Below are 72089 nucleotides of genomic sequence, written 5' to 3'. Positions count from 1 at the left end.
TCTTAACATCATCGGACAAAAAAGAATTAGGCATAGACTTGACATCAAATTTTAAATAAGAACCTTGAACCTTATCAGCATAATTCATACCCTTCGCACAGTCTGTATCTAAACAAAAATTCCATGTAAGAATGGAATGATCAGGATAGGATCCTGAAGTAATGACATTATCAGCTCCAACACTATTTATAACATCTGTAGTTTTCAAAACAGAAAATTCTTTAAAATATGTATATCATCATGACTTACAATGCAATAATCCACTACAGAGCTACCATTTGCTGAAACACATGTAAAATCATTAGAGACATAGTTTCGTCCATTTAACAAGCACATATTACTGTTAAGAAGAAAATCAATCAACAAATGACCATATTTATTAACAGTAAAATCTAAAACATTCCTTGCAGATATACAATCAACTCCATCAATATAGTCAGATAAATCACCACATCTACTGTTAAAATCTCCACAGATAAAAAGTTTCCCCAAGTTCTGATACTCATAAATGTGAGATAACAGTGTATCAAAATATTTTTGTGCATCTATTTGGCGTGGCGAATTAATCGGTGGTAGATAACACACACAAATATTAAAACGAGAAGAATCCATTTTATTTGTCAAGGATAGCCATAAAATCCCCTCTGACTCAGAATTAAGAATCTGAATGTTAAAATCTAAAAGTATTTTATCCTTGATTAAAAAGCCAATCCCTCCAGATCCCAATTTAGCATTAACATGGAGTTTCTTTCTATTTTGACCATACCAATTATACCCAGGAACACAAAGATTATCATTACCAATAAGATGAGTTTCTGAAATGCCAATGATATCAAGATTTAAACTATTTATACAATGATATCTTAGTAAATAATTATCACTGTTACAGTCACTTTTCCAACTCCTTACATTCCATATGCATTTATTTTAGCAAACCGTCACCATTATGTGAAATGGCAAGCAATAACAAAAGAAACAAGAAAAAATGACCATAATTTTGGTTATGTTAGCAAAGATTTTTAACCGCGCCAAAAATTTACAAAGTACGGTAATGACTTTGTTACCTGACAATTTCCTTTGTAGTTATATTTTTGGATATGTATATTACTTGTAATTGTATATTTTCTTGTCAGAATAGCCAAATGTGAACAAACATCTTTTTTATAATTTTTATATGCAGAAGTTGAAGAGCATTTTTCTATTATATATTTTCATACATTTATATGAGAAATCCTAACATTCCAGATGTGTGCAATAAATATATATTTTATATCAATGATTTGATATTGAATAAATACATGATTGAGCTAACCTTTTTGTTTTTTTAATGGATTGTCTCCACTTATTAGTCTCACACTGAAAGGCAAAGGGGGTAATGGATGGTAATGGTATCCATTAGTTTGTCTGTTCGTCACACTTCCTACCTGGAGCATCACTGACAGGATTTGTTAAAACTTCACATAGAGACCATGGAGAGAAAAAGCAGGATACAAGAACCATAACTCTACATTGTTTATTTTGAATTTTTAGTCCCCTACTGGTTGAAAACCAGTTTCGGAGACTATAGGAATGCGTTTTTCCGTCTGCCGTCATTCCATCTGTATTTCCTTCCGTCCATCCACAATTTCATGTCCGGTCCATATCTATGTCATCAATGAAGGGATTTTAATATCACTTGGCACAAATATTCCCCATGATAAGACAACATGTCATGCTCAAAACTCGGACACCTAGCTTAAAGGTCAAGGTCACAATTTGAGGTCAAAGGTCAATAGGGCGTTTTTCCTGTCCATAACTCTGCCATCCATGAAGGGATTTTAATATTACTTGGCGCAAATGTACCTCATAATAAGACAATATGTCGTGCACAATTTTCAGACCCCTAGCTCAAAGGTCAAGGTCACACTTTGCAGTCAAATGTTAACATGGCATGAACAGGGTCTGTTTTGTATCTGGTCAATAACTCTGCCATCCATGAAGGTATTTTAATATTACCTGGCACAAATGTTCCCCATGATGAGACAACGTGTCATGTGAAAAACACAGACCCCAAGCTCAAAGGTCAAGGTCACAGTTGGAGGTCAAAGGTTAATAGGGTTTTTTCCTGTCCAGTCCAGAACTCTGTCATCCATCAAGAGTTTTTAATATTACTTGACATAAATGTTCCCCATGATGAGACGACGTGTCGTGCCCAACACCCAGAACCCTAGCTTAAAGGTCAAGGTCACACTTGGAGATCAAAGGTCAATGGGACATTTTTCCTGTCCGGTGTATAATTTTGTCATGCAAAACAGGATTTGAATATTACTTAGCACAAATGTTCACCACTATGAGATGGTGTGTCATGTGCAAGAACCTGGTGCCTAGGTCAAAGGTCAAAGTCACACATAGACACCAAAGGTCAGATACTAGAATGACTTTGTCTGGAACACTTCTTCTTCATGCATGGAGGGATTTTGATGTAACTTGGCATAAATGTTCACTACCATGAGACTGATTGTTTTGTGCAAGAACCAGGTCCCTAGGTCTAAGTTCAAGGTCACACTTAAAGGTCAAATGCCAAATTCAAGAATGACTGTCCGGAGCATTTCTTCTTTATGCATGGAGGGATTTTGATGTAACTTGGCACAAATGTTCACCACCATAAGGCACTTTAGTTTTTCAGAATTATGTCCCTTTGTTGTTTACTATAAATAGCTTATATTGTAACTTACTTATTACAGGCTGTAGGGAAAAATCGAGACCAGTTTTCGATGGTACAACATGCATGTTACATCCAAATTTTAGGTGTATTTTGACCTATCTCTACCTGGTAAAGAGTTTTGTGTGGACTTATACTGAATTTTTTTTTTTACTATGAATAACTTATATGATACTTTTTTGATAATTGGCCAAAAAAATGCTATATGAAAACAACTATAGGGTTTTATATATACAAATTTTAATCCAGGTGTTTTGTTATAACATATTGTATCTATAGTACAATATTGTTTATACATTATTGACAGATATCAGTTCATTATGTTATACTGCAGTAGAGAAAATTAGATGCCTTCCAGTAGGGTGCTTTGTATTGCATGGCAATACTTCATTCACTTGTTAAATCTGGACATTGAGAGGAAGTGTAGTGTACAAGAGCAGTAACGTAGAGTTAGTTATGGATCATGTACACTGCACTTCCTCTCAATGTCTAGATTGAAAAAAGGGAGATAAATCAACAATGTAGAATTATGGTTCCTATTCGTATTGAAATATTTCAACTCAGTGAATTTTCTTGAAACTTTTGCACTTGTGTCCAATATGGGTTGTACTACTAGTAATACAGTTTACAGCTTAAATGTGTAACAATATTGAACTAGAGTTGCAACAGGAGTGATGAATTATACCCTGACAATATGGCCTTGTCACAGAACTAAGCCAGTGTCAAAGCTGAACTTGCTTGACCTTTGACCTACTGACCTCAAAATCAATACAGGTCATCTGCTGGTCATGATCAACCTCCCTATGAAGTTTCATGATCCTTGGCCCAAGCATTCTCAAGTTATTGTCCATAAAAGGTTTAAATGTTCCAGGTCATTCTGACCTTTGACCTTTGGAACTCAAAATCAATAGGGGTCATCTGCTGGTCATGACAAACCTCCCTTTTAAGTTTCATGATCCTGGTCCAAAGTGTTCTGAAGTTATTGTCCGAAAATTGTTTTAAATGTTCCAGGTCACTGTGACCGTGACCTTGACCTGCTGACCTCAAAATCATAAGGGGTCATCTGATTGACATAACCAACCTCCCCATCAATTTTCCTGATCCTAGACCCAAGCGTTCTCAAGTTATCATCTGGAAACTGTTTCATGTCATTGTGACCTTGACCTTTGACCTACTAACCTCAAAGTCGAACTTGACCTGTATTGTATCATGTTTCACCTGTGTACCAAAATTTATGATCCTAGATCCAAGCCTTCTCAAGTTATCATCCGGAAACCGTTAACTGTTCCGAGTCACTGTGACCTTGACTTTTGACCTACTGACCTCAAAGTTGAACTTGACCTGTATTTCATGATGTTACACCTGTGTACCAAAATTTATGATCCTAGGCCCAAGCGTTCTCAAGTTATCATCTGGAAACCCTTTAACTGTTCAGGGTCACTGTGACCTTGACCTTTGACCTGCTGACCCCAAAGTTGAACTTGACCTGTATTTTCTGATATTACACCTCTGTACCAAATACTGTTCAAATCCATCAAGCCTTTCATGAGTTATTATCTGGAAACCATGAAAACCAACAGACCGACCGACAAGCTCACTCCTATATACACCCCTTCCCCCCAAACTTTGTTTTGTGGGGTTCTATCAGATTACTTTGAAAAGCTGGCCTATTGGTTTTGAAGAGATTTTCAAAGCTTTCCACATAGCCATACAGTAAGAGCTAGCCAATTCTGGAGATGGAAAATTTTTATGTAACTTATAATATTTATACTAGATCAGCAGTCTGTGAACACGTTGATCTTTCAGGCTTTTCCCGTTGTACAATGTACACTGTATGTAAACTTTATGAAAATTCCATTCCATGCTGTTAAACTATGCAGTCAACCTCTAACTACCATGACAACAAAAAGGAACAAGAGCTGTCACAGGAGATGGCACGCGCAACTATTTCAATTTTGTAAATTGAAACTAGGCACATGTGAGGAAGCTCAGCCAGGACCTGTCACTTAAGTGTTTAATTACTCCGATGTGCATGAAGATACTGGACAAAAAGTTAAGTCTGTGTCAAATGTAACAGTCTGTGTCTAACAGGGATAGAGAAGTGTATCAAAACATTAAATAAGTATTACAGGGGACATAATTCCAAGGAAATTTCTGCAAAAGTAATGCACCAGCTCATGTAGCTAATAATGTGGAGTAACTATTTGAAGTTTTAATCAAATAAGTGAGATAGAAAGCAAGTGCATCACAACTTAACCCTGAAATTCTAGTAATAATGGGGTGTAACTCTTAGCATTTTGGTGCCAGCATCATGAACTTTATGTCATATGATGTTGGTGACCATGTGAAACGACCGTTTTAAAGTTGAATAAAATCCATTTAGTAACAACAGAAATATAGTGAAAAAGCACCAAAATTAAACTGCAAATCTAAGTAAAAAAGTGACTCAAGTCACTGAATATAATTTGCCAGAATTATGGACCTTGTGTCATATGGTGAGGATGACAATGTGGAAGAATTATTTTAGGTTTAAATCAAATTTATCAAGTAATAACACAGATTAAGTGAAGGTGCACCAACATTAACCTGAAATTCTAAGTAAAAAATGGGCATAATTGATATGAAATATTGGTGCCAGAGTTATGGCCCTTGTGTCATATGATGTGGGTGATAATGTGCTACAATTATTTTAAGTCTGAATCAAATCCATTTGGTAATAACAGATAAAGAGTGAAAGTGCATCAACGCTCTACCTACTGAGCTAAGCGGGCGGGCTCAAGTTTGGTGAAGATCGGATGAGAAATGTTCGACTTAGAGTGCAGACAAGCTTTGTGACAGACAGACACACACAGACTGGAGTAAATCAATATGTCTCCCACACCACTGTGTGGTGGGAGACATAATGAAGCTGCTATTGTGCAGACAAGGTCAAACTAGCTAATTTTGGCCCTTTCAGGAGCCATAACTCTGAAACCCATAATGGGATCTGGCCAGTTCAAAAAAGGAACCGAGATCGTATGGTGATACAAGTTGTGAGCAAGTTTGGTTAAAATAAAATCATAAATGAAACCTCTATCGTGCAGACAAGAAATTGTTGACGGACGGATGGACTGACGACGGACAAAGGGTGATCATAAAAGCTCAACTTGTCACTATGTGACAGGTGAGCTACAAACACAACAACAATGCCAGCAGATGGCAAGGCTTGTTTTCTGTTATTATCTATAGTGAAACATTTCAAAATTATCTGGAACTTACTGGTTATATTTCAAAAATAAACTGGCAGTTAATGCTGGCTGACTTTTAACTTTTCAAAGGATTCCACTTTGCGGAAAACATAACCAAAACAAATTCTTCTAGTCCAAAACTGTCGGCAATATTTTGAAATATTTTCACCTTGATGTTCCTTGGGTGCCCCGCTCTCAAGATGTTCAAATTACTCCAGTCCATCAAAAACATGACTGACAGAGGTAGAAATAGGAAATTAATGGCTGTACTCAGAAGACACGGTGTCTTTTCCTTACTTGCATTTATAAAATTATTAAAAGAAACAGTAAATTTCTAATCTAGTATAAAGCCCAATTTTGAGAAAATTTCTCCTGAATGCTTCATGTATGATATTCTGACTTTAACTAATCAAAACAAACAAACAAACAAGCATTAACAAACTCAGTAGATGGTCACCCAAGAAACATTTCTGTGAAATCATTTAAAATTGGACCTATGATTTGTGACAAGAAGATTGATTTTGAAAGTTTTTCCTTACAGTTTGCCTTGATTGCCACAGTTCTGCATTAAAAGACCAACAATAGAACATTCCTGTGAAGCTTGGTTCAGATTAGCCAAGTGGTGTCGGAAGTAAAACCATTTAAAGCAAATTGTTGATGTCACATGACCACAGTTTTTGACAGACACTTGGTGATTTGATTTACTCGCTTGAGCACAAACAAGTGCTAAGATTAACAAATATGTTTAGATGTAACAAGGTAACACTAAGAAGAGACTCTTCTTTAACAAATGACACAGTGAGGAAAATGAAAATAAGTTAAAACTTTTAAGGAAGTAATTTTATTCTAAATAATGGGTTTATTGAATATAAAAAAATGTGAATCAATGAACACAATGTATAAAACATGCATGTTGAAATCAAACAATAATACTTAATAATAACATACAGAACAATACTTTTTTCCACAAATACTGCTTTAGTCTTACACATAGTTAATTTCCAGTTGAGGTATTTGACACATAATGACATCATCAATAATCTTATATTCTCATTTGTGATGTCAGCATTCTTTGACCCAGGAACTGTAGCTTTTACGAGTAACGGTTTCGATGACAACTTAGAACTCACAGGGATGAAACAATTAACTGAACGGAAATTACTGATTGTTATTACAGGTCCAGAACCTTTCAACCCTGCTAAATTTCTATAATGAACTTGTCCATTTTCCAATTTGAACAGTACCATTAAACGTAAAAAGGGGTGCTTATCAAAAAGATACTGGCTGAATAGTGAACAGTGCAGATCATGATCAGACTGCATGGATGTGAAGGCTTATCTTGGTCTGCACTGGTCGCAAAGGCAGAATCACTTGCCATCAGCAGACTAAAGGTTAACAATGTCTATTTTAAAACTTCTGACATAAATTTGGAGATGTGTCCCTTTAGATTAGATTGCATCCACCATGTGAAGTTAGTGTTGTCATATATAAAATGAAACATACAAGTTATTGCAACTTATTTTGAAAGTTATAAATCATTAAGATAATAAAATAAACACAGCAGAGTTAAACATTTAACTTACTTAACAGCCACAGTTCTATAATTTGAAATACAAGCTTCAGAAATTCTGTTTGAATACATACTGAATTTTTAACCCCTATCATGCTGGACCCAATTGATTCTGCCTTTGCGACAAGTGTAGCTCATGATCAGCCTACACATCCATGCAGTCTGATCATGATCTGCGCTGTTCACTATTCAGTCAGTATCTTTTTCGTCAACACCCTTTTTAACAGTTAATGGTAACTGTCCAAACTGAAAGATGGACAAGTTACTATAGAAAATTAGCAGGGTAACAGCTCTGAAAAAGCAATTGATGAATCATTTTTCAAACATTAAGCAAACAATGATTCTTTTCCACTTATGAAAGAATTTTTATTGCATTAATGATTTTTAATCGGGAATTTAATAATTTTAGATTTAGAAATCTTTAAAGGTTATGTCCTAGTGAAACAAGTTCAGTTTCAGCTAAAACTACAAAATTCTATAATAACATATTTTAAAGGTTCACAGTATGTCAAAGATCTTAAGTTAAGAAGAATCTAAATTTTGTAAATAAATTTATTAAATGCTTGCAAGCTGATTCATTTCTGAAAAAAAGTTTTCATGTCTACTTGAAGTCTTAAAGGTCAAGGTCACATTTAGAGGTTAAAATGTTAAGAGAACTTTTGTGGTCCACTCTATAACTTTTTTATGCATGCATGAATATTCAAAAATACATTGACGCAAACATTCATCATAATAAGATGGACAAACCATTTTCAAGACTCCCACCTCAAAGGTCAAGGTCACATTTAGAGGTCAAAATGTTAGGAGAATTTTTTGGTCCACTCTATAACTATTTTAGGCATGCATGAATATTCAAAAATACATTGACGCAAACATTCATCATAATAACATGGACAAACCATATTCAAGACTCCTTAACCTTAAAGGACAAGGTTACCTCATTTTTTGTGTCCAGTCGAATAAATGGATATTTAAGTAACTCCAGGACACAAATATACAACAGAACTGGGCGATATGGTCACATTCAGAACTCTTGTTTCATTTTATCATAATAAAATACTTCTGGCTCAAGACACAAGACAGACTCAAGCATTCACGTTGGTCCCCTGCCATTTTTCCAAAATTTCCCATAATTATACCCTACTAAATTTCTAAAATGGACTGGTCATCATTCATTTAGCAGTACCATTCATCATTCAAAGGGGTGTTCACTAAAAATTTACTGACTGAATATAAGCCAACAGTGCAGACCATGATCAGCCTGCACTATTGGTCTGCGCTGGTTGCAAGGGCAGAATAACTTGCTGCCAGCAGGCTAAAGGTTAAATAGTTTCACAACTTGAAAATTTGAGTCCCATGGAAATAAAATATTTCACAGTATAAAGAATCTAGACTAGCCACTAGACTGATAATAAAGAATTTGTCACAAAATTTCAGTTTTTATTTCTGTTATTTTATGTAATAGTGACAAATGGCAGTCTAGCTATTTTGGAGACTTTCTTACAGAACTGATTGAAATATTATCATATAATGATATTGGACATAGAAAATAGACTGGTTTTATTCACAATTTTAAAAACACAAAAGCTGTCACAAGAGACAGCATGCTCGACTATTTGATGCTGGATAGTGAAACTAGGCACATCTGAGGAAACTGGAGCTGTCACTGGAGTGTTTAATGACTCCAATGGTGGATGAAGATATTACACAATAGCTTTAGTCTGTGTCAGAAACATAAAGTAATAAGAGAGGTAAAGATAAAGTGTATCAAAACACTATACAAGTATAATTCCAAGCAAAAGGGGGCATAATTCATGAAATATTGGTGCAAGAGTTATGCACCTTGTGTCATATGATTAGGCTGATGGTGTGGAACAACTACTTCAAGTTTAAATCAAATGCATTTTGTAATAACTGAAATAGAGTGAAAGTGTATCAAAAATTAAACCTGAAATTCTAAGTAAAAAGGGGGGATGATTCATGAAATATTGGTGCAAGAGTTATGGCCCTTGTGTCATATGATGTGAGTGATGAAGTTGAACAATATTTTAAGTTTGAATCAAATCCATTTGGTTATAACTGAGATAGAGCAAAAGTGCGTCAAAACTTTAACCTGAAATTCTAAGTAAAAAGGGGGGATAATTCATGAAATATTGGTGTTGGAGTTATGATTCTTGTGCCACATGATGTGGGTGATGATGAGGAATAACTATATTAAGTTTAAAGCAAATCCATCTCATAATTACAGAGATAAGGTGAAAAAAAGAGAAAGCGTAAAAAAAACTTTAACAAAGGTGGGGACACGGAAAGACGCTGACGCCAGGGTGAGTAGGATAGCTCTCCATATAGCTCAGCTAAAAATGTAAAAAGTAATATATCATAGTCTATGGAGCTATTCTATACAAAATCCAGCAATACAATGAATATTAACTTGACAACCTCAGTAAAAGTGATGGCACTGAGCTTTAAATGGTTTTATACCAGATTTCAGTCAACTAATGGATATGTTCCAAACTTAAACAACTGATCATTTACATTTATTGTGATCACCAAGTTAGATTTTCACTGGAAATATATTTCCTATCCTGGCAGCCATTGAAGATTACATAGCATTATTTTAGCATAATTATATAATAAACTTATTTTAACTAAGAAATGATATGAATATAAGGACTATTGTATTAGACTTGTCAAAGACTTGCATTGAGAAATATGTATTTTGCCAACATTAATATGAAATAAAAGTTTCTAAATTATTATTACCTCCCTTTGCCTACTTCTGTTGCACAACCAAGATAGATTGAAAATAGATAAATATATAAGATGAACCCCACTTAAAAACTAGCATTTTGTTTCAGATACCTGAAATTTCCCAATATCTATCAAATGCAAAAGTAAAACTAGAAATCAAAAGAAAAAGCCCTCTTTTAAATACTTTATGGAGGTAATGGCAAAAGTTCATAAAAAGTAGTACAATTACTGTCATGTATTATATAATTTTTTTAATTTGTAATAGGGATTTAACTCTAAGGAATGGGTCTTTCTGCATCTTAAATAAATCTCTAACAGAATATTGCTCAAATGTGATCCACAGACCACCTTTTATTGATACAACAATACTGTTCAAAATTATTTTCTTTTTTACCTTGTCATTTTTTTTTTTTTTGTATTTTCTTACAGAATACCATCAATTGTCTTTTTTGCAACCTTTTCACTAAAAGTTGCAAAACTGCACTTTTTATGCTTTGAACATGGTCAGTGATGTCAGAAAGCAACCTACTAATGCTCTAAAGGCATAACCCCCTTATTTGTATTCAGTTTAATTTTGACACAAAAATAATTTCCGAAAAGTCCCACTTAATAAAAAAAAAACTGAGCTCCAAAACTCAGTAAAATATGTGCAGGGTATCTACCATATCAGTCACAAAATTTTATATGAAAGAGAACAGGAAATTTATCTATCATACTTAGTGTTTAAATTCTTCAACAACACTGCATCTAGCCTAATTTCAAAAATCATAGTGTGATGAATATTGGAGGTACACAAGTTACTTAAGAAGTCCTGGAACATTTCTATATCCATTACATAAAACAATTCTATATTACAGAAACTGTTTTCTTAGCTATACCCTACAATGCATGCACCAAGTAAATTTGTAATAAAATACAAGGGCATACAAGACTACCAAATTTTTATTGGTACAATGAATTCTTTGTTAGAAGTTTTGGTTGAATAAGTATTTGTAATATAAAACTTTCTGTTATACAATATACACAATTCACAATAAATAAATTAGCTCATTAAACTGGGCCAGTCGAGTTTATTTCCTATTATATTATTCAATGGCTGATGACAAATGTGTCACTTAAGTGCACACTTTATATGGCAAGAATCGATGCACTAATGCAGGCTTAATTTAAGTTCACAGCTACAATTAAGCTTGTGCAAAAGATAAATGAGCCTTGCCATGAGAAAACCAACATAGTGGGTTTGCGACCAGCATGGATCCAGACCAGCCTGCGCATCCGCACAGTCTGGTCAGAATCCATGCTGTTCGCTATCAATACCTATTGCAATTAGAGAAACTGTTAGCGAACAGCATGGATCCTGACCAGGCTGCGCGGATGCGCAGGCTGGTCTGGATCCATGCTGGTCGCAAACGCACTATGTTAATTTTCTCATGGCACGGCTCAAATGCCGACTACCTGGAAAATCTGTAGCTCAGCTGATTATAGGCTTCACAGCATTTACTCAGTCAGTCAGTTAGTGTTACTGTGGATGACTAAGTGATTCCTGAACCATAATATTATTACACTGGTCCTTTAAGCTAAGATAAGGGATTATGGCCAGATTTTACTGGTCAACACCTCTTAAGTACGGATGTGGTAATCTGTCACCATTCTACTTAAACTCCCAACCTTTTAAGTCATAAAAGTCTTAACAGAAGTTTGATGCAAACAAGCCATGTACTTTTTAGGGCTACAGCGTGACTAATAATTCGGTGCAGTTTTTATTACTAAATACTGGTTGGTGATTGAAATATATATGGCAATCCGAGAAATGAAAATATCAACAATATGTTGTTTCTGTAAACATGCTGTCAAAAATTATAAACAATTCAAACCTTTTCAAATAAAAATTACTTAACATCAAAAAATTAAGAAAACGAAATTATGTATATATAATCATTTTTGGAATTATTGTGATTTGACGATACAGCAGTTACATTAAAATCATAAAATTTAAAAGCACCAAACCTTCTTGAACTTCAACAAAAAATTAATATCTTCTAATTAATGCTGGATATCATACATACAAAAATGAACATTAATGACATAAGTATCTATGTGTAATTGAATCTGTCATTCCACTCTGGTTTTGGTCCAGGTGCTTTCTTTCTTCTTGATGGCGACTCTGAATCCTGTAATACACAAAAATAAGAAAAATGTAAGAAGTCCAAGATACATAATACTTCACATAATACTGTAACTAGTAAGTTTAAGAAAGTTTTAACTGCCATTTTGTTCATAAAGACTGAGAGGATGCCTACACAAATGATTAAGCCTAAAAAGTATAAATAGTATGGTTTGTTTCCAATAACAATTGCCCCCAAAAACATGGTAAGTAGGAGCAACACAAAGTGAAACGTATAAAAACTAGCAAAAATATCAATTTTTTTCCAACAGCATAAAAACATTAAATTTTAGGGTTGCGGCAAACTGGGATACCAGAAACAAACAATTTTTTTAGGCCTTAAGAAATCTATAAGGATATTTAATATTCTTTTTTAAAAAATAATCAGATGAAACTATTTCCTTTTTAACAGATTAATTTCAGTTTTGTCTGGGCAAGCACAGCATCAGCTTTCATATGAAAGTATAAAACTATTAATTTCTTACTTCAAAACTTAATTATGCAAATCCAGCATGATTGAAACTGAACTCTGTCATGAAAAGATCAATTGTTCTCCGAAAGGTACGTGTTTACTGTTTCAATGAACATGATACAAATTTCCTTTTGTTCATGAATTAAGCATCAAGAAAAAATGAATAAATATTCGAAACTAGACACCACAAAACTAGTATTATTTAATACTGATTATTTAAAATTGTCAAGAAAGGCACTGTTTATACTCTGTTTCTGCATACAGAACGGACTTTGTTTTTACAATACAAGGGCTTAATAGAAAATATTTGGTAGCTTGTTCTTCAAATTCAATGCATTATCACAGTTTTCCATTCAGCATTTGAACATCATTTACTCAATGTATAAACTGACAAATATACTGAATATGAAAACTGAGAAAAATCAATATATATGTGTCACATTTATAATTCTTAGAGAAGAAAAGGATAGTTTAGTTATTATTAGTCCCATGTATGCCAAGTGAAAAATTATTTTAAAATATATCCTATATCATATGTACCAGCAGGTATTCTTTGCTCAAATCATTTATTTATTTATTTATTTATTTATTTATTTATTTATTTGGGTTTTACGGCGCACCAACAAACTACAGGTTATATGGCGCCAAACAGGACTACAAATTTTGGTTCCACATCTCATTTACATCGAAATAAAAACATGAGGTATGGAATCAAAATTTGCATACCTGCTGGAATCACAGAGTTACTGCAAAACCATGTGTTAAGACCCTATTAGTCGCCTCTTACAATCATGCAAGGGTATTTTCAGGCAGTGGTTCCAATTCTTTTCATACACAAATCATCCCAGAACCACATGGGGCTAATGCTCAAATCATCACAAGTTATTGTGTTAATTACTATTAACTAATGTGCATGATTATATCACAAATATATTTACTATTAAGAAATTAAGAAAAGATAAAATTCCAATAACAGTGTTATATTAATTTCAAAAGTGAAGCTATTTTAGAAAAGACTTAAAAACTTATAACGTCTATGTGAAGGTAATTCTGCATGTTCAGATCAAATACTTTTCTGCAATGAAGAAGTTGATTAAATCCTGCGTTTACAAAACTTCGGAACTTAGGCAAATGAAAAAGATTGGGTTGTGTGCTTGACTTTTGATTTTAAAAATCGGCAGGGATATAAACTAGCTATTTTTATTTAGAGGCCTAGACTGTCAAAAAATAAATGTCTAACATTAGGTATATGGGCATAATTTAAAATTTCTCCAACAGTTTAGGGGCCCAGCCCAAATTCTAGGGGACATGGGCTACTGGGCCCTTGCTAATTTACATCCCTGATCGGACCCACATAAGTTTTCATAATGGAAGTCTAGTGTGAAAATCTCAATTTTGATGACATTTTCACTGATAGAATTTTTTCTACAATGCAGAATTCTAATAATTTAATGAAACTTCTCCTGTTCACACTCATATAATTTTATGGTCTATAATATGGTGAAATAAAATATATACAGTGTAGGTCTGTAAGCTTGTTTGAAAGATACTGTATTTAACTTGTAATGATTAAAGAGATTTCATGCACATTTCATGCTGATCTTGAGACATCATTTGGAATTACTTAATGTGACTTTTAACTGTTACATTTCATCCCTAAAAAGATACTTACCCAGATTATTTAAATTAATTCATCCACAAGTTGCCATTCATTCATAAAAATATTTTTTCGTTTCTGTATGCCGGGTCCAGGTTTCACACTATGTTTTCTGGATTTGTAATGTTACGGTTACCCATTACTTCCGTTTTATCTTGTAACATCATGCATGACTACCTAAAGAACCATGCATACAAATGAATATCGAATTAAATATTTTTGTCAGATCTGTATTAGCATGCGTATGCCAATGTCTGACATAAGTAGCCCTGAAAGGGCAAACATTGTTTTTTCCTGATAAATTTTCAAATTTTAAAATACCTTTCTAATAGGGGGTTTAGTTGAAGACTTTGAACGTAGAATTGCAGAATCACTCAATGCTGGTTTTGTTTCCTGAACATTTGTTTTGGATCTTCGCAGCTTTATAGCATACACACTTGTTTCTCTTTCTCCAGCATTTATAGGAGGCAAAACTTTTCTAATACCAAATGATGAGCCCATCCTTGAATTATCACTTGAAGAGGTAGCAGAGCTTGTCATACTTCCCTGTCCATTTACTGATCGAGATTCCACAAAAGATTTACTTTTTGACTTCAACTTTGGTTTTGAATCGGATGATTGCTCATCTTGACGTCTTAGCATTTCTTTAAGTTTTCTGTTCATTTTATAAGCTTCCTGCAATAAATCTTCAGTGTCCTCTTCAGTTAAATCAACATTTTCTAACATATCTATCACACTCTTTGGATCAGTGAGATCAAGTTCCTGTGTGTAACTGTTCGGACTAATTCTACCATAATCTGGCACATTTGTATGATTAGCATTAGGTGGTTCTCCATTTCCATTATTTTCAGTTATACGATTTTCATGTAGCTTTCCATTTTCTGTACCTGGTTCAGTTAAATCAGACTGCTCAGACTCGTGTTTTTCCTCAACATTCTCAAATTCCTGTCCATCGACAATACGGTCATGGCCGTTATTAGCTGCTGTAATAACATCAGAAATACCTCCATCTTTCATTCGAAAATCAGAATCAGCCATAACTGAAAAACAGAGTCCTTTATCTATTCGCAAAAACTAAAAAGCCGTCAATATATTGCATGTATCACATTTCACAAAATTCAAAGGCGTCATTCGATACGGAAATAGCAACTGTCAAGGGAGAACACTCTAGTGAAATATGGTTATTAATAAAACCCGGCTCGGCCCGGCCCGGCCCAAACCACGGAAATACCCGATTCCGATTGTACGGAAACGGTTATTAATAAAACCAGGCCCGACCCGGCCCGGACTAAACCACGGAAATAGCCGATTCCGATTGTACGGAAACCACCGGAAACTTACGGACGGTAGGCTAATATAATTACGAATGAATGGTGATACCGTCATCTTAATCAAGGCAAATTTATGAGTATTTTATTTCATTATTACAGAAACTTACGGACGAAAGGCTAATATAATTACGAATGATATCTTGTCGATATCAACTTACATATTTAGAATTTAGTAAAAAACACTGAACTTTATCATGCCCGCGAGGAACTTCTTTGATGAATGGGTTAAGACTGCATATGTTCTTTCTGGTTGCAAAAACGTCTTAATATAATTTGTAAACTTGTGCACAGGAAGTCGTTATACATTATATATATAGCGTTGTTTTGACGAGCCTTCTAATTATTTCCCGAAATTTTGTATCGTTATCATTATATACTATTTTATAATCACGTATGTCCAAAAAGTTGTTATCTTTCGAAGAAAGGAATTCCTCTCGGGCCTCAAAGAATTTTTGTTTCACCTGTGCATTTCTAAAGCCTAAATAATTCTTTTGTCCGGTAACATGCCTAAAAATAGGTAGTAAATAGGCATATTTTTTTAATACTTTTTTGTTCAATGAGACTTTACGGAAATTATTTTTATGTTAAAAAAAATGAATACGAATAATTTCTAATATCACTGACACTTTTTTAAAGAATAGAATGAGCAGTTTTTTAAAACTTTTTATTAAAAAGTTTTTAAAAAATCTCAAAGACCATAAAACATTTAGGGTCATCTGGAACAACTGGTACGTATTAGACCCTCCTGGGGTCATGTAAAAAATTTAGGATAGGTCGGGATACCGATTACACACGAAGAATGCAGCGTTGAATATTGAAAAGTTTTACACACGGTACCCCATATTTTCAAAATATTCCTGTATAAATATATAGAAACATACTGAGATAGGTTTGTTCACGCAATATTCTGAGTATCTCTGGAACTTGGTCGACTGAATTGATGTACGATGAAAGTCACAAATTGAATATATTGTGGTACATTGCAGTTTGTGGCATAGTCTTTGCACTTTCGATAACCGATTTCGTATTCGGCAGGTTGCTATGATGTTTTAACATTTTTTTTTTCAAGTTTGCAAGTAATCTCTGAATAAACTGACTAACTTAAGTTATATTCAAATTAGTTCAAAACTATATAGAGTAGAATCGAGATACAAATTTTACCTTTTTTCATTTTTGTACAGATGTCTCGTAATCCGGAGGTCGCGGGGTTGAATCCTGTCAGGGTGAACCAAAACTCGACGCGAAAAAAGAAATCTTTTAAATGGGAACAAAATTACCATTTAACTGCACTCAATATATAGAACGATTCACACTGTTTCGTGAAAAAGACCAAGTAACTTGTTAAGGTTCGTTTTGATATTTACCAATGCTCTATACTTTCAGATTATGCATTTAGATGCTTCAAGATTAAACTTCAATGGTTAGACATATCTTGCAAAACTTAGCAATTTATTTAGGTTGATTTGATATATTATTGTATACAGAATGCCCTTTCAGTCAGTTTGCTAGTGCTCAGCATTTTTGATACATAACAACAGAAGAATCGTTTGAGCCCGCTAATCATAATTTACAAATAAGTCTGGAAAAAAGCAAAATAAAACTTTGTATGGATGTTGTTTCTTCAAATCTGACAAGATTTTTTGTAAATCTATCAGTATCACAGTGTACTGCAGACGATTTACTCTAACATGGCTTACTTTACTATAGTCACGTGACCACACCGGAAGTGAACTGTACTTGGATCTATATTGAGCAGCTTTAATGCTGTCGCATTCTGAGACCCTACGTTTTGTGAGTTTTTCATTGGTAGAACCAAACCTATTGTAATTATGCAAATTAAAATGTTGCTCTTTTTTATATACAGAGTAATTGCACGATAGTTTGCAGTTTTTTACGAGGGATCTGAGTGTAATTCTCCAGCTAAAATGGTTTGTTAAACTGCCCATGTGTGGCCAAATCCATAAAGCATCTCAGAAAAGTTTTAACCTTACACATGTTTTCAACTTTACGGTAAAGAAAGTGTAATGAGCGGGTTTTTCCAAAAAACAAGTTGTATCCTTCATAACTTGTTTAAATAATAGTAAAAGTTGATCTTCGCCCGATAAAAGGGCCCGCCCGCTTAGCTCAGTAGGTAAGAGGGATCCTCGGGCGGGGCGTATGTTCTACGTGACTATTTGATAAACGACATTGTGTCTGAAATCATTAGTCCTCCACCACTGATAATTCGAGTGGGGAAGTTGGCAGTTACTTGCGGAGAACAGGTTTGTACTGGTACAGAATCCAGGAACACTTGAAAGGTTAACTGCCCGCCGTTACATGACTGAAATACTGTTGAAAAACGGCGTTAAACCCAAAACAAACAAATCACCCGATAAAACATTGTATTGAAAAGGTAAATTCGTACTTCTTACGCAAATCGCGTCGAGAAATCACATTTTAGCCCTCAACCCTAAATATATAATAGTTGTGACGTTTCTGTTTTTACGGAGATTAATTTATTTTTGGAGTTGTCCAATATATCCAAACGGTAATTATGTTTCATTTGGTGTAACAGGCCCATTGAAACCTATATGTTTTCAAATGGAATGGCTAAGTAGTGCGTTTTTTTTTACAAATACAATTATGATAAAAAAAATTGAATTGTAATATGAGCGAAAGATAAACAGGGGTCTCCTTCGTTTTCGCGGTATTGTCTTAATTTTCTCCTACCCTATTTTCACGCGCAGGTATTGCACCCTCAATTTTTACATATACAAATGCTTGTATCTGAGGGAAAAATAAGTTAATCACCAAAAAAAAAGTTTACAACAGCATAAATTTCATTTTAATTATATTCTTATTTTGTTAGCCATTTTCGATTTCTTTCCGATCTTTATTGTTACGAGGTGTATACCTGAATACATGTTACACACAAAAGCGGCGTAATGAAAAACATAATATAGTACTTCTTATTAAACATTTTACTGATCGTTCGCCGCTCAGTATGTATCTTTTATTTTCTGAAAATGTTCCTGAAATGTTTTTGAATGAAATAAAATTATAAAATGACTACCAGGTTCATTTTCATGCTGCAGTGCTAGAAAAATTTTGACTGTGCATATCAAAGTCCCGACCAACTTAAAAGTCAGAATTAGCCGGGAAGAATTATTTCCTGTTGTGGCTTTTTAGGATTTTAAGCCCATTTTCGTCAACATTTTATTATACATTTACATTTTGAATACTAAACTCTTTCTCTATAGTAACTTACAATTGTCGCATTGAAAAATATTAGTCACGGATAGAGTTATTTCGAGGGATCACCCTCTCAGGAATACATTATTTATTTTATTATACCGGAAAATAAATGAAATGGTTTATTTAACGTTAAAAAAGTTATTACTTACCAAATAATGAAGACAAAATTAAGGAGGCTTTACTAGTAAGCATTTAGATTGTCGCGACTTTGCTGTATAAAAAGACTTTTTGATAAGTATAGTCTTGAGGTTACATATCGCTGTATTTATGGGCATACTTCAACAAAATCAGCAACAGTAACATTCGGAAAACGGCGATAACTACGGAACATATAATGAGAGCACTCATTTTCTTAGTAGTTAGTAGTTAGTTAATTTCCAATCCGATGGTGATAGTTTCAGTTTAATATTTGATAAAAAATTGTTTTCAAAATGTTGCATGTAGAACAAATCATTCAAAAGCAGAAAAGAAAAATAGGCCGGGTGCATCTATGAACACAAGATAAAGTAATTTAATCCTATGTATAAATAAGCGCATCGTCTTGTAATCAGTACGAAAGTATCGATCTCTCATAGGGGGACATGAAAATGTAATATCGCATGCGCAGAAAAACAAAATAGCGTTGTTGCGCATGGGATATAAGAATAATTATTTTTATCATTAAATCAATATTTATAGTCCTTTCCATTTTTCTAGATGCAGTCAAATATTCAACGATAAAAAGTCGGAGAGTATTTTCTCGAAGGCGGAGTCAAACACACATATTGACCTCCAGCTGTGACGCCCACGCGTTATTACGTTAAAACAATGCGACGTCGTATACAATTAACTACGAATTTCAAAGATGACCTAAGGCTGCAGACATTTGTATCTAATGTTTATACTTATGAGTAGGCTGGATTTAATAATAAAACAATTGTCGCCTTTTATGTGTGATCGATATGTGGATTTATCGACCTGTATACCGATATCAAGTCGATAAATTCGCCCGAGGTTGATATTGCTTTTATCAGGCCGATAAATCCACATATGAGCCACGCCATGAGAAAACCAACATTGTCTACTGCGATTAGAGAAACCGTTAGCAAACAGCATGGATCCTGACCAGACTGTGCGGATGTTGGTTTTCACATGGCGCGGCTCATATCGACCTCACCAAAAGGCAATTATTGTATAATATGATTAGTTGCACAGAAGTTGAAAATAACGATTTTGCGCACGAGATATAAAAACACTTGTAAATATGATATATTATTCAAGTTAAACTAGTGGGAAAATTGCATTGGACATTGTGTGGGGTATAATAATTTAACATCTGAATTGCACACATTTGTAATCCATTTTAAAAACAAAAAAGTTACCATCGTGTGAATAGTTGTATAAGCATAAGCTGAAATAGTTCGTAGTCCGACCAGACCGGGGTTTTTTTTTATTCTGTGTTAAAAAGATATGCTAGTATTATTTCAAATATAAAAGAAAGAGAAATAAAAAAATAAATAATCTAAAAATAAAAATAACGTTAGCAGTAAATTGTTAAAACACGAAAGTTCATTGCTATCACTACCCTCCCATTTATCCATATTAGATATTTACCGTTTTTTTTTTTTTATTGTTTTGTTTTAAACAGACTGAGCGCTAAGCGGGCATGTTTCGAGGGGTGGTGGGGTGGGGGGGGGGGGCGGGGTCCGGGTCGAAACTTTGCGACCGCTCTTTCATATTTTATACTCCAGTTTATTCATTTCTACAACTTACTGTAACTCCAGGTATCATGATACATATCACCCGTTTTTGTTTAAAGCTAAATCATATGATTTATCATTTGAGCAACATTTTATGATATTTTTTTTCAGTTTTCTTGTATTTCAGGAACAAAGATCTATTACACAGAGTTATACCTCTACTGGAAATGTTTACTTTGACACTTTTTATGAAATTTTGTAATTGCCTCCCTTTAATATGAAAAAAAATGTAAAATGTGGACTATTTTTTTAGCTTTAGATATAATTTATAGTTTTATATTCAAATTTGAATACCTCAACAACCTGAAACAAATGGCAAGTATGAAAACAGCGCATAGCTTCGAAGTTCATCTATTTTCGATCTGTCTTGGTTGCGCAACCGAGATAGGCAAAAGGAGTATAATAATAATTTCATAAACTTACATTTCTAGTTAATTTTCGCAAAATGTGTACTTATCAATGCAAATCTTTGACAAACTTAATATAAGAGTGTTTATATTTATATGTTCCCTAAGGCAAGATATTTCTATTAAATTAATACTTAATATGCTAAAACGCTATCTTGGTCGGGCAAACAAATTTTATAAATACTTCCAGTGCACGTTATAGACCCCTTCGTCGTACTACACAACATAGTGTCACATCTTTAGGTGTGAAATAACAACGTTCCATTAACTAGCCTGTCAAGTACCGTTGAAAGTATCCTGCAAACTGCTATATCGTGTCAGTCCGGTACACAAAATGACACATCGCCGTGACTGCCGAACGTATTACTTCTTTGATTGAGTGTGATTCAAATATCTTGTTATTTTAGGTCTTTGCTTATGTTAAGTGCAATACTTCATCAAACATACGTATCATCAATATTAAATACTTTGCTTCTACTTTTGTAATAATGAAATAGAATACTCATAAATTTGCCTTGATTAAGATGACGGTATCACCATTCATTCGTAATTATATTAGCCTTCCGTCCGTAAGTTTCCGGTGGTTTCCGTACAATCAGAATCGGCTATTTCCGTGGTTTGGTCCGGGCCGGCCGGGGCCGGGTTTTATTAATAACCTACGGAAACCACCGGAAACTTACGGACGGAAGGCTAATATAATTACGAATGGTTACTGGTTACACAGTCATCTTAATCAATGCAAATCTTCATGATTACAAAATAACGAACAAAGTACTTAAAATTGATGAAACGTATGTTTGATGAGGTATTGCACTTGACATAAGCAAAGACCTGAAATAACAAGATGTTTTAGGTCTTTGAATCACACTCAATCAAAAAAGTAGCAATACATTAGACAGTCAACATGTCATCTTGTGTACCGGGCTGACATGAGATAGCACATTGCAGGATACTTTCAACAGAACTTGACAGGCTAGTTAATGGTACGTAGTTATGAAGCCATTTCACACCTACCGATATGACACTAGGTTGTGTACTACGGCGAAGGGGCCTATACCGTCCTAGGGATCATCCCTGTCAAGAAGGTGATGACAGGATATCTACTTGATGGCGGACCAACTTTTTGTCGTATATAAATTGCTCTCTCTTCTTTTTCGCAATTATTAAATTCCACTAGTTTACGACTGTGAACCAGTTCTATATAACTGCAAAACAAACTTTTCAGTTATATTATCTTTGATACATCTATTTGATTGTTTACCATTTAAATTGTGTGTTTGCATTTTTACCCGTTGTTTTGTGTACTTTGTGAATAACTGAATATGGCTTTCGTTTTTGGACATAGCCAGGTGAAATATGTGCATAACTATCTTAGTGATAGTATCATGACTCTTGCCTATCCAGGATATAAAGTGCGGGACTTCATAAACGAAGACGCCGTGCTCGAAAGTGTGAAAGCATCGTCGGTAAGAAAAATTTCTATCTTTCTTTAAATAGATACTCATCCAAGGATCACGAATACAGAAAATACATAAATTGAGAAATCTCTTTTCGATTGTAAGACATGTTCATGTATACACAATTGTCAACTATAAACCGACAAATGCAATACTTTCAATGGTTTAAGAAAAAAATGGACCCGGTCCAACAAGTGACAGGTTGGTGATATACGTCCTCAGAGTCAAGGGGGTATTACTGTGATACTTTATTTTTAAAATTATATTGTGTATTTAGTAGGAAACTAACTCCCAGATACGGTGGCATAGAGGGGACATAGGAAATATTTTATTTATCACGTGCGCACGTATTAGCTAACACGTGCGAACGTGATAACTATCACGTTCGCACGTGTTAGATATCACGTGCGCGCGTGGTAGCTAACACGTTCGCATCGGAAATATTTTATTTATCACGTTCGCACGTGATAGCTATCTAGTTCACATAGGAAATATTTCATTTATCACGTGCGTACGTGTTAATTAACACGTTCGCACGTGTTAGCTATCACGTGATAAATAAAATATTTCCTATGTCCCCTCTATGCCACCGTACCCAGACAACCCCTTTTATTGTTTTTTATCGGTAGTGAATTCAATTTAATAAGAGATATTGACTAATTTATTTAAAACATTTGTCCAACAATTTGATCTGTTACAAACTTCAGCAACTAATCATTTGCACTTATTTGTATTTAAAATTCTTTAGAACTGTTATACTTTTACTGGAAGTATTTATAGAATTTGGTTTCCCTACCAAGATAGCGTTTTAACGTAAGTATTGATTAAAAAATATATCTTGCCTCTAGGAACATATAAATATAAGCACTCTTATAGTAAGGTTGTCAAAGGTTTGCATTGGTAAGTACACATTTTGCCAAAATTAACTAGAAATGTAAGTTTTTTGAAATTACTATTACCTTCCTATCCCTATGCCTACCAATATAGATCGAAAATAGATGAACTTCGAAGCTAAGCACTGTTTCAGTACTTGCCGTTTGTTTCACATTGTTGAAATTTCGGATTTGATGACAAACTACAAATTAAATATTTTAAGCTAAAGAAATAGTCCACTTTTAACATTCTTTTGTATTAAAGGGAGATTATTGCAAAATTTCATAAAAGGTATCAAAGTAAACATTTCCAGTAGAGATTGAACTCTATGTAATAGGTATTTTTGTTCCTAAAATGCAAATACTGGGGGAAAAAATGTCATAAAATGTTTCGCAAATGATAAATCATATGATTTAGCTTCAAACAAAACCGGGTGATATGTATGGAGATGATACCCAGAGTTACAGTAAGTTGTAGAAATGAATACACTAATGTATAAAATATGAAATATCGGTGCCGTTTCCAAATGTTAACGCAAATTTTCGAACCCAGGTCCCCCGAAACCTGCCCGCTCATTCTGTTTAAAACAACCCTATAAAGAAAAAGAAAAAAAAATCCCGCAAGTATCTAATATAGATAAGCGGGAGGGTAGTGTTGGCAATGAACTTTCGTGCTTTAACAAGTAACTGCTAACTTACAAAAAATAATCATATTTGATTTCTCTTTTTTTCATATGTATAATACTAGCAGACCATTTTAACACAGATAGATTTTAATTTAAAAAGAGGTTCCGGTCAGACTACGAACTATTTCAGTCTCAGCTTATACAACTGTTCACACAATGTAAAGTCTTTTTTAATGAACAAAATCGCTATTTTCAATTTCTGCGAATGCGATATTATACTATTATTGCCTTTTGGTGAGGTCGATATGTGAATTTATCGGCCTGGTAATAGTGATTTCAACCTCGGCGAATTAATCGGCTTGATAAAAGCGATATCGAACGAGGGTGCAGCCCGAGGTTGATATCGCTTTTATCAGGTCGATAAATCCACATATCGACCGAACCTAAAAGGCAACGATTGTTTAACTATTAAATCCAGTCTACTCATCAGTATAAACCTTAGATACAAACAACTGCAGCCTTTGGTCATCTTTGTGGAAAATTGTATGCGACGTCGCATTTTAATGTCAAACCGTGATCACGTCACGGCTGGAGGTCAATGAGTATTAATAAAAACAATAATTTCATATCACATGTTTTTTTTCTGCGCGTGTGATATTCCTCTTTCTCGTAATTCCGAGCCTTCTCAATGAATAAGCTATGGTGGCATTGAGGGGACATAGGAAATATTTTATTTATCACGTGCGCACGTGTAAGCTAACACATGCGAACGTGTTAATTAACACGTGCGCACGTGATAAATAAAATATTTCCTATCTGAACTAGATGGCTATCACGTGCGAACGTGATAAATAAAATATTTCCTATACGAACGTAATAGGTATCACGTGCGAACGTGTTAGCTATCACGTGCGAACGTGATAGTTATCACGTGCGCACGTATTAATTAACACGTGCGCACGTGATAAATAAAATATTTCCTATGTCCCCTCTATGCCACCGTGATATGCACTTGTAACTATTTCCTTTTTCTTAATTTTGTGCATGTTGTGGCAAATCATATGACTGTTAGACAAGAATAAATATAAAATCGTATTACTTACATTAAAATAGAAATATACTTCACAGAATAATTTGGCACAAAATTAGCTTATCTAAAATCACTGTGGTAATATATAACCTTTTTTACTGGAAACAGAAGCCACTTATTGTAAAACTTTGTCCGCAAACACAAATACATATCTGCTCTTAATTTTAAAAAAGAACTTTTTCAAAAAAAGTCATTGAGAGTTAATACAAATGATCACAAGTCTTGGTTCAACGAGAAAATATCTGGCTGTTTCAGAGAGTGAGGGTCATCGTGAGAAAGTCCGGATTATTCATAGACAACAATCCTTAGAATTTTTCTTTAGGGGGATTTTTTAAGTTTAGATGTTTGAGTATCAAACTATAGCAGAAACTCTTTTGAAACTTAAATCTGGTACTGACAAGAACTGAAATACTGGTTAAGGGGCTTGGAATAACGAGAAAATGGCATGTTACTTTTTCATATCCCCATTGAGAGATCGATACTTTCGTACTGGTTAAAATATTTCGTTCTTATATCTTATATCTGTTTTATTCCAATTTGATGTGGCAAGTGCGACGATTTACAATTACGATTAACAGGCTCAAACGCTTCTTCAGTTGTTATGTATCCAACAACTGGATATGCCGAGCACCAGCAAACAGACTGAAGGGGCATGTTGTATACTATATAAATATTGCTTTCATGAGAGGGTGATTTGAAAAATGTTCACCGCTAGATATATGATTATCGACCGAGGCGACAGCCGAGTTCTATATTCATATTTCAAGGGGTAAACATTTTTCATATTACCCACTCAGGAATGCAATACATGTATTAATTTTAGTATACCGAAATGACATGAATGAAGAGGTCAAACATTTACTGTACAATCAACATAATGATTTAATTGATTTATCTAACGTTAAAAATGAATTACCAAACAATGGAGACTGGATTAAGGAGTGCTTTCTTGTTAGCACTTGAGTGGCAACTCTTCTGTGTAATAAGACATTTTTGACAGATTTAGTCGAGACGTTTGCAGATCGCTGAATCCTATGTTTATGCGCATAATTATTTCAACATTGTGACACACTGCTGAAATCGCTAGAAGTAACATTCGAAAAACAGCGATAACTATATTATTTCTATACGAAACATATATGTGTTAGCGCTTATTTTCTGCAGTTTCGATTCAATATTTGATAAAAAGTTGTTTTCGAAATTTTTGGCACGTAGAACAAATCATTAATAACAGAAAAATCGGCCGAGTTCACGAAAGAAATTTAATCCTAAATTATAAAAGCACATCTTCTGAAAAGTTAACGTCTCAGTCTTTTACTCAGTACAAAAGTACCAATCACTCCACGGGCGATATGAAAAAATAATATCACATGCGCAGTTAAACAAAATAGTGCTTTTGCGCAGGTGATATGAAATTATGTATCATATCACATGCGCAGAAACTGAAAATAACAATTTTGCGCATGAGATATAAAATTACTGGGAAATATGATATATTATTCAAGTTAAACTACTGGGAAATTTATATTGGATATTTATGTGAGGTATAATAATATATAAATATTGCATTCATGAGAGGGTGATTTGAAAAATGTTCACCGCGAGATATATGATTATCGACCGAAGCGACAGCCGAGGTCTATATTTGTATTTCAAGGGGTAAACATGTTTCATTTTACCCTCTCAGGAATGTAATAATTATCTCATTATACGGAAATGATATAAAGGTCAATACATTAACTGGAAAATCAACATAATAATTTAAAAAGTAATTACTAGCCAAATTATGATGACAGAATTAAGGAGTTATGCGCATATTTCAACACTGCGACAATGCGGGAATCGACAGCCGTAACATCCGAAAAACGGCGATAACTTTTTTTTATCTCTAAACGAAACATATAACACGCCCTATAAACGACTGTACTCCCCCTCTTCCTCTTGCGAGTGATCAAAACAATTAACAGACACGCGAAAGGTAAGAATCGTCTTTAAATTAAATATTTTGCTTTACACTATGCGATGCTTGTACTAATCCATTGGGAGGTGTGCGTGCGTGCGTGCGTGCGTGCGTGCGTGTTAGGGGTGGGTGTGTGTGTGTGTGGGGGGGGGGGGGCGTATTTGTGACTCGCTATCCTACTTAATTAACGCTGAACGTCGTTTACATGCCAGTATTCAGTGTTGGTTTTACACACATATACTATCATAAAATACGAGTAAGAAACTGAATTTATACACAGAGTCCCTACTATGTCATGCAAGAAACAGTCGATTCCCTATGGAAATCAGGCGAAGAAATGTTACCTTACGATTTCAAAATATCGATGAGATGAAACAGGAGGGGACCGTCTATCTGTCCGTCTGCAACAACTCTTTCATTAAGTCCTTATTAGTAATTCAGTTTACTTCATGGTAAATCAGTAAACAGGATTCAAAAGTAGTACAACTATTTTTTTTTCACGAATGGCCTAATGGTTTAACTACCCGATTCCCACTTCCTCAATAATAACTTAAAGCCCTGCTCCGCGGCTATTCAAATTCTGCCGTGTGTATGTAACCCATGATTACAATAGGTAACAGTTAACGGCCACGCGCCACACTTTAGCACGCAAAACCACAGGTATTTTACATAGAACTTTATATAAAATAGACTCTATTTTGGCAGGCGCCACTGTTCAGTCAGGATTGTCATGTTTTTTTTTCAGTGACATATTAAGGTTAAAAGGCAGGGCTGGAGCAGGTCTTTAAACATGTTATCGTTACAAATACCGTGCGCGAGTAGTACATCCGTCGTGTTTACTACCTGTCAAGATTTGCCTCTATTTGTCATGTTAGAAATAATTTACATTTGATAGGGCTAAAGCGCACACGCACCTTACGGATTTAGTCGTTTTCATTGCTAGGCCTTGCTCAATCCACTTCCGTTGTTTTAAAAATAGCGTGAGTTGTACCTCGTCTTTGTTTCAGTATGATCGGCAAATTCCGACATTTATATCGAAAGCTTTGTGCTATTTGGTAAGTATAAATGTATGAGAAATGATTTTCAAATCACGACGTGTAGTCACTGGTAGGCAATGGAGATAATGCAGTTTTTATATGATTAAAGGTTGTCAAATTGTTTTTTGTTGTGTGAAACATGCTGTTGAAACGGATAACTGTTAACAAGCTAAAAAAAATAAAATGTCTTACAACAGTTTTCAACTAATGTTTATGAGTAACACATATATGTAAATTGCAGGTTGTTGTTATTGTTGCCGGTGCTAACGACATCACCTGGACGAGTAGTGTAGAGAGCATACTAATTGATTTCCAAGATCTTTGTGAGAGACTGAACAAAACAAATCCAAGGTATAAACATCCGATATGGTTTAATTAGCTTTAGTAGACTCTTCACTTATGGTCTTTTGCCCGACCACATTCAACTTATGTGCACGCGGCAGAATTCATTTCATATTAACTTGTATTTTGTCACACGTGCTGTCAATTTCGTGTATTCAAATACGATCTGTATTCCTACCGGAGTTATGCTCCTAGAAAATGATGAAATGCTTATTTGTGTGCACGGTAACGCTTTCATTTTGTACTTTAACCAAAATTGTACCGGTACTTTGTATGAAGACTTAGACTCCAGATTTATGCTGCCATTTATTCTTTATCTATATTGAAAATTGGAAAATCTGAAAGTCCGGGACCCTTAAAAACTGAAGCTTTGAAGTCATGCAGCGTGCATGCACCGCTATCATTGTCATAAACTATTTTTTCCTGTTAACACCAAATAAGATGAAGAGTCAGTCTGGTTTGATATTTTTTACCAGAGCTATGCGCCTTCAAATCACATAAATGTTCTTTTTATCAATAAATGCACGGTACTAGATACAGTCCTGTTTAAATAATTGCACAGACAAGGCCGCCATATGCGTTTTATTAACGTTCAAGGGTTCATTATTTAGTTTGTTTCAATAAAATTTGAGAAAACTTATGTTGGTTTTCATTCAATTCTTAAAATGAAAATGCTCTTTTAAGTGACATTGGGCGGGTAGATCTTTTATTTTATGTTTTGACTCGATATAAGGTTCCTTAGAATATTTAGGTTCCTTAAGCAATTTCTTTTTAACTGAAATGTTACTTGTCAGCGAGTCCTTAAATATGCATGATACCTTTTTATAGAAGAATTGATGACTATGCAGAATCCTGGTTGTCATGGATACTGTTCTGAAAGAAATCTAAATTTAATTTGAGAATCATTCCACACAAACGATCATTCCGAGACTAACTTTAGAAACTTGTTGAATAACAGTCGTAACCACCTAAACTGTTCCATCACTACATTGTACTTTAAAATGATCAACACATGACCACAATGTTAGATGCTACGTAATTTCTGTTGTATGCCATCATGACCATCTCGCTTATATGTAATAATTCACCGCAAATTATTTATGTTTATTGTTTTACCGTTTCTTTCTCTAGTGCGACTGTCGTTGTGTGTAGTGTGTTGCCTCGATGCACAAACCTGTATAAAGATGACAGAAGAAGCCAGCGGTTTGTTGAATACTTCAATGGGATAGCAACCGAGTTAAATGACTCATTGAGCCGTATTGCCCAACTCGTGCCTTGGCTTTCTTACCTTGAAATGTCCGATTTCAACTGCGTTTCTGGTATGTATATTCCGCAGTATTTTAACAGTTATCTCGATTTGATCATGATTCTGTCATAAGGGTTTTAGTCCGATTATACTCCAATTGTAGAATGCCGATTTGTACAGTATGAAAAAGGTATCTGGTTGAAAGAAACATTTGTACCATATTTTAAAAATATGTTTTCTCTAAGTGTCATGACAACCCGGCACAACCAGTTAAAAAGGAACTAGTTTCAAGTACAAATGTATAAAATTTCAACGACGATTAAGTTCTCAAACGTCTAAAAACGCATTTTTTATGCTAACTAATGAAATACTGAAGTCTATCAATTATTTATTTTATATCTCATCATTACACTGTGAAAAAATGATATCTATATTTTCACGCTGTGGGAAATATAGCTCCGCCTCCTTACTGTGTCATTCACTGTAAATGCCGATCTGCTTGTGGAATGTGTATAAATTTTAAATTATTTGCTTAAAACTAGAGGAATACATAGAGTATATTTGTTTGTTTTGACTGAATATAGAATATATCTCACTGAGAAGTGAGAAAATTTCAAATATTTTTACGAGCGCGTGGAAATGCTGAGAACGCAAAAAATGCTGTGATGTCACTAATTTATGTGTAAAATACCTGGTGTTTAAAAGCCGGTACTTAGGTTGTTCATTTCGGATTTGTGACATGTTGTATGTAATTATTGTGAAAGTTAAGGGATTCTGAAAAATGCAATTGTCCGTTTGGGCACCTGGAAACTTCTTCTTGCCAAAAACAGGATACCTGCCAGTTTCCACTTGGGTGAACGATTTTTTCTAGGTCAATTACCAACCTCACTGGGTCAAGTCCCCTAATCTGACATGTATTTTGAGCAAATTGTGCTTCCTTTTGGACAAAAAAGAATCCCTGTTAAAGTTTTACTTGCAAGTTGCCATCTCCAAACTAGCTCAGATATTGAATTAAAACTTCACATGTGTCTTGAGGATTCTAAAACTAGTTGTTAGCATCAAGTCCCATAACTCTGACCTGTATTTTGGCTAAATTATGCCCCCTTTTCAACTTAGAAAATCTTGGTTAAAGTTTGTTTGCAAGTATATACAGCTATTACTTAAAGGCATATAGATTTGAAAGTTATTTCTATTTTTCTAGATCAACTACCAACCTCACTGGGTCAAGTTCAATAACTCTGACATGTATTTTTGCAAAGTATGCCCCCTTTTAGACTTAGAAAATTCTGGTTTAATTTTTGCGTGCAAGTTACTATCTCAAAAACAAATGCAGATACAGAATTGAAACACACTTAAACTTTGGGTTAACATTTTCCTGCTTCTGAGATAATCGTTCGAATAATCGAGCATTAGATGTTTACGCACAGATCTTGTGATATGTTTTACTCCGTTGCGGGAAGGAATGAATATATGAATGAGTCAATGTTTCTGTTGCTTGATGTTAACATTTACAAAAATTTTTCATAACAAAACCGGACGTTGATCAGCCGCGATGGTCTCCATCTGAGCTATAAAGGAACAGAATTGGTCGCAAAACGCATTGAAAAGAAAACAACGGCTGTACTAACAAGACGGACAGTAACTTCCTCAAATGTGTCAACACCAGAAAGTGTTCTTCATCGCCGAAATGGTCCAAGACTGTACAGCGAAGTAGCCGCGTCATCTCTTGTCGCAATAAATGAGCCAACAATACTGTCTTGTACTTCATCACCAGAAATTACGAGTGTGTCAGACCATGGGGTCGCGAGTGTGACAGCGCAGTTAGTGTCTAGTGTATCTGCGCCGGTATCATCTAGCGTATCAGTGCCTAGGGTCTCAAGTGTGACAGCGCATTTAGTGTCTAGTGTATCTGTGCCGGTATTATCTAGCGTATCAGCACCTAGGGTCTCGAATGTGACAGCGCAGTTAGTGTCTAATGTAACTGCGCCGGTATCATCTAGTGTATCAGCACCTAGGGTCTCGAGTGTGACAGCGCAGTTAGTGTCTAGTGTATCTGCGCCGGTATCATCTAGCGTATCAGCACCTAGGGACTCGAGTGTGACAGCGCAGTTAGTGTCTAGCGTATCCGTGCCGGTATTATCTAGCGTAGCAGCACATAGGGCCTCGAGTGTGACAGAACAGTCAGCGTCTAGTGTATCCGTGCCGGTGTCTTCTAGTGCAGCATCATCTGGTGTCTCGAATGTGGCAGCGCCGGTATCATGCGTATCAACACATGGGATCTCTAGGTTGGTAGCGAAGTTAGCATCAACACCAACACCGGAAGTGACTGAGTCAGTGGTTAAATCTGAACCGTCAGTGCTGGTGCAATCAGTCACTGTGCCGTTAGCATCCAACGTTTCATTGTCTGTAAAACCAGGATAACTCCCCCCGGAGTCTGACTGGGGGTGGTTTCACAAATAAAGTGTACATGGAAAGCAGGGAACCTTTAGACTGGAAAGTTGCGAAAGAACTAATAGATAATCCAAACACTGATAAGTCACCAATACGCTCTTATAAACCCAGAGCTGGTGAAGTATATCTTTTTACGACAAATGGAGACCCTGGCAAAAAGAAGACTGGAAGGCTGACCAGTATTTGTGGGTTAATAGAGCGGGAAAAGGTTTCCCAAGGAGCCAAAAGTCTTTCTGGGGAATACGGTATAATTTTCTCAAGGACACAGGTTGATGGCGTGGGAGACAAAGGGTTTCAAAGAATTGTGTATTACTAAAAAGACAAACCTGAACATCCTTACGTGCTAGTACAGTACTGTGGTGACGAAGACTTGTCTAATGAAAGACCACATGGAATGCCATTAAAAAGATCGAACCATTTAAAAAGACTGCCAAATCTGTGTTGAATAATATCCGTGAAGTCACAAATGATCTGCAGAAACAGAATGTGAAGAATGTAAACATCTAAAGTGTACTCGAAACTGACTACCGATACTTCAATCCATGCCGTACATCAAGGCGTACTAGGACCAAGAAACCCTACACAAGTACAAAACCTTCTGCTTCATGAACGGAAAAAACAAAGACTGTCGCAAGATGAGCTTTATGCCACATTACAAATCGCATACGACAACGAAAACTTAATACATGAACTAACAATATATCCTGACATGAAATGTGTTGTTTGCGCCCCGGAAATTATAGCAGAAGTGAACAAGTTTTTGAAAATGAAACGGTCGTCCATTCTCTTTGGTTATGTTACTACGTTCACTGTTGGAAAGAATTTTCTTTCGGTTTTCGTTATGAGACATCCATGTTCCAGGATAATAAAACAATTCCAGTTGCTTTTCTAATTCACGACAGAAAGAATAAAAAAACCCATGAATCTTTTTTTCATCATATATCTGAATTGCTGCCAAGCCTAGGAAGTTCAAACTCCTGCATTGTAACCGATCGCGAGCAAGCAATTTCAGATTCGATTAGGAAGGTTTTCCCTAACCTTACACATTTGTTCTGTTGGAATCACTTGAAGAAAGATTTCAAACGTTGGTTGGAAAAACAAAAACTGGACTCAGACGAAAAACATGTGTACATGACAGATTTCACTTCAGTGCTAAGCGCAGAATCGCTAGAAGTTTTCGAGTTAAAGTCAGGAACAGCTGCTATCAAAGTGGTCTCAGGCAGTGAAAGAGTACTATGTTTCTTCGTTAAAAGAGGATATACGTAACAAAGCGGTTGCAGTTCGTAGTTGACTCATGTGAATTAGACATAGAGACGCATGGTATAACAAATAATATGTCAGAGGGCATTAAACACATTGATAAAGGACATTTCGAGCTGGGAAGGAATCCCAATGGACGCTGTAGTTTTATCCCTGCAATTCCTGGCAAGGTACAAATACAACGAAATACTAAGAGGTAAAATGCAAATTGGAAGCTTTCGACTAAAGAGTACATACTTAGATTACATTCTAGATCCACAGAAGTAGATATGCCGAGAACATCTGTTGCTCCAGACGAAATAATAAACTTTATAAGATCCGGAAAATTAAACAGCGAAAATGATTTGCCCGATGATGCAAAAAAACTTGACGATGTGGACATGGAACAGATTAATTATCACGACATGCACACAGAGAGCAATGGCTGTTGCTGTGATAAAAGAAAGAAAAATCATTCATGTCCTGAAGCCGAGCATGGATTGTGGAGGGATCGGGTGGTAACAAATATACTGTTACACTATTTCCCAAAGCCATCATGCCAGTGTCGTCGATAAATACTTGTTACCACATTATTGCGGCTAAAATGAGCGTTGGGATTGAAGATAAAATTGAAAAACGAATCATAAACCTGACACAAATCCGTACAAATAGTAAAAAAAAGACAAAACAAAGTAGCCGGAAAGAAAAAACCAAGACCTGTGGACAGATATGATGATAATGAGTGTATCGTAAATGCTGCGCCTGACAGTGACATAAATACCAAACAACAACAATCAAAAAATCCCGATTTTAGGAAATTTTTTCAGCTATAAAACATTCAACACCAGCAGAATTAAATAAACCCAAGTCTATTTTAAAGAAAATTCAACAACAATTATCACCACCAGTATGCAAAAAAATGCGATTTGATGATGCGGAGAATGATCCAGAAAGCGACGACGAAATGCTACATGTCCCATTTGTAGATGATTGCGAAAGTACAGACGGCGAAGAGATGAAACCACAAGAGAACTGTGACATGAATACGACACAGACTGAAGAATCAACCATTCCTTATGGCCTAGAAAATTCAATCTTTAATAACTCCTACCGCGATAATTCTACCCAAATCATTATAGTGGACGTATTACATTTAAAGACGATGAAAAAAGTGTCTCGCGTGTGGATTAATAATGAAAAAGTTAACCTTCTCGTTTCGGATAAATTTGATATTACATATAACAAACAGTTAACAGACAGAGTGATAAATTTCGGTCAGGTTTTATTACAAAAAGATTTCGGAGAGAATATTAACGGTTTTCAAGACTGTGGCTACGTCCCAGTTCAGGACGACGGTGACTGGAAATACGCACTAAAAATGAAAGCAGCAAGAGCGCCAGTATGTCAAATACACCACACAGGAGCAAACCACTGGGTGACCTCAGTTCAGCCTGACGGACTTGAATATGTTGTTCTGTTTGACACCTTAAGAAAATATCCGTATCAGGTTACGAAATGTCTTGAAATGCAAGTTATGACAATATACGGTAAAGATAAGAAGACGCTGGAAGTTCACGTTCCTAATATTCAGCAACAGAGCAACAGTGTTGACTGCGGTGTATTTGCTTTGGCATATGCTACTGAGTTTTGTTACAATGAAATCGACGGAAGTGAACGTATTGAATTTAGCAAGAATTTATTGAGACGACACTTACTCGATTGTTTTACTCTGAATAAATTAACAGTTTTCCCAAAGACTGTAAACAAACTAAGCAGAACTAAAAAGCCTTGTGAAAGTGAAATCTTATATCTTTCAAAGTGAAAAGTTAATAAACAAGCATTCAAAGACGAACATATTAAAACAAATCGTACTGTCTTATTCTCGACTGCGTTTGTATTTTGTCACATTAATTTTTATCAAACTAGCATATCACATGTTTGTTAAAACCTATGTGTCATAAAGCTTTGACGTCGACGTCATTCATAATACAGGAGACGTTGTTGAACTTTACTTTTTTATGTAATAAAGAAAAGTACATGTATATTTCTGATGATTCTAATTTTATAAGGCCTTTCTTTAAAAGAAAAAACCCTTACCAAAAGATATGACAGAGACCGAATATGTTAAAATTTGGAACTTTTAGATTCAGAAATCAAAATATACTACGAATTATAATAGTACGAAATATAGAAAAAGATACATATTGCATTTGAAATAAGAAAACAGTTATAGGGCATAACATTTTCAAAACATTTTTGCTTTCATCTTCACTATAAACATTTAGGAATAACTTGTTTTAAGTATTGATTTGTGCTAACTAAGGAAACTCTTACGCTTTCGGATTTCGGTAGGAGCTACCAATTTTTCTTTCTTAAAGAAAAAAAAATACACAACTGATTGTTGTACTGTCTAGTCGGAATGAAACTCACTCAGCTAACCTTTGTCTTTTGTCTTCTTTCGTTAAAGGTGGGCTGTTTTGTTTTGTTCAGTTTTAGTTACATCTATGCTACTATATTAACTTTGCCACATAATTATATGCATGTGTTTATATAAAATTGTGAGAGTGATTTTCTTTGTCAATTTTGAATCTTTAAAAAAAAAAAAATGATATGTGATAACGATACAAAATTACAGAAACTAATTAGAAGGCTCATCCTTGCAATAGAAAAACAACGCTATCTATAAAGACTTCCTGCGTAAATGTTTACAAACAATAAAGACGTATTTGCAACCAGAAAGAATACACAGACTGTCACAGTCTTAACTATATTAACGCCATCTATAAAACAGAGAAATGTGGAAACTTCACAGGTCGCCCAACGTAAATATAAAGACTTCCTGCGTAAATGTTTACAAACAATAACGATGTTTTTGCAACCAGAAAGAATACACAGACTGTCACAGTCTTAACTTCTTAAATGTAAGTTGATATCGAAATGATATCATTCGTAATTATATTAGCCTTCCGTCCGTAAGTTTCCGGTGGTTTCCGTACAATCGGAATCGGGTATTTCCGTGGTTTGGGTCGGGCCGGGCCGGGCCGGGTTTTATTAATAACCGTGAAAGGTTACTAGACTGGATTTCGTCAATTTGTTAAATATCACTACCGTACTACTAAGTTGTTAGAAACCAGTCTAAATGCAGACGATGTGCACGTGTAAACGAGTGAAAGAAAATTAACAACAAGAAAATGAAATAAACAAGTCAGTAGCTTATCCAGATCAAAGAGCTATAAGAAAATAACAGATAGTCTAGTATGTATGTATACTGCTTGACGCCCCTTTCGGATATAGTAGCAGGTTTAATCGCTAGCAAGACATTTCGACCCCAAGACATTTCAACCCCAAGAGACAATTCGACCCCAAGATATTTCTACCCCAACTCCATGGACATTTCGACGATGTCATCAATGATATGCCTGAAAACATTTAAGAATGCCGTCATTATTATAATTAAGCTTTAATCTATAGATAATTGAGCAATTTCAAAATGTAATTACGCTTAATTACCAATTTCTTCAACAAATGGTGTTTTTGAAGTGGTTTATGACTGAATTCAAACATGGCAGTGGCTAGAAAACCTGAATTGGTTCCCTAGACTGCGAACTTATTCGTCTGGAACCGGTTCTCTAGCCAAAGTACCGTGCATAGGCTAGGGAACCGGAATTTTATTTCTGTGCATAAAACTGTCGAAATTCACTTTGTTTCTTTTGGTAAGTGTCATGTGCATGTTCTTATCTTAATAAGTTAATTAATTTTACTATTTCAGCAAGCTATGCCCTTTTATTTATTTGTGTTTACTGTGTCTCCAGAAGTGTACTCGCCGCATATACTGTCCGCCATATTGGAATGATAAAATAAACCCGAAATAAACTTGAAATTTAAACTTAAAAGGTATAAAACAATAAAAGAAAGGATTAAAACAAATTATGTAATTTTTGTTAATTAAGTCTCCCCCGCCCCTCCCCCCCCCCCTCTTCTCGGGGAGACATATTGTTTTTGCCCTGTCCATCCGTCACACTTCATTTCCGAGCAATAACTGGAGAACCATTTGACCTAGAACCTTCAAACTTCATAGGGTTGTAGGCCTGCTGGAGTAGACGACCCCTAGTGTTTTTGGGGTCACTCTGTCAAAGGTCAAGGTCACGGGCCAGAACATTGAAAACCATTTCCGATCAATAACTAGAGAACCACTTGACCCAGAATGTCGAAACTTAATAGGATGATTGGTCATGAAGAGTAGATGACCCCTATTGATTTTGGGGTCACTCCGTCAAAGGTCAAGGTCACAGGGGCCTGAACATTGAAAACCATTTCCGATCAATAACTAGAGAACCACTTGACCCAGAATGTTGAAACTTCATAGGATGATTTATCATGAAATCAGAGTAGATTACCCTTAATGTTTTTAGATCACTCCATCAAAGTTCAAGGTAACAGGGGGCTGAACATTGAAAACCATTTCAGATCAATAACTAGAGAACCACTTGACCCAGAATGTTGAAACTTCATAGGATGATTGGTCATGAAGAGTAGATGACCCCTATTGTTTTTGGGGTCACTCCGTCAAAGGTCAAGGTCACAGGGACCTGAACATTGAAAAACATTTCCGATCAATAACTAGAGAACCACTTGACCCAGAATGTTGAAACTTCATAGGATGATTGGTCATGTAGAGTAGATGATCCCTATTGTTTTTGGGGTCACTCCGTCAAAGGTCAAGGTAACAGGGGCCTGAACATTGAAAACCATTTCCGATCAATAACTTGAGTACCACTTGACCCAGAATGTTGAAACTTCATAGGATGATTGTACATGCAAAGTAGATGACCCCTATTGATTTTGGAATCAGAGGTCAAGGTCACAGGAGCCTGAACTTTGAAAACCATTTCCGGTCAGTAACTTGAGAACCACTCGACCCAGAATGTTGAAACTTCATAGGATGATTGTTCATGCAGAATAAATGACCCCTATTGTTCTTGGGGTCACTCCGTTAAAGGTCAAGGTCACAGGGGCCTGAACATTGATAACCATTTCCGATCAATAACTTCAGAACCTCTTGATCCAGAATGTTGAAACTTCATAGGATGTGGCGTGGAGACATTAAATGAAGACAAAAGTGTTGTCCGTTTTACGTTGACTGTTTACTTCATAGACCGGAAGAACAACAAGTGACGTACAGGACGTCATAACAAAACAACAAAAGAGCGCGTTACTTAAACGGGACACCAAGAATGGCGGGTCATTAAATATACAGGTTACTTAACGTGACAGGATGATTGGACATGCAGAGTAGATGACCCCTATCGATTTTGGGGTCACTGTGTTAAAGGTCAAGGTCACAGGAGCCTGAACATGGAAAACCATTTCCGGTCAGTAACTTGAGAACCACTTGACCCAGAATGTTGAAACTTCATAGGATGATTGTTCATGCAGAATAAATGACCCCTATTGTTTTTGGGGTCACTCCATTAAAGGTCAAGGTCACAGGGGCCTGAACATTGATAACCATTTCCGATCAATAACTTCAGAACCTCTTGATCCAGAATGTTGAAACTTCATAGGATGATTGAACATGCAGAGTAGATGACCCCTATCGATTTTGGGGTCACTCTGTTAAAGGTCAAGGTCACAGGAGCCTGAACATGGAAAACAATTTCCGATCAGTAACTTGAGAACCACTTGACCCAGAATGTTGAAACTTCATAGGATGATTGAACATGCAGAGTAGATGACCCCTATTGATTTTAGGGTCAGTCTATTAAAGGTCAAGGTCACAGGGGCCTGGTCATGTAAAATCATTTCTTGAAAATAACTTGAGAACCACTTGACCTAGAAAGTTGAAACTTAATAGGATGATTGGACATGCAGAGTAGATGACCCCTATTTATTTTGAGGTCACTTGATCAAAGGTCAAGATCACAGGAGCCTGAACAGTGACTTGAGAACCACTACGCCAAGAGTGTTGAAATTTAGCGGGATGACTGGACATGCCAAGTAGATGATCCCTATTGCAGCCAACCATCAGTGTCTCTTTGACTTTCGCTCCTGACCCCTATTGACTTCTTGCCTATAGGACTTTGCATTGGGGGAGACATGTGCTTTTTTACAAAAGCAATTTCTAGTTAGTATTGATTACATATCTTTGAATGTGAAATGCCGATGTGTTACAAACCAGTATTTAAAGTGATCAAAGAATCAGTATGACGTTTTAAGGGCAATAAAATTAATTTGTTCATCTATAAAACATGTAATGTTGCAAATACAAACCAATATTATTTTATATTTAAATAATTTAAACATATAGTACAAAATTTACTAGTATTTAAAAACTGCAAAGTAGTTTTCACGCATTCATTCGTACTAGTTTATATAATTCCAATATGACAGACACGGTATAAATCTGGCAAGTACACTTTTAGAGACAGTAAACGCAGATAAATGCAAGGGCATGGTAAAATTAATTAAGATAATAATATGCATGACACTTACCAAGAAACAAAGTAGATTTCGGCATCATTGTGCATAGAAATAAAATTCCGGTTCCCTAGCCTATGCACGGTATTTTGCTTAGAGAACCGGTTCCGGACGAATAAATTCGCAGTCTAGGGAACCGATTCCGGTTCTCTAGCCACTGCCTTCAAACATATATATATAAATTATTATTTCAAAAGGAAATTAAAATACTTTTGCGCATTACGTCTTGTAGCCTACATTATTGAAAATCTGGAAATTTGCGCATTCGTGAATGAATTTCCATGTCCTGAAATTCTCTAATGTACACGCGTATTTCTTTAATAAATCGTATTTTTAGGGTTTATGACAGAATTCAATCATATCTCAAATAAATAATTAATTTACAAAAGAAAAATAAAATGCGCAAAACGCTTTTATACGAGGTTGAAAATCTTTTTAGCGCACAGGAAATTTGCGCACTCGTGGATAAACACAATCGCCGTAATTTTGTTAGCTTTTAAGTTAAATAAAAACATCATATTTAATTGCACTTACCTTGTTAGACATTATTTGTCACATGTCACTTGTGTGTGCTTACAAATATACTGATTAATTGATATAATCACTAGGTGTGATAATGCAATCAAATTCTATCAGGACTAATCAGAGGCACGTGTTTGTTACGCCGCATATATTCAAACAGGGGTTTTTTTTACGACTGGGGGAAGAGGCCCCAGCCTGTCATTGGGGGAAGAAAATAGCCCGCGACGAGCAGTTTTGGGGGATTTTTTCACTCAGGGGGGAATTTACAATTACGCATAATAAACACTTTAAACTATGTTTTTATTACATATTCTTGCAACTTTTAGCAACTATACACACTGTCACTTAGCAATAGATGGACTTGCACTAATGTTAACTTATCATTGTAACAAGGTGGGTGGGGAGAGTTGAAATGCTCAAATCATTGAATATTTAAAGGTCACATGCTTTTATTCACAAAAAATGCTTTAAAATAAGAGTTGCTTTTGCAAGGGTCATCATATTATTATTAAATGCATACTTTTGTTGGCTTTTTATTTCAATTGTACTAGAAAATCTTGTAAGAAAGGATAAGAAAGTCCGAAAATCACGATCGCGAAAACGTGAGACAAATATGAAAAAACGAAAGCAAACATTAAAAATTCTTGATAAAATTTCATCTTTTCACCAGAACTATTCCATACTTATAATATCTGATTACTTAAAACATTTATATTTTATTTTGCACTAGCAAAATACCTCGGCAAAGATAATAAATTTGCGTAACGGCCGACCGGCTTATTTAATCGAATCAAGCACATAAAATAATTACTTTAAATTAACAACACATATTACATAATACAGCATAAGCTGTTACCGCTAATTAACAAGAGGTACAAACACGATTATCTGACGCTGCATTGTTTATCAATCATCTATATTACATACCGATGATAACCACGTGTCACTCCGCGCGTGGCGTGATTGACATCTGTCAGTAGCTAATTAACATACGACGCTCCGCCTACTGCCATACTTACGCTGGTGTCGACAAACAGTATGAAGTTCACTGGGATTTTGATTGACAAGGGGCAGAGCTTTCGAACTCGTTACGCATCAAAGAGTATTACCGCGAGACAAGCAGACGCCCACGGCATATTATGTGCGGGTCAGATACGAGTTTTTATCGATTTTCGCTGGTCAAAACCGGAACCTCGGGTCCACTGAACGCTCTTCTAACATTTTTCTACTATTTCAAAAGGTTTTCACACCCATTGAAAATTGTGAAAGACCGTCTGCAATTGTGAACGGGTCCGATATTCGGTCGGGAAAATCGCTGGGAGTAATCTCCATTGCTTTGTTTACGATTTTGGAGGGGGAGAATTTCGGACGTAGGGGAATTTCGACTGCGGTAGGGGAAATCCTTGGTTGTGGGGGAAATACTCGGCTGGGGGATGAGGCCGATATTCGGCCTCTGCTATAGAATAAAAAAAACCCCTGTCAAAGGACATTAATTGTGCTTTGGCAATTTAAGGCAGTAAACGTTTTTATATTCATATATTAAACATGATATAATTCTTCTAAAAACTGATTTTTCATAATATATTTTCTTCTTAAATTATCAAATTAAACATGGAAAAATAATTCAATTAGTTCCAATAATAAACATACGGCCGGTCCTTTCCGGTCAGCGAGGTTATCAGGCACTGACATGTATTTTATGTATGATTCATTTAAAAACAGAATATTTATATTGATCTATATTTATATTTTCTAAAATATGCAAAATGGATCGAGGAAATATAAAATGAAAACATACAACTATTTCTGAGGGGTCGAAATGTCTTTGGGGTCGAACTGTCCCAAGAAAATTAAATTTTGGGGTCGAAATGTCTTTGGGTCGAAACGTCCAAGATTCGTTTAATCTAATCCTTATCCTACATCCACATGATACCTGTGGCTGTACACAGAAAATAAGATAGATCTAGATCAATTTCTTTTCCCCCCACAAATTTGACAGAATCGATGGAAAATGAAAATGGAGTGATGTTGATCATTTACGTTGTTGTTATAAGGTCCATTCCAAATTTATTTCAAATAGGAGCAGTAGGCTAAACATAGACTATTACTCGTAGAACAATTAACCTTTAAAGACCCACCACAACCAAAGGGATCCGGCACATGTGTGAACTGGGTTTAATGACTTATTTTGGGTCCTAGAGCCAGTAGGGAAACTTCCCATTCAGGAAATCATTTATGGGTTTTTCCCTACTTCCTGAACGGGAAACTTGTTACTTCTTATAGTAGCAATATCACAAGTTTTAGACCAATTTCATTCAAAATATAGCCAGTGCATAAGAATATACATATATTATGATCCATATTTTTACATCTTTTTTTAATATGACATATGACAATAAAAGTTAACATGTCATATCTGGTATCAAAATCTTTGATTTTATAAGTAGATTTTAAAAATAATAATTTAATTTTTGTAACCTAAAAACAATCACAAAAAAATTATTTTTAGTTAAATTTATATTTTGGACATAGACAGTTTTACAATTTGAATCAGTTTTACAATTTGAATTGTTTGACACCTAACAAGGTGTTTGCTTAATGACTTTGCCATTAGCATCTTGAGTTAAGCTTCTTCCATCTCAACAATTAACTTACACCTTAGCAAAGTAGAAATCTTAATTACTACAAAATCAGCTTAAAATCTCTTTTACCTAGGCCTTTATAAAAATAGTGTAGTATCTTTAATAAGAACCAAACAAACTGCTTTATATGGAAAGCCGACGCGCCATGGGTTTTGTTAAATGCGAAATGCGCAATGCCACATCGGAATGCTTTATGTGAAATGGATTTTGCGTTTTGCGAAAAGCTTTATGCGAATTGCACAATGTGTTATGCTATTTGCTAAATGCAATTTGCTTTCTGCTAAATGCTTAATGCGAATTGCTTTTTGCTAAGTGCTTAATGCGAATTCCGCAATGAGTTATGCTTTTTGCTTACCTTTTTGTCGAATCTGCGGCCGTGCACCCGGAGAAATTGAGACAAAAAAAAGGCATTTTGTAGAAGTGAACCTAGCACTTTGGCTGTAATTAATTCTGGATATTATATTTGACATTTGGACATATTGTTGTGAAAGATTAGACTAAAAAGTGAACATTTTGATTCGAATCTACATTGCTGAGGCAGCTTTACTAAAGAATTGACAGCCATTTTGTGATCATGTGCCTCACAGCTGTATTGAAGAAAATTTCATGCGTTTTGCGAAATGGTTTTTGTGTTTTGCGAAATGCTTTATGCGAATTGCACAATGTGTTATGCTTTTTGCTAAATGCAAATTGCTTTTTGCTAAATGTTTAATGCTTCATGTGAAATGCTGAATGCGAAATGCAAATTGCTTCTTGCTAAATGCTTTATGCGGCATGCAAATGCGACGTGCCACCACGCGTGATTTTGTTACTATTTATAGTGATGCTTGCTAATTATGTCTCCCACCACACAGTGGTGTGGGAGACATAATTGATTTACTCCAGTCTGTGTGTCTGTGTGTCTGTGTGTCTGTCACAAAGCTTGTCCGCACTCTAAGTCGAACATTTCTCATCCGATTTTCACCAAACTTGAACAAAATGTGTTTGACCATAAGACCTCGGCCAAGTTCGATAACTAGCCAAATCGGTCTAGGCGTCTTGGAGTTATGGCCCTTGAATTACCAAAAATCGGTCTTTTTACTCTTGTCCGCACTCTAATTCGAATATTTCTCTTCCAATCTTCACCAAACTTAAACAAAATGTGTTTGACCATGAGATCTCGGCCAAGTTCGATAACTAGCCAAATCGGTCCAGGCATTTTGGAGTTACGGCCCTTGAATTATCGAAAAATTGGCCTTTTTACTCATGTCCGCACTCTTAATCAAACATTTCTCATCCGATCTTCACCAAACTTGAACAAAATGTGTTTGACCATGAGACCTCAGCCAAGTTCGATAACTAGCCAAATCGGTCCAGGCATTTTGGAGTTACGGCCCTTGAATTATCGAAAAATCAGCCTTTTTACTCTTGTCCACACTCTAAGTCGAACATTTCTCATCCGATCTTCACCAAACTTGAACAAAATATGTTTGGCCATAAGACCTTACCCAAGTTCGATAACTAGCCAGATCCGCCCGGGCACTTTTGATTTATGGCCCTTGAATTACTGATTGGATCCACTCATCCAGACCATCTAATTGGATCCACTCGTCTAAAACATTTAGAGATCGCCCTTACAGAAGCAAGCCTCTGTGGCGTACATGTGCGTATTTGCTGTGTATATGCCGCGAACACAGTAGTACGCCAGAGGAGTACATTTTACATACACCGCATGCCGCGTACTATTTCGACGAGTACACAGCATGTACGCAGGAGGTCACTAGTACACTTCAAGTACGCAGCACAGACTCTGAAAATTTAAGGAGTACACTGCATGTACGCAGGAGGGACTTGTACAAGAAAATAGTACACTGCATGCATACACTGCAGATACTTTGAAATTTGTGCAGTACACTTCATATACGCGGGAAAGACTTGTACAATTTCTTTTGGCATTTATACTTAGTGTTTTTTTTATAAGTTAAAGTCTGAAGTAAACTTCATATACGCAGGAGGGACTTGTTCATTTTCTTTTGGTGTTTATACTTTGAATTTTTTTAGGTAAAAGTCTGAAGTACACTTCATGCAGGAAGGATTTGTACATTTTTTTTTTTTTTTGGAAGCAAGAACTTGATTTCCGAGTAACTTTTATCTTAATAGCATAGAATAGTTCAGATTACCGGTATTCTGAACAATGAAAATTTGCCAAACTATTTGCAATGTTCATTTGTGAAGCTTACATCTTAGTGATTTCTGAGCTGCACCATGCATGCAGTGTAAAAATATATTCTTTTTCATTTTGAATTAATCCTGGAGCTTTCTAACTTGGATAATTGAAAAGCCTTATTTGAACTTCGTTGCATTACATTTTGTAATACATGAAATAATTACCAAGATAATGCCTCAACTGCGCCCGAATGAGAAGAATTAATAGCTCTCTCTGTTATTTGAATACTCTTAAGCAAAACACCATTCTGTCATGTTTTATAAAGGCTTTAATGCTCATTATGTTGACTCATTAAGGCCTCACCAAATTAAAAAGTTGTTCATCGGATTTGCTGCTCGTATATTTTCAGAACGTTTTTGGCTAATTGCGCTCGCCCCATTGGAAAAAATCAATCCACAATTTTTTGGTGCGCTACTTTTTACGGACGTAAAAGTGTATAAATGCTTATATAATTCCAGTCCTAGATTGTTCTCAGATGGATTTTAATCAAAATAAATACATACTACGCACACATCGTCTATAATAAATCATAACACTTATATTTAGTTGCATTAAAGTTGTTTCCCCTTGATGCAGTTATGCCATTTTCTTCAAAGGTTTACCAAATTACATGCTACAAAATTTGATTTATTTCATTGAAAAGTGGATGGAGAAAAGCATACTAATTTATTTGATAACATCAATCTACATTATTTTGGTAAGGGTAAATACTTGTTGATGCATGTCACTTATCTTTTTTCTGTTTTTTTCTGTCCAAATGATCAGCATTTGCATACGAAAGTTGGTGGGGTAAGGAATTTACATTATCACAGCAGTTTCGCCACAAGAGTACACAGCATGTATGCAGCAGGAGTACACAGCATGTACGCCGCAGGACTCGGGCCAGGAGTACACAGCATGTACGCCGCAGGAGTACACAGCATGTACGCTGCAGGGGTAGTACACCGCAGGCTCATTTGCATGTGAAAAGTGTATGTGCCGCGTACATGCTGCGTACTATTTCCCGCATACTAAATTCCTCCAGCGTACATCCTGTGTACTATGTAGTCCACAGCATGTTACGCAGCAAGTAGTACGCGGCAGAGCTCATTTGCATGTCAAAAGTGTACTACAAACGTACTATCGGTGTATGTGCGGTGTATATCCTGCGTACTATTGATTTCAGTACACATCATGTACGCATCATATACGCTGTATGTACACAGCAAGAGTACGCAGCAGGCCTTTTTCTTCTGTAAGGGGAAACTAACATTTTTCATAGGGGCAGTTGTGGGAGACATGCGCTTTTCTCAAAAGCATCTCTAGTTATAGTATCATAGAGGTTTAAGTTTCGACCAATCAGATATAGCAATTGTCGGTACTGCCGTACATGGGGATTTCCGTAAATTTCCGCGCCAAACTGTCATGGAAGCCGCATGTAAGACGTGTGGTGCGTCCCTAAGTAAATTTCCTGCAGCTCACTTTTGTGTGGACAAAACCTGTATTCCATTTCGCAAGTGAAATTGCATCTCAGACAGGTTTTCTTTCTCATCACTTTTGCCCCACAATGGTAGTTACAGAGATATTTGACTTTATTAAAACTTTAACCAAAAATTCAAAGCTAAAAAGGGGCATTATTCTGTCAAATTTCAGATCAGACTTATGAAGATTGTTTCTCCTGGTGTAGCCTTTGATAGTAAATAACTTTTTAAAGTTTAAAGTCAAAAACGTTGATAGTACTACAGATATTTTTGACTTTTATATAAAAAACTTTAACAAAGATATATAAGTTAAAAAGGAGCATAACTCTGACAAAAGTCAAATCAGAGTTATGTGGATTGGTGTAGAAACTATTGATTCAGTCAATAGCTTTGCTAGTAACAGAGATATTTGACTTTATCAAAAACTTTAATGAACGGTGACGCCATCGCCAGCTCTTTTTTTCTTGGAAAAGTTGAGCTAAAAATTGGAACCTATATTGTAAAACATTTATCATAAAGGAAACTGGAACCATAAGATGCATCTACCTGAGACTGTAAATCTGTTCAATTGCAGCACATGCTCTTACAGTATTTTAGGTTTTCACTGTTTCAGATGTGATACCTTCAAGAAAAGATGTTACTATGAGAGGCGTTCAATATGTGTACATGTTACTCCGTATGTAGTTCCGTAACCGCTGGTTGTTTTTAGATGCGATTTTCGGCACATTATAGAGCAATTTATTGGGAACACAGTGCCTTATTAATCCCCCGCCGTGGCGGAGGGATTATAGGAATGGTCTCCGTCCGTCCTTCCGTCCGTAACAAAATCGTGTCCAGTCCATATCTCCTAAACCCCTTGAAGGATTTTCATGAAACTTGGGTCAAATGATCACCTCATCAAGACGATGTGCAGAACCCATGAGTCAGCCTTGTCTGTTCAAGGTCAAGGTCACAACTCAAGGTCAAAGGTTTGAGCCTGCCATTTTGTGTCCGCTCTATATCTCCTAAACCCCTTGAAGGAATTTAATAAAAGTTGGGTCAAATGATCACCTCATCAAGACGATGTGCAGAACCCATGAGTCAGCCATGCCGGCTCAAGGTCAAGGTCACAACTCAAGGTTAAAGGTTTGAGCCTGCCATTTTGTGTCCGCTCTATATCTCCTAAACCCCTTGAAGGAATTTTATAAAACTTGGGTCAAATGATCACCTCATCAAGACGATGTGCAGAACCCATGAGTCAGCCATGCTGGCTCAAGGTCAAGGTCACAACTCAAGGTTAAAGGTTTGAGCCTACCATTTTGTGTCTGCTCTATATCTCCTAAACCCCTTGAAGGATTTTCATCAGACTTGGGTCAAACGATCACCTCATCAAGACGATGTGCAGAACTTATGAGTCAGCCATGTCGGCTCAAGTCAAGGTCACAACTGAAGGTCAAAGGTTTGAGCCTTCAATTTCGTGTCCGCTATATATCTCCTAAACCCCTTGAAGGAATTTTATAAAACTTGGGTCAAATGATTACCTCATCAGAACGATTTGCAGAAATTATGAGTCAACCATGCCAGCTCAAGGTCAAGGTCACAACTAAAGGTCGAAGGTTTGAGCCTTCCATTTGGTGTCCACTCTGTATCTCCTTAACCCCTTGAAGGATTTTCATCAAACTTGGGTCAAATGATCACCTCATCAAGAACTCATGAGTCAGCCATGTCAACTCAAGGTCAAGGTCACAACTGAAGGTCAAAGGTTTCAGCTCTGTATCTTCTAAACCCCTTGAAGAATTTTCATGAAACTTTGGTCAAATGATCACCTCATCAAGACGTTGTGCAGAATTCATGAGTCAGCCATGTCAGTTCAAGGTCAAGGTCACAGCTTAAATCAAAGGTTTTACCCTTTCACTATCCATAGCAGTGGCGGGGGATTTAGCTGTCTTTCAGACTGCCTTGTCAATTATAAAAATCGGCTTGTTCAAAGTAAAAATATAATCATTTTAGTGAGGTGTACTCGGGTATACTGGAACATACTGATTATAATTTAGGTTTGTCCTGGGCATCCAGAGTCTCAGAAAAATAGAAAAACTTGTAAAATCACAAAATTCTATCATTTTTCTACGAGGTACAACAATTTGTGATGAGTTTGCATTTGTTTTAAGGGGACGCATACTTTGAAATTAGAAAAAAGTGGGTGGGGTATTATAAAATTTACCTGGAAAAAAGTTCAAGGTTTTGGTAAATGAAATGAATACTGTTTCAACTGTTATAAGTACACAAAGGATTGCTCACTAAAATAAAAATGAGAAAAACTGAAACAAGAAAGTTATTGTTGAATTACATAAGACTTCTTGTGTACATTCAAAGTCAACAATTAAGACTTTTTGGTGCGAAAATAATAGTGCTTCGCTTTGTCCAAACATTTATCAATGTCCTACAGATTCTAATTTAAAGAAAAAATGTGAAATAAGTTCACTGTCTTGCTTTTCATTTGGCATATGTGAGCTAAAACACAATATTTAGTTTGTTTACAAAGTAGTGCATAAGAAAAGATACGGTGGTCAAGGAATGCCACATTCCAAAACTAAAAGAGTATATTATTATATTCCCCTTAATACATTAAACATTTATCGTTACAGAAGTCTAGTGGCTTACAATAAAGGCTTAGAAATGTTGCCATTATTAATTTTTAACTTGGTATTCATGAACTACAATGCACTTAAATATCAAAACACATTCAACAAACTTTTGAAAATGTATCTTCTTAAAAATCCCTAAAAAAGGTATGACATTTGGTTGAGAGGTCCAATCAATGTGTATATGTGCAAAAGCAACATTCTAATCTTGTTCACAAAAGTTACTAATACACAGCAGGAATGTCAATGATCAAAACTGGACGAATATACAGTTATCCTCACTTTAATGTAATTTATAATTTGTCTTTGAATTCTCCACCATACTTTTCATAACTCTGTTTGCACGAGTTGCACGAGAATGCTGTCATTCACGTAAAAAAAACGGGGTCAAATAAGTTGTAAATACAATATCACCTAAAAGTAATTAATGGATTATGCAGTTCAAGACAAACTTTATCTCATAACGTAACGAACATGTATAATGTTGTAACAACAACTTTACTTACACTGATTTAAAGTAGCAGTCGGTTTATAAGTGACGTTATTGATTCATTTTGTGTTTTGTTATTGTTGTCAAAAAGTATAACGGAAGTGCCTCACAACTGAAGCGGAAACCAGTTTGATGCGCAAAGTAGTCCACTGTAAGTAATATTTTTTGACAAATGTCCACAGAAATTAATAATTTTCTAATATTAAAGACGAATATCTGAATAGGATTCATTATTTGATAAGAAATTATAATCATCGACATGTTTTTTTAAAAATCGTACACGTGCTGACACCGTAGTTGTCTCCCGTTGTTTATTAGAGTTACCTTTCGTCCGGCGCAGTAATACATTTGCAGTGAATCGCCGAGAAGTCGTGGGAAAATTAAAAACCATGTAAACAAACTAAAATTAACCACCTTTTCAAGATGAATTTCAAGTGATCGACATTATGCATTTAACCAGCCTGACCTGTGTAGCATCTTAGATATATCTGTTCTAAGGTATTCATTGTGTAGAATGTAATGTTATGCCCTTGCAATGCTAATCCCACTCTGATTTTTTTGTTTACATTTTTTATCAATGAGAAATATGGCGTCCATCTCGAGATGAACTGACGTGGCGTTAAATTTTTACATGTTTAAGCAAACCTGGTGTGTTAGAAAGAAAATCTCATCCCTTCAACATTATTTGGAACACTGTTTCTGTGAAAAACCTGTTTTTTCCTTATACAAAAGCGTAATATTTTGTGTTGAATGTACTTTCACAAAGACCTCTGTTTTCCTATTACATTCATAGTACCACATCCTTATCCACAAAATACTGAATATTACAGGTGTCCATCAGTATTATATCAGTTTAGGAATATGTTTTTTTATTTTCCCACCATTGATTTCTTGAATATGCACCCCTTCCGCATTGCTGTATGAACTGTGAATGTAGCAATATGCGTCCCCTTAAACTATTCATTGCATTTTTAATTTTACAAAACAACTAAAAAATCTAAACTCAAGGTTGATTCCATCTGGAATGGGTATTAAGAGCGATTAATCAAAGTTGTAAGAACTAGTTTCGCAATCAAGAATTAAGATACTAGTATCAACTTAAAATTCAAGAATTTTTTAAATGATTAATTATTATTGCGCCTGACAAAATTGCAGAGGGTTATTGTACTCACCTTACCATTTTTCGAGTAAAAATGTACACACTCAATTTAAAACTGTTATAAACTTTTTCATTTTAGTTTTCATATGTTTTTGTGAAGATCATGATTTGTTTTATCTGTTTAAACTGAAAATTGAACTATAGTTCTAGTTGTTGAATAGTATAGAATCAAGGAATTGCATATTACAATCTCAATATTTTGGACATAAAGTTGTCCAGTATACCAGAGTACACCTCACTCAAATAATTATATTTTTACTCAGAATGTACCAATTTTTATAATTTATATAGCATTGTGTTGCCAATAAATTGCTCTATAATGTGCCGAAAACCGCATCCAAAAATGATAAGCGGTTACGGAACTACATACAGAGTAACATTACATATTGAACGCCCCTCGTACTTTGTTTCTTTTATGTTATATTTATCTAAGTCCAAGTTAATCAAGGATTCTTTGTCTCTATAAATAGCTGATACAGCATTACAATCTCTTTAATATGTCTTCCTTTTTTTGCATACCCAAGTGCAAAGGCAACAGATGCTCTTTCAGACCGTGTTCAACTTAACAAAGAAGTAAACAAAAATATGAAAATTATATAATCAAAGACAATATATACTTTGAAACCAAACCATGAACTTATAGGGACTTGTCACTGCTATCTTTCTATGTCATTATAAGTAAACCCATCTTATATTTTATCATTTTGTTTTGTAATACTGTTAAGTCTGTTAATTTACAATTTGTGTAATAAGTTACCTTGTGACTATGACAGTATCTGTCAATTGTTTCCCTGTCAGTTTGCCTTAAAGCTTCGTTCGAATTTCAAAAGTTTGTTGAAAAAATTTCATTTTGAAAAATACATTTGGTATCATTTTGATTTTTATTGTAAAATATTCATGTGATTTTGTTCACGAAGGATACCTGATGCTTTTCCAGATTGGTTGTATACTTCACATGATTGTTCACCAAATTTGGTCAAAAGCAAGGTTATATGGTCAAGGTTCTCTTCAGTCACATAATTGCCTTAAACACATTTGGGCCTTTTTTTGAAAACATGAGGTCTGGGCCTTTTGTTTTCGAAAAAGTTAAGTTTTAAATTACGTAATGTTCCTGGAGTTCTAAGGCAGGCATCGTAAATTGGCCATTATAAAGTCATAGTAATCTTTGATAAATATTTTCTACTTTGCACACACAGATCACAGACACAATAATTGTATATACATTGTAATTTCAGATTTGTCTGGTACATTGTGTAATTACAAGTAAGAGTCTGTAAGCACATTATGGAGGTGAAGAATGTGAGTTGTTGTGACACAGCGGCATTGGTGGCACTCGTCAACATGCTGAAGGTGAACCTCGGTTCCACTCCTGAGGTTTACAATACACTGCTGGCAGTACTGTGTGACTTTGATCCTTATAAACATGGAAATAGAGAAAGGGTAAAGTGTTATAAAAATCTAAAAAGTACACCCTTAAATAACAAGATTCATTAATAATAGAATGTAGAGGGTGGAAGATGCACTTTAATAATGCTACTACAAATGTAACTGAGGCTTCTGACAACTATATCAGGAGATCAAATTTCAGCCTTGGTGCAATTGGAACTTGTGACTGCTGTATCAAGAATCTGATGCTATACCTTGCTTTTATAACACTGAAGTCAACTTGAGGATAAATTTAAGATTATTAATTTCACACAAGAGAGTGTATATATATATATATACAATAAAAGGAGTTGTTATTATGACCCCTTCAAGAACGCTTGGGCCTTGGATAATGAAAGTTGATAGGGTGGTTGTTCATACCAGCAGATGACCCCTATCGATTTTGAGATCAGTAGGTTAAAGGCCAAGGTCACAGTGACCCAGAACAGTTTAACTGTTTCTGGATGATATCTCACTTGAACCTAGGATTATGAAAGTTGATAGGGTGGTTGATTATGACCAGCAGATGACCCCTATTGATTTTGAGATTAGTTGGTCAAATTCACTCAAGGTCACAGTGACCCAGAAGATTTGGTTTAAACATATTTTATTTTGCAATATTTTTACAACATGATTACAAATATACAATAAAGGATTGGACAGGAAGCTTTATAAGCTTAAGATTGTCCTCTCCCAGAACATTTAAACGGTTTCCGGATGATAACTAAAGAATGCTTGGGCCTAGGATCATGAAAGTTGATAGGGAGGTTGGTCATGACCAGTAGATGACCGCTATTGATTTTGAGGTCAGTAGGCTAAAGGTCAAGGACACAGTGACCTGGTACATTAAAACCGTTTCCAGATGATAACTTGAGAATGCTTGGACCTAGGATCACAAAACTTAATAGGGAGGTTTGTCATGACCAGCTATTGATTTATAGGTCAGTAGGTCAGAGGTCAAGGTCAAAGTGGCCGGGAATAGTTAAAATGTTTCCGGACAGTAAATTGAGAATGCTTTGGCCTAGGATCACAAAACTTAATAGGGAGGTTTATCATGACCAGCAGATGTCCTCTATTGATTTTTGAGGTCAGTAGGTCAAAGGTCAAGGTCACTTTGACCAAGAAAAGTACATTTTTTGTGCACAGTGACAAAATAATTTCTGTTCCTTGTGCAATTACAGAATGCTTCAAGGGGGGCATTTCTGGTTCTACAAGCTCTTGTAATAAAATTCTTGAAGCGATATAAAGAGCATTGTTGATTTGAGCTAATAATTTAAGCTGTTAAAGTAACTGAGTTTTTTTACAGTTTCAGGTATACAATAAACCATTTCTTCAAAATGTTTTGTGAAAAAGGTTTGCTTTTAAGGAAATTTATAAGAAACTGTCATCTGTATAGTTATTGAATGCTGTGTTTTAACAGATGGTAAATTCCAAAAAATAATTTTAAGATATGAAAATCTATAGGTTTACTGTTGTATTTTCAGACTGTGCGATATATTCGCCTGTTGGTCACAGACAAAGTGCTTGCTAACTGTCTTCTTATGTCACTCCCACAAGGTATGCCTGAATTATACTTCCTTTGTTTTGCATAAGTTAGATAATTTATTATGTCTCCCCACCTGGGAGGACAGATTGTTCTTGCCTTGTCCGCCTGTCACACGTCATTTTTGATCAATAACTGGAGAACCATTTAATCTAGAACCCTCAAACTTCATAGGGTGTTAGGGCTTATGAAGTAGATGACCCCTACTTTTTGGGGTTAACTTGGCCAAATGTCAAGGTCCCAGTGACCAGAACTCAGAAAAACTGTTTCTGATCAATAACTTGACAACCACTTGATGCAGAATGTTGAAACTTCATAGGATGATTGGACATGCAGAGTTAATGACCCATAATGAGTTGGTTCACTCGGTCAAAGGTCAAGGTCACAGCAGCCAGAACATGGAAAACCACTTCCGATCAATAACTGGAGAACCATTTGACCTTAGAACCTTCAAACTTCACAGGGTGATAAGGCTTACAAAGTAGATGACCCTATTGTTTTATGGGTCACTTGATCAGTCACAGGGGCCTGAACATGGAAAACCGTCGAGAGCCGCTTGACCCAGAATATTGAAACTTCATAGGATGATTGGACATGCTGAGTTAGTAGATAATCCCTATTGAATTTCAGTCACAATGGCAACCAGTGTCTCTTTGACTTTTGCTCCTGTCCTCTATTGACTTCTTGTCTATTATTACTTTGCTTTGGTGAGAAGATGTGCTTTTCTACAAAAGCATGTGATACATGCAATGTACAGGTGAGGTGTCACCAAGGTACAAAAACCTAAAGTGACCAGTGTTTAAATGAAAAAAAGTAAAAAAAAAGGTAATGACAGTCACCATACAAATGTACAGGATAATTTCAGACCCCATGATAAGCTTGTAAGTTCATATTTCAGGTGCTGAAGAACTTCAGGATCTACCATTTTACACAGGGTCACTGCCAGACATGAAGAGAGCCATAAGACACAAGTATGTACAACTGTAAGAGTGATTTAACATAAGATTATGTGTACATGCATTGTTTTTTCCCCCAATATTTGTGAATGGAGCTTAGGGCTTTTCCTTTTGAGAAATGTGTTAGGAATTGTTAAAAAAAATGAAATTTTTCAAAGATGTTTCATTTAAGGTATTAGATCACTAATAGTAATGTTTACAAAATGGCCTTTGCTTGGTATATTCTGAAAGGTAACCGTGTTTTGCACTATTTTGCAGTTTTTAAACAACTTTTACCGTGCCGATTTTTATAAATTTTGTATAACTTATGGTATCTCCTCAAGCTCAAGTAGAGACAAATTTCAAAGTGATAGCCACTATCCAAAACGTTTGCAGAGAACTCATTTTACCATTAATTTTAACAAAAGAAACATCAAACTATTGGTAAACATTATAAAACACAAAATAAAAATGTCAATATCATTTTTTCTATGGTGCCTCAAGTAAACAGATTTAATGAGACAGAATTCATACTTCAACATTGAAAAAATAAGGTGGAATGCTGTGTTTCTGTTTTGAATTTTGCTTACTCCATTTAAAAATAACCTTAGGGCAGACGTAAAACCTACCTAAATTTCTTCCATAATATATAATCTAAGAGTAAAAGCAAAATAGAGAACTTTCACCGCGTATAATTCAATATTTTTAAAGATGTGTAACTCTACCCCTTCTGTTTAAGTAGTAAATTCACTTTGAACACCAAGAAATCGCTTATAATATTTATGTTTTTCCATTTTTGTACAAGAAATCAATAATAAGTCTTGAAAGAAGTAAAAACTTACTAGAAAAAAAAGAAAAAGAAATTGGTCCCGGTAAGGCTCGAACCTACGCCCCCCTAAGGATTGCAGTAAAAGTAGGTTTATGGTAGGAATTGAATACTCTTCAAAAAGGAGGTTCTCTATTAGTGATCTTATACCTTAAGAAAAAAAAAATGTTATAAATGCATTGCGTATGTTGCCTTGTGTTTTAAAATGTATAAGGTTTGATAGGTAAGGTTCTGCTGAAGAAGTATAGGAAAAAAACAAAATTTAACTTTGGGAATTTTACATTTGAAATTGGCAAAGCATGCAATTTGCTGTTTGATCTTCAAATAATTTATCCCCAACTCTTAACTGAGGCAACCTGTCAAGACAATGTCACATGACCGTGGAAAGTCCACTTTCAACAAAAGTTTCAATTATAATTTTATTAATACTGTTGAAATTTTGAAGTTGGTAAAAATGAGTAGGAATTCTGAGATGAATTGTAACAGCTTTGTTTAGGATATTATAAAACAGTTTTAATATATTATTTATATTTTAACATAAATAAACATTCCTTAGCTCTGAATTTTCCTTGTTCTAAGACCATTAGCCTAATGGTAATCTTTTCCCACAATCTGCCATATGTCTGTGTTTTGCTTGCAGGTTTCTGGGAATGAAACTGAGTGTACAATCCCCACATGCAAGACCTGAAGAAAAGAGCACCACACCTTCTAGTGTTACAAACCAGAATATAACAATTATTGTGACAGGTATTTATGTCAGTCTTAAAACATATTTGATAAATATTATAATTTAAGGTCTGCCTAAACAAAAATGGCAAATACTTCACATTAAAATAATTTACTCTACCAGTATACAGTTTATAGCTTTGATGGTGGTGGAAGACACCATGTGCTCCTCCATGCACTATTTCATCACGGGCGGGCACCTGGGTAGAACCACCGACCATCTGTGAGCCAGCTTTAGGGCTTTCTTATTTAAAGAAAGCTCTGAGTGAGACTCGATCCAACATTGATGAGGGGCAAGTGATTAGAAGTCAGTGACCTTAACCACTCAGCCGCAAAGGTTTCCATAGGTAGTGTTCAACTGTCAGTCTGTACATTAACCAGATTGCCTACAGCCCTCATTAATGACATGATATAATTCATACTCGCACTCAATTCTTTTGCAAAACCTACAAACTGATCAATATATAGATGACCTTGACAGCCCTCCTATGACCTTCAACTCCAAACTTAAAACCCTAGTAAACAACATTTTTGGTACAGCCCACTTACCGTAAATGACAGAATTAAGTTCAAACTTGCACTCAACAAGGGTAATACCTACAAACTGACCTATATATGTATAGATGATCTTGATTTGGTTATAATATTCTTACTGAAAATATTATTTATTCTCCACTTTGAAGAAAGAGAAACAATAAACTGTTATGTTTATGTCTGTTGGTGGACCATTTGGTTTCCAGTCAATGATCAGGTATATTGTTGGTAAAGATGTTGTTCATTTATCAAATATTTCTGTATTTTGAAAATATACCCTTAATTTACAAAAAGGGTGTAACACAAACTTTGCCAGGAACAGGCATTGCAGAATTCTGCCTACAGAAATGTATTAAAGCAAGCGCATTTCACTATGACTTAAGAGTGCAGTTGTGAGTTAAACCGTTTTTGTACAAAAGTTACCAGAAAAGGTTTGGTTACAGATCTACATATACAGCAAGCTTTGCCTTATTATGAAAGCTCTTTAATGCAGAAAACGGTGTACATTTTTGTTTGACAAATATTTATATCTGTCATCAGGGTTTATGTACTCTACACAGTCATGTTAGAATATTTCTAAATAAAACATTTATCTAGTAGTATTATATAGTGGACATAGAAAGAAGTGTCTCATGTTCATCTTGTCCACTGTTACATTTACTCTTTCTTCTGTGGGTTCTCCCGAATATAGATCCTGATTCTCTACTCTTAGTAAAAGTCATTTCACATCTGAATAGTGTGAATATAGACCCTGATTCTCTACTCTTAGTAAACGTCATTTCACATCTGAATAGTGTGAATATAGACCCTGATTCTCTACTCTTAGTAAACGTCATTTCACATCTGAATAGTGTGAATATATAGACCCTGATTCTCTACTCTTAGTAAACGTCATTTCACATCTGAATAGTGTTAATATATAGATCTTTCATGCAGTTTTAAATAAAAAAAGGTAATGTTCACATTTTAGTTCAGTCGTAAATGTTCTTTATGTTCTTCAAGTTCTTTCTATTTTGAAACATTCTCACAGTCCCCCAAATGTTGGTAAATTACTCTGTAACTTTATCACATGGTATAGTCATATTTATCCCTGACTGATAATTATTATGAGGCCTGGGTTACATTGAGTCTGGTTAATACAATCCCAAATTCCTTCAGATCGTTTTGTTTGCTATATTAAAAAAGTTGGCACAATTTGGCGAGGCACATTTACTTACTTGTGACTACAGAGTAAACTTTTTAGAATCTTCTTACTAGAAACTGATAGGGGGATTTCAGAATAATTTCACGCACAATGTTCCTTAGTTAACCCTATATCAGAATTGTTCAAGCCAACTGTGAAACTCAGGTGAATCATCTACCGCCATCATAACCCTCTGTAACTTATACAGTGTCTCTTTTTAAGTTTTAGGGGAATGGCGGCCTGTTGTGCCGCAACCACTAAAATGGTGGGGAAAATTGTGTCGTGATAATTTTAAAAGCAATATTTATATGTCCCTGAAGGGAGGCATATTAGTTTTCAACTGTCCGTCCGTTCGTTCATCACAACGTTAACTTTTGCATGAAGGCACTTTACTCGCGAAACTGCACCCAGGACCTTCAAACTTCACATGCTGATAGTACTTATTGAGTTCACGACCCCTACTGACATTGGGGTCACCAGGTCAAAGGTCAAGGTCACAGTGGCCAATGTTAACTTTTTGCATGAAGGCACTTTACTCGCGAACCACTGCACCCAGGACCTTCAAACTTCACATGCTGATAGTACTTATTGAGTACACGACCCCTACTGACATTGGGGTCACCAGGTCAAAGGTCAAGGTCACAGTGGCCAATGTTAACTTTTTGCATGAAGGCACTTTATTCGCGAACCACTGCACGCAGGACCTTCAAACTTCACGTGCTGATAGTACTTATTGAGTACACGACCCCTACTGACATTGGGGTCACCAGGTCAAAGGTCAAGGTCACAGGGGCCAATGTTAACTTTTTGCTTGAAGGCACTTTACTTGCGAACCACTGCACCCAGGACCTTCAAACTTCACATGCTGATAGTACTTATTGAGTACACAACCCCTACTGACTTTGGGGTCAAAGGTCAAGGTCACAGGGGCCAATGTTAACTTTTTGCATGAAGGCACTTTACTCGCGAACCACTGCACCCAGGACCTTCAAACTTCACAATGTCATGCTGATAGTACTTATTGAGTACACGATCCCTATTGACTTTGGGGTCACCAGGTCAAAGGTCGAGGTGCTGCGAGGGCATTTGTCACCATTACTGACAGCTCTTGTTCAAAAATATGTTACACTGTAAAAGAAAATTATTTGAAAGCACATTGTCTCATGTTTTAAATGGTACAATTTACATTATCATGGTTTTGTTGGTTGGAATATGTAAAAAAGTTTGGGTTTTTTTGTTGTTTTTTTAGGGGAATTTATTTCAGAAATAGGAGAAAACAGCATACTTTTTAGTGGCTCAAAAATGGTAAAAAAATCACTGAAATATACTCATTTTTAGAAATAATTCAATGCATGGAGAAATATTTTTATTTTTTGTAGATCAGGATGAAGTTAAAAGCACTTCAGTACAGGATGCTAATTATAACCACAGTATGTTACAGACAGAATATCAGCAGGGAAGTGATACAACATCTAACAAAACAACATCTTCCCAAACAAAGTGTGTAAGTCTGCAACATTGTCTATCATAATTTGGTTTCAAAGGGGTTCAGCTGATTTAAGTTGAAATCAGAAAAGTTGAAAACAACAAAACTAACAGGATAATAAACTTCATCCGTAAGTGCCAATTTAGGCAAAAATAGGGGTAAGAAAAATATTGAAATACTGAATTTGTTTGTCACACCTTGGTTAAAGTTTTGCATGCAAGTACATACAGCTATCATTTAAAGGCATATAGCTTTGAAACTTATTATGTGCCCCCCACCATTGGGGGAGACATATTGTTTTTGCCCTGTCTGTCCGTCTGTACTTCACACTTCATTTCCGGTCAATAACTGGAGAACCATTTCACATAGAACCTTCAAACTTCATAGGATGGTAGGGCTTATGGAATAGACGGCCGCTATTGTTTTGGGGGTCACTCCATCAAAGGTCAAGGTCACAGCGGCCTAAAAATGGAAAACAATTTTCGATCAATAACTTGAGAACCACTTGACCCAGAATGTTTAAACGTCACAGGATAATTGTTCATGCAGGGTAGATGACCCCTATTGATTTTGTGGTCACTCTATTAAAGGTCAAGGTCACAGCGAACAGAACATGGAAATCCAGTTTCAGTAAATAATTTGAGAACTATTTGACCTAGAACCTTCAAACTTCATAGGGTGATAGGACTTACACAGTAGATTACTCTTAATGTTTTTGGGACCATTCCGTCAAAGTTCAAGGTCACAGGGGGCTGAACATTGAAAACACTTTCCAGTCAATAGGGGGAGAACCACTTGACCCAGAATGTTGAAACTTAATAGGATGATTGGACATGCAGAGTAAATGACCCCTATTGATTTTGGGGTCAGTCTGTTAAAGGTCAAGGTCACTGGGACTTGAACATGGAAAGTCATTTCTGATAAATAACTTGAGAACCACTTGTTCCAGAATGTTGAAACTTCGTAGGATGATTGGACATGCAGAGTAGGAGACCCCTATTGTTTTAGGGGTCTCTCTGTTAAAGGTCAAGGTCACAGGGGCTTGAACATGGAAAACCATTTCCAATCAACAACTACAGAACCACTTTACCCAGAATGTTGAAACTCCATAGGATGATTGGACATGCAGAGTAGAAGACCCCTATTGTTTAAGGGGTCTCTCTGTTAAAGGTCAAAGTCACAGGGGCTGAACATGGAAAACCATTTCCGATCATTAACTACAGAACCACTTTACCCAGAATGTTGAAACTCCATAGGATGATTGGAAATGCAGATTAGATGACCCCTATTCAATTTCGGGTCACTTTAGTAAAGGTCAAGGTCACAGCAGACAGAACATAGAAATCCTTTTCCAGTCATTGGCTTGAGAACTATTTGACCTAGAACCTTCAAACTTCATAGGGTGATAGTACATACAGAGTAGATGACCGTCAATGTCTTTAGGGTCACTCCATCAAAGATCAAGGCCATGGAGGGCTGAACGTAGAAAACTCTTTCCAATCAATAACATGGGAACCACTTGATCCAGAATGTTGAAACTTATTAGGATGATTGGACATGCAGGGTAGATGACCACTATTGATGTTGGGGTCACTCGATCAAAGGTCAAGGTCACAGGGGCCAAAACATGGAAAACTGTTTCCAATCCTTGAAAACCACCAGGCCCAAAATGTTGAAACTTAGTGGTATGATTTGACATGCCAAGTAGAATGATCCCTATTGCAGCCAACCATCAATGTCTCTGACTTTCGCTCCTGTCCCCTGTTGACCTCTTGCTTATACGACTATGCACTGGGGGAGACATGCGCTTTTTTACAAAAGCATCCTCTAGTTTTGTTTTTTTTTTTCAGTTTTTTTCTTAAGTTTTGCGTGCAATATTCTATCTCATAAACTAATTCAAATTTTGAATTGAAACTTCAAATGTATCTTTGCAGTTATAAAACTAGGTGATAGCATCTCGTCTCATAACTCTGACATGCATTTTGGCCAAATTATGTCCTGTTTTGAACTTTGAAAATCCTGGTTAAAGTATTGCATGCAAGTGCAAAAAGCTATCATTTAAAGGCATATAGCTTTAAAACTTTTAAATCTGACATGTGTTTTGGCCAAATTATGTCCCATTTTGGACTAAGAAAATCATTTTTAAAGTTTAGCATGCCAGTACCATACCGCTATCATTTAAAATCATATAGCCTTGGAACTTATTTTTTCTCTTTCTAGGTCAATAACCTACATCACTGGGTCAAGTCCCATAACTCTGACATGTTTGGCTAAATTATGTCCCCTTTTGGACTTAGAAAATCCTGGTTAAAGCTTTGTATACAACTTACTGTCTCCAACTAATGCAAAATATTGAATTGAAACTTCACATCTGTCTTTAGGGTTATAAAACAAGATTATAGCATTAATTCTTATAACTCTGACATGCATTTTGGCCAAATTATGCCTCCGTTTGGCCTCTGAAAATCCTTGCATCCAAGTAAATACAGCTATCATTTAAAGGCATTTAGCTTTGAATCTTATTTTTTTTCTATGTCAGTTACCAACTTCGCTGGGTCAAGTCCCATAACTTTGACATGTTTTTTGGGCAAATTATGTCCCCTCTTTGATTTAGAAAATCCTGGTTAAAGTTCTGCATACAAGTAAATGCAAATATTGAATTGAAACTTCACCTGTTTCATTGGGTTTATAAGATTAGGTGACATTTAGGTCATATCATCAAGTCACATAATTCTGACATGCATTTGGCCAAATTATACCCCCTTTTGGACATAGAAAATCCAGATTAAAGTTTCGTATACAAGTTAAATGACTTATGGTCATTAATGCAAAACTAATGCAAATACTCTGAAATCCCAAAAATAAGCAGTGGCGTATTGTAAATTTTTGTAAGGATTTGGTGGCTTATTATCAAGACCGGCTTTTTTTTTGAGTCCAGCGAACATTTGAGTACATAATTTTATATTCAGTAACGATTTAAAAAACTGGCATATTTTCCATTATCGAAATACTGAAGATACGGAGGTCATGTTTTTGTATTTTTATCATCTACTGATGCGGGAGGCATATAGTGATTGTCCTGTCCGTCCGTTCGTTCGTCTGTCCGTACGAGGTAATCTGTGACAGATGTATTCTGTGACCATTCCTTATCTTCACACATCACCTGACCTCAGTTTGTCCTTGACTTTGACCTCATTTTGGACTTGGGTTGCTTTATAGGGCCATCTCTTGGTTAACCAAATGGGACTGTTTCGTCTAGCATCAATACCCCTTACTAGAATGACTTATTACTAATGCAGATGTAACCTGTGCCCATTCCTCATCTTCACACATCACCTGACCTCAGTTTGACCTTGACCTTGACCTCATTTTGGACTTCGGTTGCTTTATAGGGCCATCTCTTGGTTAACCAAATGGGACCGTTTCGTTTAGCATCAGTACCCCTTACAAGAATAAATTGATACTAATACAGATGTAAACTGTGACCATTCCTCATCTTCAAACATCACCTGACCTCAGTTTGACCTTGACCTAGTTTTGGACTTAGGTTGCAAAATCTATCGACAAGGATGCCACCGGGGGCATCAAGCGTTTATTGAACGCAGCTCCTTGTTTGTGAAAACATTGACGTCGATAAAAACTTAATATAATTCTGACTTCTGTTTTGTTATAATCTGTTACAATTTCTTATTGAAAATAATATGATCCTTACAGATAATTACCCAATAAAAATGTTTTAAATACACCTATGATTTAATTGCCCAACAAGTATGAATAACTTACTCAATACGTGATAACACTGCATTGTGTTATAAAGACCAGTCATTTTAATTGATAGAACTGATGTGACACAAAGTGTTTGAGATAAGAATTTCATTGCTTTTAAAGTTTTAATTTTGTTCAGAGTTTTAAAAATCAGCACAACTTGCATTGTTTTAAGTGTTTTTATTCCAAAGTATGATTTATTATTATGACATTTGGAAATAAATCTGCTATGTATACTTTAGTAACTTTTGCTATCTTATATGGTGACCTAACAAAGTCATTGATACATTGATATTACTGATACAAAATAAAATGGACGGCTTATTTTTGAGTGCGGCTAATTTTTGAGTCCATTTTGCCTGAAGTGAAATGGAGGCTTATTTTTGAGACTGGCTTATTTTCAAACCCGCTTATTTTCGGGATTTCAGGGTATTGAATTGAAACTTCACACATTACTTTGGGTTTATAAAACTAGGTAATTGTCATCAAGTTCCATAACTCTGACATGCATTATGCAAAATCATATCCTCTTTTGAATTTAAAAACTCTGGTTGAAGTTTTGCATGTAAGTTACTATCTCCAAAACTGATGCATATACTGGATTTAAACTCTATAGATATTTTAACATGTAACAGTAGGGTAATATTAATATAATTCCTGCTTCTTGGACAACAATTTGTATTGTCAAGCATTAGCTGTCTTATGGACAGCTCTACTTGTTAAGAAACAAAGTAAAAAAACAAACAAATAAATTCATTATTTTTACAGTTTTAGTCTATATTCTTTTTACAAAAAAAAAACTTAGAATGATACCTACTATACCTATCTATATATATAGTTTTGCAGTAAAAATTGATACCTGTGTATTAGACTGTTACAGTAGTTAGGTAATTTTTTGCATCATTGTTATGAAATATAAAACTGAGGAAGTCTGATATACAGTTTCAGGACTGCCTATATTAAGCAGCCATAAAGTAGACAGTAAGCTAACTTAAACCAATTAGTAGAGGTCCCTATTTTCAACTTGTCTTTAGCAGCCACCTGCCATAAGCAGCCCGATAGTGTTGCTTTCTTTGCTGGCTGCATGCTTAATTGATACAGGTTTGACTAATTGATTTTGATATTTCACAGACATTGCTATCTCTTCTAGGTAGTGATGTACAGTTGAAGACACACGTTTAAACCTATATTTTAAATAAATATTTCTTCATATTACGTACTTAGTATTACTTTTGATATTAATTTTGTGAATTCTTTAAATGGTTTGATTTCTTTTTTAGATTATCACATTCACTAATTCATCACTAAGTGGCCTAAGTAAAGACACCCCAGCTTTGACAAAAGCAAGTTTAGCAGTTGATAGTACAGTCTCTAAAGCCGTTCAGCCCTCCAGAGAAGTGGGGTCTATGAATGAAAGTGGAAATATGACAGAACGTTCAATGTCAGCAGACAGTTCAATCCATGAAAGTCAAAGTCAACCTTATCATGTATTAGGTACCAAAGTGTCAGGAACTGACAGTCAAAGTAAACTTGAAAATTTAATAACATTAGTTAAGTCTAGAACTGAAGGCAACAGCAATCTTTTACAGGATAAAGCTACTTCGCTTCAATGTCCTGCCACAAACGTTATCCCAAGTCCAGTCTATCAAGGAGCTTACTATTCATCAGCATGTGTAAGGAGTGAGCAGCAGTTTTCCCATAATCAGAAACAGAATATTCACCCAAATCCACAAGCTAGACTTCCAAACCCTTTTGTGCCATTACTTTATCAGCAATATGCATATCCAATACCAGGAAACACAAGTTACCAGTCCTGTCTGACTGGTTACACAGGAAATCCATTGTTGCCATGGACACCGCTGACATATATTCCAGGCTATAGCCCAAGCCAGACTTTTCCAGTTGGACCAGCTCTGCAGTATGGTAGACCATTGTCGACATCAAGTACAGATGCCACACTTGATTTGTCTGTACAGAGAAAGTCCTGTTCTCAAGCCCAGTCTTGCCTGAGTGAAATTAGCAGGAAGGGAGAAAAACGGTGTGCTTCAGCATCTTCTGTCCCAAATGAAAATGAAAACAAAGAGCCGAAGCATAAAGTAAGACGGCTCAGTACTGAAGTTCCTGTCTTTCCTGCGACAAGATATGTGCCACCTTACAAAGAAGATGCTATGAAATCTCAAAGTTCCTCTTCCGTAATGTCTGGTGCAGCTTCATACCTTTGTTTGGCAGAAAGTAAAGGAAACAAGGATGTAAATCAGCCAAACAGTCTTCAAGCATTGCAAGAACTAACATTCAGAATAAATGCAAATTCAGGTGTCGGGTCTACCTCGGGTCTGAATCCATCCATGCCAAGAAAGTCTTTATCCACAGGAAGTTTTTCTGATTCTTGGCAACGAAAGATGTTGCACCAAGAACAGAACAACTCTGCTACTGGAAAGTCAAATGGTACAAATTTAGCAAGTAATTTGGAAGCTTTGAAACGCTTCTCTGTTCCTAGTACACAGAAATTACTGTTGCCTGGCAGCACTCCTGTAACATCAGCAAAACCATTGACAGAAGTACAAGTATCAACTAGTAAACAGTTTCATCTTTCTACACCTTCAGTAAGGAAAGACATTGCATCTACTGAGCCGCAGAAATTGATCCATAGCGGACAAACACTTGCACAGCAAGAAATTACTCACACTTCTTGCAGTTCATCCATAGTGAATTTAGGTTCTAATGAACAGAAACAAGGAGCAACTGGATCCAGTGCGACCCTGTTACCATCAGATATAAACAAAACAAGTTCTATTTGTCTGCGATCTTTTCCTTACAGTCAGCATATACAGCTTCCAGATGGAAACTTTTCTATTGTTGACTTTCCAGCACTACTTTCACAGAATACAAAAAATTCAACTAAAAAGCCTGTGTCATATGGCAAGGTGAATGCCAGTAGTCAGGAGCCTAGCAGTTTCAATTTTCAGTCTGGTATTCTCACTGATACTGCAAAAGAATTATCTGTAGATAATAGTACTAAGACATTATCAAATGGTGCCAAATCGGATAGAAATTTGACTGTTGGAACTGCAAAGGACTGTCCCAGCAGATATTCTCTTTACTTGAAAAGGAATGATTCTTCAAGCAAAATGGCAGAAAAAGGTGATTCTAAGCCAACAGTTCCGGCAAATGACTCGCTGAATAACGTAGCAGAAATTGAACAAACCAAAAGTAATGAAACATGCCTTATTATTGAGACTACAACAGAAAATGGAACAGAACAAGTTCAATTTAAACTGGATAAGAAGAGTAGTGCTAATCTGCTAGGAGAACTGCTTAAGCTTAAACCAGAATCAAATAGTACAGCTTGTGGTCAAATAGGAGCTAATTGTGGGGATTCCCAAAAAAGTGGGACAGAGTTATTTAATGACGGCCAAGGCAATTGTGGACTTGGTTCCCATCAAAATAGGTTTCTATTGAACAATGATATACAGAGTGTTGATGGTGATGATGTGTATACTCAAGTGGATGGTTACAAAGCATTGTCTGAGAATGTAGCAAAAGTGCAGAATGATCTGACCAAGGCAAAAAATGATTTAAACAGTGTGTCAGGGTCAACATTCTCTTCCTTGAATGTGTCACCATATCTTCTTGGCATGTTGCCAGATACAACAACATTTACTGATGATGATGCTGAAGAGCAAGAAGAGTTTAGTGATTGTGATGATGATGATGATGATGATGTATTTCTACATCCAATATTCTGAAAAATGTCGAGACGTATGGTATTTTGCTGTGTTCATGAAGTTGCAACATTTGAATACGTGTTACAGTTTTTCAGTGTGCTTCTTTACTGTTAAATTAAGTTACTTTGCATGATAGAAGATGCCCTTAGTGGTTTTAATGTGTTAATTAAACGATTTAATATATACACTTGTGCTTTTCAATAATTTTTAATACACATTTTGTGCAAAAGTATTTTTACACCTCACTAATGGATATTAGATAAAATGAATACCAAAATAGGCTGCTTCCAATAATTCAGCCATATGGTGGAAAACAATGCATCCATATGTTCAGTATAATGTACAACTTTTAGGCATTCTGCAACCGCCCAAACACACATCAGTAATTTTTGTCAAGAGGCTGGCGGGAGCATTTAGATTTGCCTGTGTTGGTCTTTGTGACAATTTTACCGTACATAACTGAAAAAGTATTTGAACTAGTGTCTTGAAAAGTTAAAAGAAAGTATGCGCCTGCGGATTTGTTTCAGATTTCACTCTTGAAGACATGAGCAAAGGTCCTTGACTTATTGAAAATAAGAATTTATATAAACGACCTAGAAGTTTGTTGCTCCCATGACAAAAAGTATTTGACCCAGTCATGAAAACTTATAGACATATTGTTCAGCGTGTAGGACTAGGTGTTAGAAATAAGGCTATATATGTCCACTTGAACCTGAAAGTTAAAACTCAGTGAAGCAAACAAGTGGAAATACTACTAGTAGATTGCTCATTTAATGTTAACCATAAGTATCTCTGACATAATTACTATTTATTTCTGAGTGGACATTTTGCTGTGTTAGATCCCAAGGAAATTTATTAGTCAAATAACTTTGCGTATTTATATGTAAAAAAACGATAACAAACCTGCATTATATCTAACTTATCTGCATTTTGTTGTTAAAAGTATTCTATTAGCTCACTTGTCACACCACATAGTGACAAGATGAGCTTTTGTGATCATCTGTCATCCGACAGTTCTTGACTGTCACAGTTTCATGTGAACAATATAAAGACCACATTTTGCAATGGATTTTAATCAAACTTGCACACTTATATTGGCATAATATCTCGTTTCTTTTTCAAAAAAACTGGCCAAATCCCATTCTGGGTTCAAGAGTTACGGCACCTTCAAGGGCCAAAATTGCTGTTTTGGCTTGTGAACACAATAGAAATTTTTCAAACAATGTTTAAAAGGCCAAAATGTACTATTTTTGTTTTTACAGCCATATAGAAACTTCATTTATGGTTTGATTTAATACAAACTTGCAAAATTTCATTTCAAACAATAGATCTTTGATTCCATGATTCAGTCATATGTTTTTGAGTTACGGCACCTGATTGACTCCTTATAGGGCCAAAATTTGTTAATTTTTACATTGTGAACATGATAGAAGTGACATTATACATTCAGTTTTAACCACACTTACACACAACTTAAGTCACAATAAGATCTCGGTTCCTTTTGAAATCCGGCTAGATTCCATCAGGGGTCTTGAGTTACTGCCCCAGAGAGGCTTCATTTATGCTTCGATTTGATACAAACTTGCACAGAATATTTGTCTTGATGATCTCCAAGTCAAGTTCGAAACTGCTTGTTAACACTCTTGGGGCTACATTAATGACCGTATCTTCATGAAACTTGGTCAGAGTATTTGTCTTGTTGATTCTTATGCTAAATTCAAAACTGGGTTGTAAGGGGGTCAAAAACTAGGTCACCCGGTCAAGTCAAAGGAAAATGTTGTTTACACTCTTGAGGCCACTTTTATGATCCTATCTTCTTAAAAACTTGGTCAGGATGATTCCTAGGACAAGTTCGAAACTGGGTCATATGGGGTCAGAAACTAGGTCTCCCAATCAGATCAAAGGAAGAGCTTGTTGACACTCTACAGGCCATATTTATGACTATCTTTATGACATTAGAGAAGATTGTTTATCTTGATGACTCCTAGGCCAAGTTTGAAACTGGGTCATGTTGGGTGAAAAACTAGGTCACCACTCGAATCAAAGGAAAAGCTTGTTAACATTTTAGAGGCCACATTTATGACCCTATCTTCATGAAACTTAGTCAGATTGTTTATCTTGATGATTCCAATGCCAAGTTTAACAGGCAAGCGATATAGGATCATCATCCAAGCCAAAAAATTTTTGGACAAGAGAAGAAAAACAAGTGGGGTGGGGTGACATTTGTACCCAAAACCTAACTAACCACTTGCTTCAACTACGATACAAAAAGACTGGAAAATAATGCAATAAAATGCACATACCTGAATAGTTTTTACAGTTTTGGTGTGTTTTATCCTTTGAATGATTCTTCACTGCCTTTTTCCCCCGACGACTGATCATCGTTTTCCCATATTACGGCTGGAAGGTCTGTTGTTTTTTTTTTTTCAACCAACTCTCGTATTTGTTGCCAGACGAGTCCTTCTAATTCATCCAATCCCATCTCTGTACTCTATTTTTACACTCCTTGTCCAACACTTTCATGTCCGTACCGGGCCGTAGAAATTGCATATTGGATATTTTCGAACAAATATTGTGCGTTTTTGGATTTTTGAAGAGTGAGCGCGCGAGAACGGTGTACGGGAAGTCGCAAAATGGTTGTTTCCCTTGCAACGAACGACAACTGCTCCTGCACTTGCACCTCCGCAAAACGGTCAGTTTCTGTCTTCGTGGTCTCGCGTCCATCACCCCCCCCCCCACCCCACCCAATTTCTCAACGGATTTACACGATTTGGAAAAATGATCTCTCGGACCCTCGAAAAACCGGAAATCCGGCATAAACCGGAAAACTTGCACCCCTGTAACTCGACGGTTGGCTGTCAAAGTAATGAGGAATATTTAGCGTACCAACGGAGCCAGGCAACGTACTGTGATTCTAAGCAAAGCGGGCAAGGCTACAGTACACCACAATATTTAGCGGACCAATGGAGCAAGGCAACGTACTGTGATTCTAAGCAAAGCGAGCAAGGCTACAGTACACCACAATATTTAGCGGACCAACGGAGCACGGCTACAGTACACCACAGTAAATTAAACATTCCCCATAACTCGACGGTTGGCTGCCAAAGTAATGAAGGAATATTTAGCGGACCAACGGAGCAAGGCAACGTACTGTAATTCTAAGCAAGGCAACTATACTATAATGAGCAAGGCTATGACATAAGCAAAGCTATGACACATTTAAGCAAGGCTAGTCAGATATTGCCAAAGCACTAGAGCAATACCTTTTACACAGTAACATCCATACTATGACAACGTTCGTAAGCATGCCCGATCGCCCCCGCGGTCGACAGAATTTTTCTTGGCCACAATAAATTTGCCAAAATTTATCCCCCAAAAATTCTGAGTAAGATTTCTTAAATCAAATATAGTACTTTTATCACAATTATATTTGTTCTATAAATGAACCTAATTGAACCATGTAACTTTAAATATAAATAAATTGGCAACTTAACAGACATGACATGCACGGCAAATCTTGCCAACATCACGTGCAGATTAAATGAAATCACATTAAACCTGTGTATAAGACTTTTTTTATCTAGATAGAACTTTTAACCAAATCGTTGTTTTCGTGATAATGGTGTATAATACAACTCAGGTTCAACCTTTGAACGAAATAGTAATAGATTAGGTAAAATTTATTGCTTTGAATACAAATTTGAGTTAAAGAATTTTCCCAATCAATCAATTTAAAATCTGAATCCAACCTCTTACCCCATTAAATTAGGCAATAAAAACTGTCTCCTTCAACGATTCGGAATTAGTCGTATTAGACATGACGATATAAAACAATTCCTTCTATACAAATCTTAATAGTACATACAATAGATTCCTGGGTCCAGTAGCACCAACAAACCATCTATAAATAATTGCACAATCGCACTGAAGTCCCATTACGAATAAATGGTCAGGCAAGCACGTATCTATTTCAATATTACACTTCGCTTCGGTTAGCGACACACTTCTCTGACTGACATAATCTGACCTAATTTTAACCTTGTAAGCGTGTTTGAATATCTATAAATAGTTTCCTCAAAACAAAGTCAATGTGTTGCCTTCATATTTGCGTGACTAAATGAAATGTTTTCTTTGAAAAACTTGTATTTATCTCGTATTTTTGTATGTATATAAACTGAGAACTTATGAATAAACCTGAAACTTATATGATGTTTCAAAGTCTTCAACACGCACAACATACAGATTCAATCCGATGCCTATAAATGACGTTGACATGTCTGTCTTTAGTAAAAGTATCAGTTAAGTTTTGTCAATTGAAAGAAATATTTAATGTATTTAGACTTAAATTGTTTATATAGCAAATTCGGTAATGACGATCTTAATCCAACAAATTTTGCACGATCCACGGAATTATTGAGATAAGTTTTCATAATGGACAATATCCCTACTCGCTAAGATTGCTCCGTCATAAATATAAAAGAATCTGAACATCAAATAATTTTGACTAATTTGTAAATTCTATATACACTGATTTAAAAACCCGTTTTGACCCTGCCAACACTTACACAATGTTGTGTCGCATTTCTAAAAGAATTCCAGAAGTTTTAGACTGCGGCTACAATTGACCTTTATTAAACAGAAGCTTAAAACTGGTTTGCTCTTTTGATGTCTGATGTGACTTACAAACATCGAATACCGATTATCGTGATACAAATTTATATCGTTGACATGTGTTATATGATCTATTCGAAAATGATTTGGTGTTGACAATTCGCCTACTCAGACCATACC

General features: G+C 35.7%; 2 protein-coding genes across 3 annotated transcripts; one reads left to right on the top strand and one right to left on the bottom strand.

The window, feature by feature from the left end:
- Positions 1-11996: 11996 nt before the first annotated feature.
- LOC128559006 (uncharacterized) lies at positions 11997-15713 on the bottom strand. Its single transcript, XM_053549676.1, has 2 exons — positions 14864-15713; positions 11997-12420 (listed from the first exon to the last, which is right to left on the bottom strand). Exons 1-2 carry the CDS (start codon positions 15578-15580, stop codon positions 12343-12345), a joined length of 795 nt encoding a protein of 264 aa, XP_053405651.1. The 5' UTR covers positions 15581-15713; the 3' UTR covers positions 11997-12342.
- Positions 15714-36688: 20975 nt separating this feature from the next.
- Positions 36689-69459, top strand: LOC123547129 (uncharacterized). 2 transcript variants are annotated; one of them, XM_045333971.2, is made up of 7 exons: positions 36689-36777; positions 52386-52590; positions 54060-54132; positions 55017-55089; positions 56520-56626; positions 59702-59826; positions 64854-69459. In XM_045333971.2, the coding sequence occupies exons 2-7, from the start codon at positions 52435-52437 to the stop codon at positions 67317-67319; spliced, it is 3000 nt and encodes a 999-aa protein (XP_045189906.2). In that variant the 5' UTR covers positions 36689-36777; positions 52386-52434; the 3' UTR covers positions 67320-69459. The 2 variants fall into 2 exon arrangements, with proteins under 2 accessions (XP_045189906.2, XP_045189907.2); XM_045333972.2 differs by having other exon boundaries at positions 36726-36828.
- The last annotated feature ends 2630 nt before the right edge of the window (positions 69460-72089 follow it).

This window comes from Mercenaria mercenaria, chromosome 8, assembly GCF_021730395.1.
Source record: "Mercenaria mercenaria strain notata chromosome 8, MADL_Memer_1, whole genome shotgun sequence".
NCBI lineage: Eukaryota > Metazoa > Mollusca > Bivalvia > Venerida > Veneridae > Mercenaria > Mercenaria mercenaria.
Note: the sequence above shows the minus strand (reverse complement) of the source record. Positions and strands in the feature narration are given on the sequence as shown.

What these genes read in the sequence shown, in the direction of transcription:
- LOC128559006 (XM_053549676.1), bottom strand. Translation starts at nt 15,580, where the DNA reads ATGGCTGATTCTGATTTTCGAATGAAAGATGGAGGTATTTCTGATGTT. An exon ending in CTAAACCCCCTATTAGAAAG is followed by an intron (nt 12,421 to 14,863) that starts GTATTTTAAAAT and finishes TGTGTATTACAG; the next exon opens with GATTCAGAGTCGCCATCAAG.
- LOC123547129 (XM_045333971.2), top strand. Translation starts at nt 52,435, where the DNA reads ATGGAGGTGAAGAATGTGAGTTGTTGTGACACAGCGGCATTGGTGGCA. An exon ending in TCTTATGTCACTCCCACAAG is followed by an intron (nt 54,133 to 55,016) that starts GTATGCCTGAAT and finishes TTCATATTTCAG; the next exon opens with GTGCTGAAGAACTTCAGGAT. An exon ending in AAGAGAGCCATAAGACACAA is followed by an intron (nt 55,090 to 56,519) that starts GTATGTACAACT and finishes TTTTGCTTGCAG; the next exon opens with GTTTCTGGGAATGAAACTGA.